General features: G+C 32.2%; 3 protein-coding genes and 1 long non-coding RNA gene across 5 annotated transcripts in view; 2 read left to right on the top strand and 2 right to left on the bottom strand.

The window, feature by feature from the left end:
• Positions 1 to 2,011, top strand: part of LOC143082482 (uncharacterized) — a 4,333-nt gene extending 2,322 nt beyond the window's left edge. Inside the window, exons 4-5 of the mRNA XM_076258165.1 lie at positions 817 to 949; positions 1,634 to 2,011. Coding sequence (XP_076114280.1) covers positions 817 to 949; positions 1,634 to 1,857 — 357 coding nt within the window. The 3' untranslated portion in view covers positions 1,858 to 2,011. The remainder of the gene's footprint in view (positions 1 to 816; positions 950 to 1,633) is intronic.
• A 6,820-nt stretch (positions 2,012 to 8,831) lies between these two features.
• Positions 8,832 to 32,357, bottom strand: LOC143082485 (protein AATF-like). Of its 2 annotated transcripts, none has more exons than XM_076258166.1 (14): positions 32,214 to 32,357; positions 28,926 to 29,090; positions 27,638 to 27,848; positions 26,911 to 27,104; positions 26,490 to 26,567; positions 25,580 to 25,717; positions 24,627 to 24,723; positions 23,257 to 23,439; positions 17,343 to 17,451; positions 12,611 to 12,727; positions 11,941 to 12,077; positions 10,684 to 10,764; positions 10,079 to 10,150; positions 8,832 to 9,012 (listed from the first exon to the last, which is right to left on the bottom strand). In XM_076258166.1, the coding sequence occupies exons 1-14, from the start codon at positions 32,293 to 32,295 to the stop codon at positions 8,904 to 8,906; spliced, it is 1,773 nt and encodes a 590-aa protein (XP_076114281.1). In that variant the 5' UTR covers positions 32,296 to 32,357; the 3' UTR covers positions 8,832 to 8,903. The 2 variants fall into 2 exon arrangements, with proteins under 2 accessions (XP_076114281.1, XP_076114282.1); XM_076258167.1 differs by having other exon boundaries at positions 26,920 to 27,104.
• A 5,509-nt stretch (positions 32,358 to 37,866) lies between these two features.
• Positions 37,867 to 47,543, top strand: LOC143082481 (uncharacterized). Its single transcript, XM_076258163.1, has 2 exons — positions 37,867 to 37,964; positions 45,357 to 47,543. Exon 2 carries the CDS (start codon positions 45,362 to 45,364, stop codon positions 47,339 to 47,341), a length of 1,980 nt encoding a protein of 659 aa, XP_076114278.1. The 5' UTR covers positions 37,867 to 37,964; positions 45,357 to 45,361; the 3' UTR covers positions 47,342 to 47,543.
• Positions 47,544 to 57,220: 9,677 nt separating this feature from the next.
• LOC143082484 (uncharacterized) lies at positions 57,221 to 63,226 on the bottom strand. The gene is made up of 2 exons (XR_012980406.1): positions 62,811 to 63,226; positions 57,221 to 59,645 (listed from the first exon to the last, which is right to left on the bottom strand). It is a non-coding gene; the product is annotated as an uncharacterized LOC143082484 (long non-coding RNA).
• Between the last annotated feature and the right edge of the window lie 8,863 nt (positions 63,227 to 72,089).

The following is a 72,089-nucleotide window of genomic DNA, read 5'->3' as shown; positions in this document are numbered from 1 at the left end:
AGATAACTCTTCATCCAATCACAATTTGTAAAAGTAAACCATTATAGGTCAATTATGGCATTAAACACAGAGCCTTGGTTCACACCAGCAAAGAAAATATAAATAAAAAGATTGTAATTCTGGATGAAATACATAATTAATTCATGTAAATTTTCTTCACGTTTCATGAATGCTCAGAACAGCAAATGTTTCTAAACATCCTTATACTGTCTGTCCTAGAATGAAGTAAATAAATTACATATGATACAGTATTAAATTATTTCAGTATGACACTTTAATTGATCAAACAATAATTATTTTACTGCTACAAATAAACAAATGAAACTGAATATCTAATTACAAATATATGTTAAATGAAAATTGATTGCTGATTGAAATTGATTTTCTGATCATTGATTTCTAAAGATCAAAGCTTATAACTTCCTGGTTGAGTGATCAATTACAATAGTTATTGTAGAATGTATTGGGAGGGGTGACATTTCCTTGGGGCAATTTTTCGCACTTGGAGGTAAAAAAGTACTGTAACATACAAACATGTCATAATTTGTACAGACTAAATACTTGTAATTGTAAACATATGTCTTCAGGGGAAGAAAAAAACAGTGGGTAATGCATATATTGCATTATCAGGAGCAAAAACTAAATCTTGTCAAATATTTTAAATTGTTTGAAATGAACAAATTTATATATGAGAAAATGTATAATTAAAAAGTAAAGCTTTTCTTTTATGCTTTAACCAATTCAAAATATGATTCAGTTTGACTAGTAATGATTAATCTAGATTGGAATGAAGAATTGTTAACTTGTAATTTTTAGGAAATGAGAAGTCAGCACAACGCCAGTCCCTTAGACAGCAGTGGGAGTACTGCAGATAGTTATACATCAGACACAACCCTCTCTGCTGGCAGTCCCAGTCATCTATCAATGGGTCCAGATATGCCGGATTCAGGTAAGATTGTCTTCCTTGTTTAGTTGTGCCCTTAGATACAATCATCCCTGGTATGAAAGTGACAGTCCCAGTATTAAGTTGACTGCTACAGACATGCCAGGTTTTGATAAGTTTCCTTTGTTGTTTCACTGTTGAGTTGAAATACTACTTCACTAGTCCATCATTACAACTATCCTTGTCTAACTTTGGTAAAAACAACTTCCTTTTCTGTTGGACACTGAGTCACTCCAATCAGTACAGACAGCCATGGCCAAGACTCAAAATACTGAATTTTGATACAGTCTCAATTATGTCAATCATTACTTGCCATTGATCCAGGTCAGTTTAAAGACTGTCTAACTCAGGATTAACTGTCTGTTCATTGTTTTGTACATGAAGTAACAATCTCATCTGAGGAGAAGATCTTTGATTTTAAGTTTGTTGTATTGTTTCAACACTGTCCTAGATAAGTCATGCACAAAATGTAGTCAACATTTCTCATCCTTGGAAGAAGATAAATGGAATTGTACAACATGAATACAAATATTGCAGACAGAATTGAGAAAATCATTCATTATTTACATTTACAAAAGATTGATATAGTGAATCCATCAGACAAATTGTATTAATTTAATCTTTGTTATAGTAAAATGAAACAAATTATCTTTTTGACAAACTTAATTGTATAATCATACTATTTTTCAGATGACGAGTCTTATGAGTTGATAACCTGTTTCTGTATGAAGCCTTACGGAGGAAGACCAATGATTGAATGTTCGGTGTGTGAAACATGGATTCATCTGTCATGTGCTAAAATTCGTAAAAACAATATCCCTGAAACATTTGTCTGTAACAATTGTAGAGACAATCGCTTCACAAAGAGAAAATCTTCACGGACAAGAATTGAAAACAACAAATTTGTTGTGTAGTTTATGATAGTGCTATTGTTTTTGTTTACTATTATACATGTTATATACATAAATTTTTATGTTTTAATTCAAATCACCATATTTATGTCTTTATTGGAAATTTAATTCATTTGCCCTAAAAAAAAAAAAAAATTCTGTACAATCTGAAGATTTTTAAACTGTCCTGATACAAATATAAACAATTTTATTTTCACTAGATTTAACAACAAATGGTAAATGTTTCTAAAAATAAGTGGTTATTGGTATGGTATATAAATTTGTTTATTGTCAGAGTTATATATCATACTTCTGTCTAAATCTTAAGCAAAAAGAAAATTAAATTCACAAATAAAGACATAAGTGGTGATTTGTTTATTGTGCTGAGAATATGTCTAAATCCATACAGAAATCTTCATCTTGGTTTTCCACCTCAAAACTTCGACAATTGAATAATTTATAAGTATTAAGACTTCTCTATTATTTAAAAAAAACAACAAAAAAACAAGAAGAAGTTTTTAGTAAACATGGTAAAGCATTTAAAATTATGAAAGATCTGACAGATATTATGTTTACATTAAAATAAAATGTCTTTATATTTGTATGCATACATGATTTGTGAATTAAATTTCCTATGAGATTTGTTGAGATGAATAATTCTTAAACCAATTAATATTTAATTTGTCCAGTTATGGGGAGTATACAACAAGATGTAAGATTTCTGTACTTTAATAATGTTTCTGTCAGTGCTCAGATTATGGAGAAATCGAGGGTCAAGGCAGCTATTTTTGTGTTCATTTGAATTATTTCATTTGACAAAATAATTGTGTATAGGAAAATGATATCATCAAATTTATTATAAGATATATTATATAAGTGATAAGCTATTTTTACATGTACATATAGTTTCTATAACGCCAGTATATGGGATCTCCTAAATATCTGAAATCTTGACCTAGATATATTTTCAAGCACTTTTTGTCTGTAGTGGTTTATAAATGTCTTGTTGATATGCTTTATCCTCATTTCTTACAATGATTTGGTATTAAGGAATAACCACAGGCTATTTTAGGGGGGTGCTCCTCTCCCCTAAATTTTTAGCTTTACTTATTTACTTAATATCGACCTTTAATTTTAGATCAAATTCAGAAACATGGTAAAGAAAATAATTGTTTATCAGTAGAATTTTAGTAAGTTACTTATGATAAACTGTTTAATTTTTGTCATAACAGTTTAGGATAAATATACACATGTGTATAAATAAAAGTATTGCAAATGGGTTAAATTTATAAATATTTTTCTTCGATTGAATTGAAATGATAATATTTTAAGCACCACCCTTTTACAATGTATGTGGTGATCCCTGAACTGGTATAAATAGACCAGTTACAACATTTTTACAGTCTCCCCCTAATGAAGAAAAATCTTATCATTGTAACAAGTGTGTGTAAACTACAACAAGGCAAACAAATCCTGCCAATTGTCAAAGAATTGTATAGTTCCAGTTTTACATTTGTTATACTTTTAAATAATGTGAATTATGTTGATAATGAGAATATGTATCTACTATGTTATGAAACTGTTTAGCCATTGCATTGAAGAAATAAATAACCAATAATATTAGTAAACCAAGTTCATTTTCCTTGTTAATATACTAGAACTCTTTATATCACAGTAGTCAAGAATGGTTGAAATTATATTGAAACCAACAAAAATCAATGTAAATTCAACATGAGTACAACCTGTTTTATCTGCTTTAAATGATTTAGTTCAAATTTCAATTCTGATACCTGCAGTTTCGTGAAGGTAACCATAGCACAGTCATTAGAAAGTGGGAGGGGGGATATGTCAGTACTCAGTATGTCAGTAAAGAATTAAGACTGGCAGAAATGAGAAATTTTATTCTATGTAGAGAAACATTTTCCTTGTCAAAATACTATAACTCTTGATAACATAGCAGTCAAAACTGGTTGAATTTATGTCGGAACAACCCTGATCAATGTTATTTCAACATGAGTACAACCTATTTTATCTGCTTGAAATGATTGAGTAAAATTGTCAATTGTGATACCTGGAGTTTCATAAAGGTAACCATAGCACAGCTGTTTTATAGGGGAAAAAGGGGGGAGGAGTATATTACTACTTAGTACATAAATATGACTGGTAGGCTACAAAATTTAAATTATATATAGAGAAACATGTCATATATGCAAGGGCAGCTTTTCATGATACATAATACATTTTTCTTTAGATTTCTAAATTTATCAACATGAAATTGTAAATATTGAAACTAGTACCTCAACATTCCTCTGAATGAATTGTACAAATTTCTTTTTGTAAATAAAAATAACAGTAGATATATTTTACTAACTTAAAATTTCCATTGTTTGAAAAATCATTATGCAATTGCAAACAAAGCTTTCATTAGTCTTTCATCTTTGTGTCTCTAAGATAAAACTTGGTTTCTTTTATATGTAATAAATTCATCATGATGATTACTTATCTCAGTCTAGAACATCCATGTACTGAATCAAAATTTGATCATTTGTCAGATTGTGCATTGTCTGCTTGGAGTTTTTAATGTCATTATTTACATCCTACATAGTTTTAGCAAGTATCTTTTAAAACATTTCTTGGAAAGTGTAAAATATTGTTTATTCCTAAAATAATCTACATAATTTCATTGTAAATTAACACATCAATATAATCATTGGCTCTAAATCATTGGAGTTAGACATTTTAAAATGTCATTGTTTTGGTGCATTTCTTAATGTTCTTGTGATATTATTTTTAACATTATAGGAAAACTGTGAACGGAAAATAATGATAATTTTAGCATTGGCTTTATAGAATTTGAAGTACATTTGTGTACCAAAAAAATGTATGCGTCAAAAAGTAAACCAATAATTAATACAATTTTCCTTTTTGAAATTTTTATGAATAGATGCGAAATACCTATTTTTTAAGCAGAAAATACAAAATTTGAATATTTTAATGTAGAAGGTCACATACTATTGAACCATTTATCCGATTAAATAAAACTCTTGGCAGACTATTGGTACATTACTTTGTTGCATTGTATTTTTACATGAGGCATTGGAGTATTTTACAAGATTTTAGTATTTGTTAAGTTTTGTTTTTGAACGTTATAATTTATTATTTTAAATTGAATTACCGAAGAGTAAGGTTTCTAGGAACTTGCCTGTTTGTGCCAGTTTGTCAAATCAACTATGAAATTGAAAAAGGTGAATTTGAACTTTTCTTTTTTTTTCTTTTTACAAAAAATTCAAAATTTTTAATACGAAATCCTGATTAAAGTCAAAATTTAAATGCATGAAAATATTAGATTTATTTTTTAAATCAGTTGTTTCCAAACCAACATGAATGTCTGTTAAATGACAGAATACAAGTTTCCATAGAAAATTTAAAGATAAAAATTAACGCCTTACTATTCATTATTGACAAAACCTAGAGATATTATACATTTTGTATAAAATTTGAAAAAAAGTTTTAGCAAAACTGTTGTAAAAAATGTGAATAAAATTATACAAATCAATGTTTTAATTGTGTTTGTTGAATGTGTCCATGTTAACATGGTAAAGGTACTGATTTATTTCATGATAATTCTGATTTATGTGACAAACCTGTTCTCATCCTGAATATACTTTATATTTGCCACTGGAATATAAACAACCACTCATCCTTCCTTGGTTCACAATTGAAAGACAAACTGATGTGATGTTGCTGGAACTATTTTCATAATACATTCAACATGGTGTTGAGTTTACTGTGATAATATATTCATGATGGAGATATGAAGGGTGAAATTGAAAAAAAGAAAATACAAAAAATGTTTGGGTTAGAATTAAAGATGTAGAAGGATTACACACATTTTAGTCTCACTGCAATTACTATCCTGGTTCAGCTATAACTATTTGTACAAAGCTTTATATTTCAGTAGGTAGAAGACACAGAGCCTTGGCTCACACCCAAAACAGCAAGCTATACAGGACCCCAAATGGACTAGTGTAAACAAATCAAACAGGAAAACCACCAGTCCAATCTATATAAAAAAAAAGAAACGCTAATGAACCACATCAATAAAAAAATCCCCTGAACATCAGCTCTTGACTGACAACAGGTGCAAACCAATGCAGTTGGTTTAAACTTTTTGACAGGTGCCAATCTTCATACCTTGCAAGCAGTTAAGGCAACTATTTAAATTACTATGGCTTTGTCTCAATTGTCCATTGAACTTGGTGTCATTTTTGTCTTGCCTGCAATGAAATTTGCTGTATGTGACTGGTATTACTATTCAGCAGAGTTAAATATTGGTATAAAGCTTTATATTTCAGAAGGAAGAAAAACATGAATGCTTCATACCTAGTATGCAGATGTCCCATTATGAAGTTTATGTCTGTCTTATGTCCAATGTAGTGTATGAAATGACGGTAATGGGTACATGTCAGTCTGGCTGGTTTCGTCTGACCTTGACCTCATTTTCATGGTTCATTGGTTAATGTTAAGTTTTTAAATGACCGCTAAGATTTAAAAAAAATTGGTCGTATATTGGTATCACATCGGAGGTGACAGCGTTGTCCGAAAAGACCGACGGTTTCCGGATAATAACTTAAGTATAAGTATATAGAAATCAATAAAATTTTAACACAAGGTTTATAACCTCTAAAGGAAAGTTGGGATTGATTTTGGGGATTATTGTCCTAACTGTTTAGGAATTAGAGGCCAAGAAAGGGCCCCAATAAGCATTTTTGTAGTTTCAAGACAATAACTTGTGTTAAAGTGTATGAATCTCTGAAATTATACCATAAGTTTCCATACTACTAAGGGATGGTTAGGATTGACTTTGGGGGGTTATGGCTCAAACTATTTATGAATTAGGGGGAAAACAAGGTTTTTTTCTGGTTGAAAGGAGATAAGACAATTTGAACGCAGTAAGGGAGGTAATCCAAAAGTTATGTTTGAATTACCTCACACAGCTTTTAAATATATGTGTATTGGAAATTTGCCAATAACTTTAGTATAATAAACTCCAATGGAAATTTGCCAATAACTTTAGTATAATAAACTCCATTGGAATTTGCCAATAACTTTAGTATAATAAACTCCATTGGAAATTTGCTAATAACTTTAGTATAATAAACTCCATTGGAAATTTGCCAATAGCTTTAGTATAATTGGAAATTTGCCAATATTTTTAGCATAATTGGAAATTTGCCAATAACTTTAGTATAATTGGAAATTTGCCGATAACTTTAGTATCAGTAAATATAAATCTATGAAATTTAAACACAAAGTTTGAAACAACAAAAGGAAGGTTGGTCCCTATGGTTAAGGAATAAGGGGTCAAAAATGGGCCCAAATAAGCATTTTTCTAGTGTCTAGACAATACTTGTGGAGCAATGTATAGAATTGCCTGAAATTGTAAGTGTATATCAAAGGGCTCAGTTGTAATAAATTTTTATATACACAGAATTGATTTTTCTGTGTTTGTTTTTTGCATTAGAGTTACCTCCCTTACAATGGTTCCATACTACAAAGGAAAGACTGGGATTGAGTTGGATGGTTTAAAATGCTCCAAGGGGATTCAAAAAGTTGGGGCTGGTCCAATTTTTTTTTTTAAAGTGGTTCATATTTTTTTCCCAAATTTTTTGAAATTTCTTGTTTTTGAAAAGTTTTCATGAAGAAATCTTCAATGCCCAGTATCGCACATTAGATTTGTAAGATATTTGACCACATTTATTTAGTGTCAGAAACTTTATCATGATTGGTGAATGAAATAATTTTCAGGTGTACATGTCGGTCTTGTATGCTTTATCTGACCTTGACATCATTTTCATGGTTCATTGGTCAATGATACATTTTTGTAATTTTGTGAGTCTATCAGATACTTAAAGCAACATGTCAACTATATTTGGTGAATTGAATGACTGTATGGTGGTCTGGATCATCTGACCATAACCTCATTATCATAGAACATTGATAATGCTAAGTTTATTTTATACTTGTGGTAAAAACTTCATGTTGGACTTTCAACATAAATTCAATGACAACTCAAACATGCGATACTTTTCAGCGTGTGCACTTCTCGTCATTATTCAGCAACTGCTTTATTTAATGTTTTTTTTTTTGTTATGTGAAATTCTAGTACTTCCTTATTAGTTCCCTACTGTTGAACTCGAATGGGACAACAGGTTTGCAATCTCTGTCCACCAAATCAGTTTTCCATACTTTTTCTTCATGCTTGAAGATTTTGATTTGATACTTAGTATTTAGTTTGATCATGAGCAGTTAAAGATCAAGTTTGTATTTTATTCCTGTCTTATTATTTTGTGCAGAGTTATGGTCCTTGGTCTTTCGAAAAATTCATACAAGTTATTTATTGTTTTTCCACAACTTTTTTTGTCATAATTGAGGATATTGATTTGATATTTGGTACATGGTTTTATCATGACCGGTTACAGATCAAGTTAGAAGGTTTTTCCTGTCCAAAGATTTTATGTAGAGTCATGGTCCTTTGACTACGAAAATTCAGGCAAATAATCAGTTTTCCACATTTTTGTTGTTGTTAATTGTTATTTGGCTATTGATATTTTTTTTTCTGCAATGGCAATTTCAGTCTGTTTTTGACTCATGAGCTTTAATGTAACTCAGAACTGCTTCGGTGGTTTCCTGGTAGCATGTTCTCCTCCAGTGCGGGAGGTGATATGTTCAAACCCTGGCCGGTCAAACCAAAGACTTTTAAATTGGTATATGTTGCTTCTCGGCTAAGGCATTAAAGTGTAACAGCAAAGATTGGTCAGAATAATGTTTCTGAGTTAGGTGAAATGTCTGCTTGCAAACTGTTACCTTGTAAACTAGCACATTTAAAAGCAGTCATTAGTCATCATCATATAACTCAATAGTCATCATTTATTCAACTGAAAAAATAAAAGACTCTTCACCATGATCAATAGTATACTTGTCAAAATATGAAAAAGGAGATTTATAATTGCACTTTATTATATCAATTAAAAAGATCAATGTTTTCTATCTGTTATCAGCTAAAGATGTCAGCTTTCATCCACAGTTCCCTGTTCAGACAAGTTAGTTCCATTCAATTTCACGGTCTCTTTTTCAGACTGGTATCTTTTCCCAAACAACGATTTAAACAAGTCATCTCTGTAAAAGAAAAACTTTATATACTCAATGATCTTTCACTACACATTTCTATTTATTACAAACTATCTGTCCACTGTCAAATATTTAAGGTGAAGATTTGTTTTAGCCAAGCAATTTCAATTTGTTCAATCTATCCTTAATGTTTACAATTATTTTATTCCATATTCTATATTATCACATATTTGTTACGAATACGTTGGGTTTTGCATATGCAATAACCTCAAAATTGCCCGTGGCAAAAAAGACGATATTCATATTGCGCCCTGATTCCAAATGACGTCACATCAATGCGTACTTAACGACACTTTTGTGATACAAAATTTAAAATTTTACCTGTTATGTTTCATTAAATTGTAATAATTGAACTTTGTGTCTCTATTCTGCAGAACTTAGATATGTGATAAATAGATTATAACATGTCTTTTCCATATTGGCCCTGGTATCATCCCTCGACCCATATCGGCCCTCGGCTTAAGCCTCGAGGCCGATATGGGAGTCTCGGGATGATACCAGGGCCAATATGGAAAAGGCCATGTTATAATCTATACTTATTCTTCATGCAAATCTCAATTTAACCCTCCATATGGGTATGGGTTCTGCATATTCTTAACATGTTAAATAATTAAATGAAAAGAAAGTCAACATGAAAATTAAATAAGGAAGTCACAGAGAAGAACTATTTTTTTTATCGATTTGACCCACAAAAAAATCATCCTTATACAGGTAAGAACTATTTACATATTTTTTTTAATCTATGACATGAAATCAAACAGACCCAGAAAAATTGCCATTTTACATATGAGTGTGCTTGAAAATACTTATGTATATCTCATGTCATAGATCATCAGTATTCTAAGTCATCTCAATGGCTAATAAAAGGCAGTCTAGTCTAATGTGAATCAAAAATACAAATACTTTTGGTAATGTTTTATATACTGGGTATGTTTTAGTTGATTATATATCAAATATAAGAATTTGAGTCAAATTGCTGAATATGAATTTGACACATAAATAGAACTTCAATAATTATCAGAAGTAAGAAAAGAATAATCCATTTCACACTTACTTAGATTCATCTGTCCATGTTATGTTGTCCATTGGTGCCATAAAACTTACAAGTTTTGAATGTGCATTGTACCTGAAATAACAATTAACAAATTATTTAAGTTATATTAGCTAAAAACTTCATTAATAGTTGTATATAAGAACTTAATAAAGAAATATTCCATTAAAATATTTATTGTAGAATAGACAAAAGACATAATATCAATCACAATGCTAGAGCAGGTGGTTGATAAAAAAAAAAAAAAATAAAAGGATGTGTGCTATAAATAGTCTCACAAAGTTTCAAGCGCAGTGTTTGGTAGCTGATTCATTTTAATAGCATTACAATGAAAGTTTTCGTTGGTTTATCTTATCACCAGGTTTAACACAAATCTTACAGGTAAAACCAGTTCTCCTGTGTTGGTTGGTTTGTTTTAAGTGTAGTGTTTTGTGGACTTTTTGGGTTTTTGGCAATGGTGTTCTATTTTTAGACTTGATTTATTTTCATGTCCTTTTTGTATCTAATGTATTTAGGTCAATTGCTTTGTAGAAACAAGACTTACACTATCATATCCATAACTTCCTTCTTTTCTAAATAACAAAAACAGTCTTACTTATAATAATTACCTCGTCTTTCTTCCTTTACTGGCTTTGGTGTCAATCTTCTTTTTAACTTTATTTCGCAATTTCTGAATTTCTAACCACTGCCTGGAAGATACAAAGCAGGCAAAATATTTTAAACTTTATTCCAGTAAGCTCTACATATTCTTAATAAGGTCTTGATATAATATATATTTGATTAAAACTTAACAGAGATTGATCCTAGGATATACTGAATTGTTCATGACTTGCAATCTAACTTAGTCATCATTTATCTTTTGTGAAACGGACTCCTGCATCTTGACTGTTGTTTATAAAACTTCACTAAAACTGAATGGCTAAAGTAACTTGGTTTTCACAATTTAAATCACAAAACACTAAAAATAAATTGACATTCAACATTAATCATTTCATATGTGGACATTCAGCAGTGACTTAAAATTTACTTATTGAAGGTACATGTAGTAGTCAATGGGTACCTAATTCAGTAAATGTTAGCCAAGCAATAGGCCTCTTGTCTACCTTGTGCACCAATGTGTATTCTATGAAGGAAATGATAATAAAACCTACATCCTTGAAATGTAAAATACAGAGCTTTTGTAAGTTTAATTTTTTAAATTTCACTTAAAATCTAAGCTTAGTTAATATGGTATTTTCATCACATTCTCCAGTTAACCTAATTTACTGGACTGTGAAGTAAGGTTTGCACCTTAAAGACGAATATACAACTTTATTTTAATGAATGAACTGTGCAGGTTGACTTGGTGTAAATTGAAGAAAAATTGTTGAAGGACATTGTGATGCAGATATATTTGCTTTGTGACATCAAATTTTTCTGGGAAAAAGCATCAATTGGTCGTCATGTTTATTTTATACTCTGAAGAAAGAATTTAGATAATGTTGTGAAATAGAATATGAGCTGTATCAGATTGAAAACAACCGTATGTCAGTGAACTTATATATGGACTTTGTCAGTGAACTTATATATGGACTTTGTCAGTGAACTTATATATGGACTTTGTCAGTGAACTTATATATGGACTTTGTCAGTGAACTTATATATGGACTTTGGAACATTCAGATACATATAAAAGATGCATTTTTGTCTTTTTTGTAAATTTTCTTAAAACAGCTCCATTTACAAACAGTTGCAGACTTTCCATAGAGATTTTCTCAACCCCGAAATATGACACATGTATTGATATCGATAAACATAAGGTAGATTTCTAACTGACGCAGCTGATATGATATTTAAACATCAGTTCACTATCATCACCAATATACCTGCTAATAGCCACAGGATCTTCTATATCTGCAGTTTTACGTTCTATTAACTCCCGTAACTGTTGGTGATAAAAGTCGCTGTCATCAAATATCTCTGCATCATGATTCCTCAGATGGTCTCCTGTCACATCAGTTGTCTGTTAATTAAATAAAACAAGTTTTAAACCATCCACACAAACTTAAATATGAGCACATGTAACAAAAATATTTATTTTATAAAAATAACTTTCATTGTCAGAAACCATAAGTTCTTCAAAAGTTTTCAGATAAATTTCATATAAGTACTGTCTGACAAATTAGCATCTAATTCTGAACTTTACCTCTAGACATACGATTCAGAAAAGCAGTTTGTTACTCATGGCACATATCATGCTGATATCAATCTAAAACCTTTTTTATGCCTAATTACAAAACTACTACAGCATGTTGCTACTTCCTGCATCAATTAACACGATTACATATCACCCAAATAAAAGACAATTTTATAACCTGTATAATTTTGGATATAAGAAGATGTGGTATGAGTGCCAATGAGACAACTCTCCATCCAAGTCATAATTTGTAAAAGTAAACCAATGTAGGTCAAAGTACAGTCTTCAACACAGAGCCCTGGCTCACACTAAACAGCAAGCTATAAAGGGCCCAAAAAATTATTTATATTTCTACTGACCAGGTCATTGTTCATCTGTTCCTCGTTATTCTGTTCATCCTCAGGCTTACCCAGTACCGTGTAGACAGATCTCTTTAACTGGGTTCTTTTTATCAACCTTTCTTTGTCACCTAAAATCTAAACAAAAAACACACTGATTGCAAATAGTCCTGGATAGAAAAAAAAGTTAAATAAAGGAAAACTAGAAAAGAAATTTATAGTAAGAATGGGCAAGGATTAAGAAATGTTTTCATCATGGTCTGATAAATGGTGTATTCTTTTTTATAGGATTGTGTAAGGCTTGATAACCAAAATCATTTACTGAAAATAAATTATACAATATATATAACTGGTAATTTCCATTAACAGATGGATCAGATCTGGCTAATCAAGTGAATATTTTTGTTTCGACTTTGATTGTCCATATTGTATTGTTTTCTTTTTTTAAAGGATTTTGTGAGAAATAATGAATTCTTAAATCTGTTTGACAATAGGTAAGCCTGTGCTCTTTATTAATTACAACAAAAACATTGGACACATGTAGTGTTTTCAGGTAATTGTATGTCATTTCCAAACTTGGTTAATTAATGTCCCTAATTTAACACCTTAATTCATATTGTACTGTGAAAGTACTTTTATTCGTGGGGTACCAATTTTCGTGGTTTTCGTGGATGACTTTATCCACGAATTTAAGTGTCCAACGAAATAAAATAACCATTGTCTAAATCAAGACCTGGAAAGATCCCAATCGGTAGGTTTGACTACTGATATGACATGTATGATCTAGTCTAAGAGAAGATATTGAATAGCACCAACTCTGAGAATACTTTAATAGCAGTCACAGAACTACAACCGCATGCAGGATTATACCCATTTAATCTTTAATAACCTAAAATGTACAACTTTTGTTTTTGATCAATGAAAGTCAGATTTCCGGTATTGATATGCTAGTATGATAAAGTGTTCATTTTACGTCCTCTCCTCATAGTTCTCATACATATAAGAAATAAAAAAATTATGCTGGTCTTTATTTTGCTAAGAATTATTTGGCAATTCATAGCATTTGTTTATGTTACTGTTTTCTTTAGGTGACATGTTAATGGCCTAATTAACACCTTTGATGGTCTTTAATCTGTTAATCACTTTATCATGGGTTAATTAGTGTTATCACTACGATTTACACGGGTCAATGTTTACTTTGCAATTTCCTTCAATCTAAACTATTTGTAACCCTCGTTTCTAAAGGCTTCAATTTTTCAATTTTTTTTTTTTTTTTTAGAAAACTAAAATCCACGAATTTAAAAACCCACGAACATGTAAATATTGCTCAAACCACGAAAATTGATACCCACGAATTAAAGTACTTTCACAGTATATAATTAATAATTCACTTATGTCCACCTGCTTCAACTTAATCTTAAACCAATAAAAGATATAAAATTTAGTGTCAGCCTAATAAGCAATTAAGATATATTGGGTTCTGAAACTGAATCCAATTAGCTGTATCCAAATACCCCTATCTTTAACGCTAGCTTCTGCTCTTGTTAGGTTATAAAACAAATTAATGTCCTATATTGTATACATCTGATCTGGCTTTCAATCATTTAGAATCTGTTTCCCCGTTGATTGATTAAGATTAAAGAGGTTTTGTGAGGTTTGGTGGAAGGTCGAATTCCTTCAATTATTTATTTGTTTAAAGTCAACTTATTGCCTATTACAAATATATTCAATTCACTAGATAAAGAAGTTCAATAAACAATTTTACTCCAAATCATAAAAAAATGGTTCAGGTAAAATTCCTACTCTCCGAGCTTAAACCAATCTACAATATGTATATGATCCCTTTAATGTTTTATTAAGTATAAACCAGGTGCTCCGCAGGGCGCAGCTTAATACAACAGCAGATGTCGAACCCTGAACAGTTGGGGCAAGTATGGACACAACATTCAAGCTTGATGCAGCTCTGAATTTGGATTGCGATAAAATTTTTGACATAATATGAGTTTCTGACACAAAACAAATGTCAAGATCTTACAAATCTATTGCGCAATATTGTTCAATTAAAGATTTCTTCTTTTAACTTTTCAAAAATTTGGAATTTGAGAAATTTAAAAAAAATAAACAGCTGCGCCATGAGCGCATGATACGCCCGTCGTCTTGTGTGAAAGTTTTATGCAATAATCATAAATAGTTTCTGAGAAAGTTTTAAGCAATAACCATATATTGTTTTTGAGATACGGAGGGACATATGAAACCCCCCCCCCCCTCTTTTTTTTCTTCAAAAAAACTAAATATCACTAAAATGAAATTTTGAATCAAAACCAAAAAGTATACAGATCTTTAGATTAATATAACAAAGAAGTGTGTAAAGTTTTAAGCAATAATCATAAATTGTTTTTGAGATACGGCGCGACATGTAAAAAAAAACCTCTCCCTTTTTTACAAAATACTAAATAACTGAAAAATGAAATTTTGAATCATCACCAAAAAGTATACAGATGTTAAGATTAATATAACAAAGAAGTGTGTAAAGTTTTAAGCAATAATCATAAATCCTTTTTGAGATACGGCGCAACATGTAAAAAACCCCTCCCCCTTTTTTACAAAATACTCAATAACTCAAAAATGAAATTTTGAATCATCACCAAAAAGTATACAGATCTTAAGATTAATATAACTAAGAATTGTGTAAAGTTTTAAGCAATAATCAAAAATCGTTTTTGATATACGGAGCTTTATGTGAAAAAAACACCCCCCTGTTTCTGTTACAAAGTGCCATAACTCAAAAAGTTTTAATCTTATTTTCACCAAAAAGTATACAGATCATTTGACCATCATAAGAAACAACTATAATAAGTTTCATGAAATTTGGATAAGTCGTTCTCAAGTTACGGTGCGACATGTTTACGCTGGACAGACGGACGGACACCGGACAGTTGTATAACATAATACGTCCTGTCAAAATTTTGACGGGCGTATAAAAATTGACCCCTACCCTCCCCCTTTTTTGACAATTAATCCAAAACCTGACATTTCTTTACACATAATATACAAGTAGTGTAAGGGAGGTAAATCCGAACATACCCAACATTGTATGTTAAATGTTTTAGAATTACCTCCCTTACACTGCTTTTAAATTGTCTTAATTGTCCATTGACCAGAAATACCTAGTTTTTCCCCTTTTTTGCCCCTAATTCCGAAAAATTTTGAGCCATAACCCCCCAAAGTCAATACTAACCATCCCTTCATGGTATGGAAACTTGTGATTTAATTTCAGAGAGATTCATACACTTAAAGTTATTGTTTGAAAACTACAAAAATGATTATTTTGGGCCCCTTATTTGGCCCCTAATTTCTAAACTATTGGGACCATAACCCCCAAAATCAATCCCAACCTTCCTTTAGTGGTATTGAACCTCCTTGTAAAACTTTATAGAGATCCATACACTTAAACACAAGTTATTGTCTGTAAAGTAGAAAAAATGCTTCTTTTTGGCCCTTTTTTTCTACATATATTTGGAAAAATTAACCCCAAACTGAATCCAAGCCTTCCCTGTGTTATATGGAAACTTGTGGTACAATTTCAGAAAGATCCATACAGTTATACACAAGTTATTGTCTTAAAACTAGAAAAATGCTTGTTTTTGCCCCTTTTTGGCCCTTAATTCCTGGACTGTTTTCCCAATCACTCCTTAAAATAAATCCCAACCTTCTACTTATAGTATTAAACATTGTGGTACAATTTCAGAACAATTGAAATAATAATACATAACTTTTTGTCCTGAAACTAGATAAATGCTATTTTTGGCCCCATTGGGCCCCTAATTCCTAAACCTTTGGGACCATAACCGCCAAAATCAATCCCAAGCTTCCTTTTGTGGTTATAAACATTCTTTAAAAATTTTATTGATTTCTTTTTACTTGTTCAAAAGTTATTATCTGGAAACAATCCGTCTTCGGACGACGCTGACGATGACGCTGATGACGACGCAGAGGTCGCTGATGACATGATACCAATATACGACCAAAAAGTTTTTTATTTTTGCGGTCGTATAAAAAAAAAATATGTGGTAAGATTGTCAATGAGACAACTCTAAGCCAGAGACCAAATGATGTTATAAGTAGAAGTTAACAACTATAGGAAATCATTCAGCTCGAGTTCATTATGTGGTAATTTTTCATTCAAAATTTCAATTTACTAAAAGTAATGTATGGAGCATTTCTGTATTTGTTTTTTTATAATATCTGTCACATCATATACTGTGCAATATCTCATGTTTGTTACTTATATTGTCATATCTAATTTTAATTGATAATTGTAAATGCCCCTTATGAGACTACGACTGAAATAACAAATATTTGATTTTATTTTGATTTTATTTAAGAATTGAATGCTTCTTTTTGTGACTTCATTGGGGTGTAAAAGCGTTGACCAAAGTACATTCATTCTAAAAATGTGCGCACAGTCAACACTTTTACAACCCTATGAAGTTACAAAAATAAGCATTCAATACTTATAACTACATTTTTTAGCTAGGATCATGAAAACACGAATTTTATCATTTTTTAATTTAATTCACCTGTGCACTTTATTGTGGGACCATGTGGCATCATGAATGAAAAGTTTTATTGAGTAATGCAATTGCTTAAGGAATAACATGTGATGTGCAGTTAGCCAATCAGTATAACGTTTTATAGTGAAACATACATCTAATGTAATTATTAGTGCAATATACTTGTGAAATGATCTTACCTGCTCTATCTGTTTCAGAGCTGACTGTTCAAAGTTAGAGAATGATTTACTTTTGAGTTTACCACCAGACAGACGAGTCTTGTCGTACCATTTCTGGATTGTGTTATTTCTGTAATGATAATATTTAATATTTCAATCCTCTTTACTGAATTGATTGGTCCACTAAATTTCCAAAATAATTGCAGCATCTTCTTACCAATATTTAACCTTGCTTGCCAGGATAAAAACTTAATTGTAAAAATAAAGAAGTTCATGTAAAGTTTTGATGTTACAAAAAAAAATGTTTGACAACCCAATGCAAAAGTGATTGTTATAAGATATCAATATTTCAAGTGTTACATAATCTTGGGTGCAGTGTTGAGGTCAACATTAACCAAGAAAACTAAACATTGACCAATGAACCATGCCAGGTAGGCATGTATAGCTAACAATTCTTCCATACAACAAATATAGTTGACCTATTGCTTACAGTTAAAGAAAAACAGACCAAAACACAAAAATTTAACACTGAGCAATGAACCCTGAAAATGAGGTCAAATAAAACCTAAGCGACTGACATATAGATCATAAAATATTTCCATACACCAAATATAGTTGACCTATTGCATATAGTATTAGAAAAAAAAAAGACCAAAACTCAACCAGATGCTCCGCAGGGCGCAGCTTTATACGACCGCAGAGGTTGAACCCTGAACGGTTGAGGCAAGTATGGACACAACATTCAAGCTGGATTCAGCTCTAAATTTGGATTGTGATTAAATAGTTGACACAGTATAGGTTTCTGACACAGAATGAATGTGGTCTAATGAACTTAAAAAAAAATGTTTGCCTTTGAGCAATTCACTATGCTGTTGAATATTAATCCTCTCAAAAAAATGTTTGAAGAAATTTTCTTTTTATTTATGAAATCTGAAATGAAAAAAATTGACCCTCCAATTTTTTTTTCACATCCCCCTTTCCCTTATTTCAAAACTGATCTCAATTCAAATTTCTAATGAAGTTTGCAACAATAACTACTCATTTAAATACATCATAAAATATTAAAATGTAAAAAAAGTGCTTGTTATCACTGAATGGTAAAGATTGTTTTAATCTATCAGTTGGTAGTAAAAGTGAATATACATTGTATATTGTATAAAACAATGATTTAAGTTGATTCAACTACTATTCTGGACAAAGAAAGATAACTCCAATTGAAATCCAATTGGAATTTCTTGCTATTGCACAATATTGTGCAATTAGATATTTCTTGCTATTGTGCAATACTGTGCAATTGAAAATATTTGCTATTGCACAATACTGTGCAATTGAAGATTTCTTGCTATTGCACAATACTGTGCAATTGAAGATTTCTTGCTATTGCTGAATACTGTGCAATTGAAAATTTCTTGCTATTGCACAATACTTAATATAATAATTTTGGATCCTGATTTGGACCAACTTGAAAACTGGGCCCATAATCAAAAATCTAAGTACATGTTTAGATTCAGCATATCAAAGAGGCCCAAGAATTCAATTTTTGTTAAAATCAAATTTAGTTTAATTTTGGACCCTTTGGACGTTAATGTAAACCAATTTTAAAACGGGACCAAAAATTAAGAATCTACATACACAGTTAGATTTGGCATATCAAAGAACCCCAATTATTCAATTTTTGATGAAATCAAACAAAGTTTAATTTTGGACCCCGATTTGGACCAACTTGAAAACTGGGCCAATAATAAAAAATCTAAGTACATTTTTAGATTCAGCATATCAAAGAACCCCAAGGATTCAATTTTTGTTAAAATCAAACTAAGTTTAATTTTGGACCCTTTGGACCTTAATGTAGACCAATTTGAAAACGGGACCAAAAATTAAGAATCTACATACACAGTTAGATTCGGCATATCAAAGAACCCCAATTATTCAATTTTTGATAAAATCAAACAAAGTTTAAATCTGGACCCTTTGGGCCCTTTATTCCTAAACTGTTGGGACCAAAACTCCCAAAATCAATACCAACCTTCCTTTTATGGTCATAAACCTTGTGTTTAAATTTCATAGATTTCTATTTACTTATACTAAAGTTATGGTGCGAAAACCAAGAAAAATGCTTATTTTGGGTCCCTTTTTGGCCCCTAATTCCTAAACTGTTGGGACCTAAACTCCCAAAATCAATACCAACCTTCCTTTTGTGGTCATAAACATTGTGTTTAAATTTCATTGATTTCTATTTACTTAAACTAAAGTTATTGTGCGAAAACCAAGAATAATGCTTATTTGGGCCCTTTTTTGGCCCCTAATTCCTAAACTGTTGGAACCAAAACTCCCAAAATCAATCCCAACCTTTCTTTTGTGGTCATAAACCTTATGTCAAAATTTCATAGATTTCTATTTACTTAAACTAAAGTTATAGTGCGAAAACCAAGAAAATGCTTATTTGGGCCCTTTTTGGCCCCTAATTCCTAAAATGTTGGGACTAAAACTCCCAAAATCAATCCCAACCTTCCTTTTGTGGTCATAAACCTTGTGTTAAAATTTCATAGATTTCTATTCACTTTTACTAAAGTTAGAGTGCGAAAACTAAAAGTATTCGGACGACGACGACGACGACGACGCCAACGACGACGCCAACGTGATAGCAATATACGACGAAAAATTTTTCAAATTTTGCGGTCGTATAAAAACTTAACTTTGCCACTGAACCATGAAAATGAGGTCAAGGTCAGATGAGACCTGCCAGCTAGACATGTACACCTTACAATCATTCCATACACCAAAAATATAGACCTAATGCAAAAAGGCTTGACATATTTAATAATTAATAAAGTTAATCATGTTTTTCAAGTGTGAGAAAACAAAATGGTTCAGATATTTTTTAAGTATGTGTTGTCTGTAAGATCAATCCAGTAGCAAATATTACATGCAAATCAGGACAAAAATATGCCTCATGAATATCAATTCCAAACCAATTAAAGATAAATGGAAGATAGACAACAAAAGAATCTGACAGTAATTAATGTCAATCTCCAGAAGATATGTTACAGTGTGACTTTACCCATATACCTTGTTTTTTCTCTTTAGAACTTATACCCATAATACTTTGTACTTTCTCTTTAGATTTGTACCCATAATACCTTGTTCTTTCTTTTCCTGTTCTTCCTCATCACCAGTTTACATTACAATCATTCCATACACCAAATATAGTAGACCTAATGCATACAGTATAATAAAAACAGACCAAAACACAACCAGATGCTCCGCAGGGCGTATCTTTATACGACCGCAGAGGTTGAACCCTGAACGGTTGGGGCAAGTATGGACACAACATTCAAGCTGGATTCAGCTCTAAATTTGGATTGTGATTAAATAGTTGACACAGCATAGGTTTCTGACACAGAATGAATGTGTTCTAATGAACCTAAAAATTTTTGTTTTCTCTTAGAGCAATTCACTATGCTGTTGAATATTAATCCTCTCAAAAAAATGTTTGAAGAAATTTTCTTTTTTATTTATGAAATTTCAAATGAGAAAAATTGAACCCAATTTTTTTAATCACATCCCCCTTTCCCTTATTCCAAAACTAATCTCAATTAAAATTTCTAATGGAGTTTGCAACAATAACTACTCATTTAAATACATCATAAAATATTAAGATGTAAAAAAAACTGCTTGTTATCACTGAATGGTAAAGATTATTTTAATTTATCAGTTGGTAGTAAAAAGTGAATATACATTGTATATTGTATATAACAAAGATTTAAGTTGATTCTGGACAAAGAAAGATAACTCCTATTAAAAAAAAATCTTGCTATTGCACAATATTTTGCAATTAGATATTTCTTGCTTACTATTCTGGACAAAGAAAGATAACTCTAATTAAAAAAAAATTTGCTATTTCACAATATTGTGCAATTAGATATTTCTTGCCATTGCGCAATACTATGCAATTGAAAAGACTTGCTATTGCACAATACTTAATATAATAATTTTAGATCCTGATTTGGACCAACTTGAAAACTGGGCCCATAATAAAAAATCTAAGTACATTTTTGGATTCAGCATATCAAAGAACCCCAAGATTTCAATTTTTGTTAAAATCAGACTAAGTTTAATTTTGGACCCTTTGGACTTTAGTGTAGACCAATTTGAAAACAGGACCAAAAATGAAGAATCTACATACACAGTTAGATTTGGTATATCAAAGAACCCCATTTATTCAATTTTTGATGAAATCAAACAAAGTTTAATTTTGGACCCCGATTTGGACCAACTTGAAAACTGGGCCAATAATCAAGAATCTAAGTACATTTTTAGATTCAGCATATCAAAGAACCTAACTGATTCATTTTTTGTCAAAATCAAACTAAGTTTAATTTTGGACCCTTTGGACCTTAATGTAGACCAATTTGAAAACGGGACCAAAAGTTAAGAATCTACATACACAGTCATGACAGTTAGATTCGGCATATCAAAGAACCCCAATTATTCAATTTTGATGAAATCAAACAAAGTTTAATTTTGGTCGCTTTGGGCCCCTTATTCTGTTGGGACCAAAACTCCAAAAATCAATACCAACCTTCCTTTTATGGTCATAAACCTTGTGTTTAAATTTCATAGATTTCTATTTACTTATACTAACGTTATGGTGCGAAAACCAAGAAAAATGCTTATTTGGGTCCCTTTTTGGCCCCTAATTCCTAAACTGTTGGGACCTAAACTCCCAAAATCAATACCAACCTTCCTTTTGTAGTCATTAACATTGTGTTTAAATTTCATTTACTTAAACTAAAGTTATTGTGCGAAAACCAAGAATAATGCTTATTTGGGCCCTTTTTTGGCCCCTAATTCCTAAACTGTTGAAACCAAAACTCCCAAAATCAATCCCAACCTTTCTTTTGTGGTCATAAACCTTGTGTCAAAATTTCATAGATTTCTATTAACTTAAACTAAAGTTATAGTGCGAAAACCAAGAAAATGCTTATTTGGGCCCTTTTTGGCCCCTAATTCCTAAAATGTTGGGACCAAAACTCCCAAAATCAATACCAACCTTCCTTTTGTGGTCATAAACCTTGTGTTAAAATTTCATAGATTTCCATTCACTTTTACTAAAGTTAGAGTGCGAAAACTAAAAGTATTCGGACGACGACGACGCCAACGTGATAGCAATATACGACGAAAATTTTTTCAAATTTTGCGGTCGTATAAAAACTTAACTAAAACTACTGAACCATGAAAATGAGATCAAGGTCAGATGACACCTGCCAGTTGGACATGTACACCTTACAGTCCTTCCATACACCGAATATACTAGACCTATTGCTTATAGTATCTGAGATATGGACTTGACCACCAAAACTTAACCTTGTTCACTGATCCATGAAATGAGGTCGAGGTCAAGTGAAAACTGTGCGACGAGCATGAGGACCTTGCAAGGTACGCACCTACCAAATATAGTTATCCTATTACTTATAATAAAAGAGAATTTAACATTACAAAAAATCTTTAACTTTTTTTTCAAGTAGTCACTGAACCATGAAAATGAGGTCAAGGACATTGGATATGTGACTGACGGAACCTTCGTCACATGAGGCATCCATATACAAAGTATGAAGCATCCAGGTCTTCCACCTTCTAAAATAAAAAGCTTTTAAGAAGTGAGCCAACGCCGCCGCCGCCGCCACCGGATCACCATTCCTATGTCAAGCTTTCTGCGACAAAAGTCGCAGGCTCGACAATTATATAATTGTCCGTCAGTTTTCAGATAATGAAAGTCGACTGTATATAAACTCTATCTCAGTCAGGAAACTTTATTTTTATCTATCACTTTCTTTTTTAACCATGGCTTTGTCAGTTTACTTTTTGACTTACGAGTTTGAATGTCTCTTTGTTATCTTTTACCTATCATTTTACAATTTAAACATATGTTTACCTGAATGTCTGGAAATCTTTATGTCTTTTAGCAAGGAACTCTGGGTAATTGTCCATTTTAATTTTTCTTTTCACACCCACTTGTACTGGTTCCTTTTTTTTAACTGGTTTCTCTTCCTCATCTGTATCGCTTGGGATTTCTTCATCGTCATCGTCATCTTTTGGTTGCTCTTTTTTGCCTTTTCTAAAATACATAGTAAAATTTAACCTATAATTCCAATTAGAAAAGATTATATTGCATTTTTTCCCAGACTTGAAAGTTTCTTTTCATATCATATTACCAGAAAGCAATGTTTGTTCAATTAGTTGATGGAAGCAACTTTGTACCTATTTACTAACTGGTAACAGCATCATTTTGTTCCACTTACCAATTGTGAATTATTTTATGGTGGATCTTTCATGACCAGGTCACTTTTTATAGTGTTTAAGTTAACAGTATTTGTTTATTGTCATTGGATGATAAAAATTATGTTATCATTCGGAAGTTTGTAAATCATTATTATTACATGTTTTCTATATTCTAATTTCTTTATCATTTGCCAGTCCTGTCAAGCCTTGCAGAATAACACAGTGTTAAAAGTACATTTTCTGTTTTCAAATAAGAGCTGTTCCATAAAAAACATACATGGGACCCAGGGAAGGCAACTTAAATTTGCCACTATGGGTGGATGCGAAATATTGTGTTGAACAGTTTAAAATTATGCAGGACTCTAAATCACTTCTATGGGTGGTCACTCTGTTTTCAAAGTGCCTTCCCTGGGTACCATGTATGTTTTAATGGAACAGCCCTAAGTTTTTTCTATTTATTTATAGAAATTGATATTTGAATTTACAATGTTAGATTATAATTAATCTTATTCCTATTGAATGGTTTAATTCTTTAAATTAATTTTGATTTTCAGGAATATGGGATGTTCCATAAAAACATATATAAAACCCAGGGAAGACACTTTGAAATCTCAACTATGTGTGGGTGTTTAAATTATTTTGAACCATGAAAATGAAAAGATAAATTCTAAATTGCCTCTATACTTGGTTACTCCATTTTTCTAGTGCCTTCCCTTGGTACCATGCATGTTTTAATAGAATAGCCCGAATTGACATATAAATCAAGCAGGATCTGCTTATCCTTCTGAAGCACTGGAGATCACCCCCTGTTTTTGATGGGGTTCATGTTGCTTAGTCTTTAGTTTTCTATGTTGTGTCTTGTGTACTATTATTTGTCTGTTTGTCTTTTTATTTTTAGCCATGGCATTGTCAGTTTATTTTCAATCTATGAGTTTGACTGTCCCTCTGGTATCTCTCGCCCATCTTTTAAGTCTAGTTATTGCATATGATTTTAAAGCATTTGATCAGACATTTAACACTTACTGTCCACTGATCAAGTGCCTGGTTTCTGAGTTCTGTAACATCAGCAATGTCTGTAACTGAACCAGTTTATCCAACAATTTCTTTAACATGGCTTGAGCTACAAAATGTACATATAATTATAGATTATCGTTGATCATCTCAACGAGATTCATTTTCTCGCTTGAGCCGATACAGCGAAAGCGAGAAAAGCAATCGAGTTGAGATGACTAATGATAATCTGTTTATCGCTATTTTACCTATGACGATGTTGTCAATTTCATGTCAATTTCATTAGCAACGCCACATGCCTCCTTAGTTTCTAGCGATAATTTTCAATCTCAAGCGAGTAGCATGATATGAAAAATTATCACAAATTTCAAATGTTCAATGAATTACAAATCTTCTAAAGGAATATACCGGTATGCAGACTCTTGCAAAACCATGAATCAAACGTCTACAAAAATCAAGTTTTTCCTCAATCCACAAACAAATAAATGAATCTATAGTATCTTGCCTTTTGTCTTAATTTCTAACCTGAATACTGACACGTTAATTAAGATTTGATTTTATTTACTGAAAATGCAGAGATTTTTGTGATATTTTTATTTTTACAGAGTTTTGCAACAGGGTATGTTGCAAAATTAAAGCATGCATTTTGATTTTTGTTATCATTTATTTTGTATGCAGCTCTTCCCAGAAATTGAAATAACTGAGCTGCAATTCTTGTGTATAGTTAAACATTAGCAAAAACAAATGCACACTAAAATATCTCAATTTACAGAAGTGTTGGTGTTTATTCCTCTATTTATTGACTTATTCATCGATAGCTTACATAGTCAAGAGTCTGCTTTCAAATAAGCATGTTAATTTATTATTGAACATGACAAATATGCAACACATCATTGGCCATTTGCTCTCTGGTGGAGAGTTATAACATTGGCAATCAAACATCTTTTTATTTTAATTTGCCTTACTGTCTGCTGCTGACTCTTTGAATTCTGCTCCGCCATCTTTCTCGAACTGTTTCCAGACATCAAACTGGGGCATCTGGTTTATAATTCCTGCTACTTTTTGAAGTTTTATTCTGCCTTCTAGAAAACTATCCCATAATCCTGAAATTTATAATTTTAAAAATGTTTACACAAATATTGTATAGAGGCCAAATCTTATTATCCCATTTTTACCTGCTCCCAAAAAATGGAAAAATAACCCAAATGCAAAAATATCCAAGTTTACATTATGTTCAGAACATAGTGTTATGACTGTTTTTCATAAAAGTTAAATAACTAGATGTTTAGGTACAAAGATTTTTTCTTTTCATTTTAAAAGGACAGAAAATAAAATCCATTCTATTTTCTCTATTTAGATGTTTTTGTCAGCAGACTTTCTTAAAAAAAGTTTAAACTAGCATTAATAAACAGATATATCATGTTAAGGAGGGGTATTTGTGAAAAATACCAGTCGAGAGAATGTTAAATTTCGCAAGCCGTAAGGCGAGGGAAATTCATTCTCAAGACTGGTATTTTTCGCAAATACCCCTCAAGAACATGCTTTATCTGTTTAATTACACTGAATGTTAACTTTCAAAAACGCATTGATGATCGTGACGTTACAAGCATGTTTTTTTTTTTTAAATACCACGGCAGAAAGGGTAAAAAAGGCATATCCTTTTTGCATATACCCCTGGCGGCGTTAAAAAATGAACGATATTCATTTGATAACAGTAAATTGGTGAAAAATACTTTGGCTATCAACCAATCAAAACCCAGGATTCTTACATAAGGTGTAATTATCTGGAAAATATAACAAATATATTTCGGAATTTACATCTGAAATATTCCTGAACAAAGGCCAATGATTTTGCAGTACATTTACGATGTATACCTAATTGTTGTTTTGCAGCTTCCCCTTTTTGGACCTCTTCTGCCACACTAGTCCTTGAAAAACTTTTCACGTCTTCATCTATAAAAAAAAGAATTAAAATAATTTTCAGTGCTGGAAAATACAATTTTGTTAAGGGGCCAGTTGAAGCCAGCCGCTGCGTGCGGGATTTTCTCGCTTTGTTGAATAGAGTTAATTCAATTAAGAAATAAATCATATGTTTCAGAGATGTGAAAAACACATGTTTCAGAACTTCAAGTATTTGATGTCAGCATGTGGTGCATTGGTGTTCAATCCAGTAGTAAATATTACATGTGATTAAAGACAAAAATAGGTTCTTGCAATATGAATATGAATTCTAGACAAATTACATCTTCCAACACAAGCAAAAATGTGCTGCAAATTTCCAGAAGATATTTTATACCCATAATACTTTGTTCTTCCTCTTCCTGTTCTTCACCCTCTTCTTCATCACCAGTTTCATCGTCTGACATATCCTCACCACTAACATCTTCATTGCCACTTTCATCATCCTTGTCACTTTCATCTTCATTGCCACTATTATCTCCCATATCATCATCATCTGCATATTTACTGAAGTCTCCATCATCTTCAAAACTAAACATGAAAACAAAGACCGTTCTTGAACAACTATTCATTGTAGAAGTAGTTCACTGTTTCATTGACATTTTCATCTATTTCAATACATATTTCACTAAAAATAAAACGACTAACTTTTTCAAGTTTTCTGTGCTGTCTTTGGATTTGGTTTTCAGAAAATGGATAAAAAAATCAGATGAAAATGCATGATAAATGAAGGAAAAGGCAATGTATGTCAGCAATAATAGCATACCTTATAGGTACCTAAACCTATATTTTTTTTCCGATATTAAAATTAATAATTTTTTCAAATGATAAAACAGTTGTAGAGAATTGTAAAGATTTGAAGAACTTGTTTTTGCACTTCTGAACTTCTGATAACAAGTGTGCTCTTGTATGCATTCAAAGGTATGATGATTCAATTCAAAAAGGAACATCCCTTTAAGAAATCTTGATGTATAACTTTGACACAATTTTCTTTTCAAACGTAAGTGATTGCATATATTGTAATTAAAGCTTATTAATAAATAATAAAGAGAATAAATTATAACCTGAATCCTGGTTTACTTTCACTCAATGTTGCTGCTTTAAAACTTGATTGAAATTCTTCTAAATTATCTTCATCTTCGTCATCTGAGTTATCTCCCTTAGACAAAAGCTCATCATCTGAATCAGTTTTATCTCCATCTTCAGATATATCTTCATCTAGTTCATCACTTTCATCATCCAAATTCTGATCTTTGTCATCATAAGGATTATTCCCTATAAAATTCATATTAGATATCATTAATAATCACATTCTATAAAATGCAAGGAAATTTAAAGTTTAAAAATAATGATGTATGGAATTTAGTGTCAAATTGAAAAGGTTTTTATATCACATTCCAAATTGCTAGAAGAAACAACAAGCTATTAAGGCATACAAGACTGTACTTTGACCTATACTGTTGTGGTTTTTTTTTTACAGATTATGACTTGGATGGAGAGTTGTCTCATTGGCACTCATACCACATCTTCTTATATCTATATACTAGTTTCTTCTTCTTTTTCAAGCAAGATTGTAGGTTTTCCTGTGTTTAGCATACCTCACTAGAAACTAAACTAACTTTTAAAACATTAATATTGTATACTATGACTACAACATGATTTCTATTGAATTTCTAAATATCCTACATTTGTAACTACATGTATTTTATTTTTTCATCAATTCAAATAATAATCTTCATTTAAATATTTCTAAAACTTTTGAATGTTCTTTTTTTTTTTTTTTATTAAAGCCATTCATTGCAGATATTATCTCTTTAAAGAACCCAAAAACAACTCAATCAGATACCCATTATAAGACATATTGATTTTCTAAATCAAACATATGAGGCTTTATTTATAATGAAGTGCTTGCATTAGCTTAACATGAATTCTGAAAATTAGCTAATGACTTTTCAAAATCTTAGTTTTGGTTTCTGCTCATGCTGTGCTTACATTACATAATAGTTGTTAATTTCTGTGTTAATTGGTATCTTATCAAGAATTTTGATCTTTGGCAATCACACCACATCTTCTTAATTTTATATCTCCTTCATGTAGAAATTACAAACAACTAGTATTTTAATGATAGTTTAAGGACATGCATATCTTGTAGGTAGCTAAACTCAATTTTTTATGAATTGTTGATGCAATAAGTTCCTTTACCAAAATGTATTCGATGAAGAAACAGATAGATGATGTGACCATACATAAACAGTGTCATAAACTTGTCCCCTGTAAAATCATGTGACTAAAACTTATGCCTGTTTGTGCATATTTTTGTTTACTGAATAGTTGATGCTGTATATCTCTTACCTAACTCTTCCAGTTCATCCAGTTTTTTTCTTGATGTTCTCTTCCCAGCATATTTTTTATCACAATCTGTCAACAGTGGTGCTGCCCTCTGTCTAAGTTTACTACTTGTGAAGGGGAGATCATCTACCTCATCCTCATCTTTCTCTACTAATCGTGCAGATGTATCTGAATATAGAGAATGAATATAAAACAAGTCCAATTTGAAATTATGATTTATGTATGAGTTATACCTAGTATTTAATTTGTACCATAATGTAATCTTTTGTAACCATATAATCAGATGCAGAAGTTCATTATGTCTACACTCCATATGAATTAAAATAACACTATAATATTTTTGTCAGTCTGACTTTTCTTTATTAATCTTCACCAGGAACAATTTATATTTTTTACAGGAAGGATGAAAGACAACTTGCATAACCAAGGAATTTGACTTTTGTCGGATGAATCACAAACATGTAAAATGAATTGCCCTTGTTGACTATGGCTCATTCAGGGCAAAACATGACATCCAAATATCTGCTTTGTGATGTTATATTTTCCAAAAATAAACTTTATAGGAAACTTGTATATGGGAAACCGGACAATGTGACCAGGATTTTGAATTCACTGGGACATGAATGTAGTGATTATTCATTCTTTATTGCATGCAATCTAACGGCAGGTATTGCTCTGAAAGAAAGAGTACGCTTCAGTAATTATTTTCTTAAAATAAATATTATGAAACACAAATGAAATGTTAATGCAATTAGAATTTATGTATTGCTAAAGGTAAGACATAATTGTTTATATCAATGAAATAATGAAAGACTGACAGGTGTCAAAGCAAAAAAATATAAAAGCCTTCCAACATGAACACGTCCAGGACGTCATAATTATTTCAACTACAAATTTAGAGGGCATTATTTTATAATGAAACAGATTCCTGTTTGCTTCATTGTGAGTAATGGGATGGAATCATAACCTTGTTTGGCTTGGAGAGTAGTGGATGTACGATTTGCAAAATCATATTTAAAGGTATCACATCCGTTGCTCCAAAAACAACATTTGCACCCTATATTTTTCGCCTCCTGGGTCTGTTTGCACCATATTTTATATTTAAATACCGGTTGAAATATTAGTTTGTTTTTTTTTAGTATATTTAAGAATTAAATGCTTCTTTTTGTAACTTCATTGGGGTGTAGAAGCGTTGACACAAGTACATTTTGTATGAAGGGCGGAACCTCTTCATTCTAATATTCTAATAATGTACACACGGTCAACACTTTTACAACCCTATGAAGTTACAAAAAGAAGCATTCAATACTTATAATAACATGGATTCGTATCTACGAAATCTAGTCAAATCGGCATCTGGTTAAATCGTCACCTGGTCAAATCGGCACCCGGTATAGTCAAATTGGCACCTAGTCAAATTGTCACCTGGTTAAATCGGTACCCGATGTAGTAATTTCGGCACCCATGATAAATATATGTATTTTTTATCAAGCATTTTCAGAAAAATATTGACTTATTTACATTATTTGGAGATTCTGTAGGTTTTTTCCTGTTCATTTTTTAAAATGTGTATTCAAGGTATTGGATACTTGTAATGCATATTTAAACCAGTTGAGCATTTTGCACGATTGTTGGTTTAATGCTGTATAAACTTTCAAGAAAACCTTCTTTCTTGCTAATTATTTTCCATGCGAGTTTGATAAGTATTAATACTGGTAAAGACTCATAGTTTTCCCTTTAATTGCTTCTAATTTCCTCAGAAATTGTCTAAAATGCAGGTTGAGGGTTACAGGTTTAAGTATTAGATATAACACTAGGGCCTCATAATTAAACAACATCTTGGGCAATGGCTTCATTGTTTTTTTATTCAGATTTTGAAGAAAAGAAAACATCAATGACTACATGTATAGAGTTAAAACTTAAAATAACAAATATGTTAATTATGAAATAAGTTATTAATTCACTGAAAAAAAACCTAATCAAAACATCATTCATAGAATGTTAAGAAAACTTCAAACAAATAACTTTTGTATTTTAACTGCTTGGTGGTTTTTTTTTTAAATTTTTAGAATTATTTAAATATATTATTTGAAATATTATTGGATGCCGAATTGACTTTCAATAGATGCCGAGTTGACTAAATGCCGATTTAACCAGGTGCCGATTTGACTTGTACCCGTATCTACACTACTGGCCGTACTGACAATAACTTTATAATATAAGTTCATAATTATTCTTTTGCTTCTGCCAGGTAATGGCCACAATCAACGGACTGATTATTCTGCCATGGTTTGGTGCGCATATTCGACCACCGGTAATCACAGGATGCTGATGGTACTTGGAAGGATTTATCATGCATGTTTCGTGTCATTCTTTTCGGTGGTATTAGACGACCTTCCTTTGACATGGCCACTTTGTTGTTTTCTATTTTGTATAGCATTGTGAGTCTCGCTTCTTTCCTTCTTTGTTCTAGGGATGTCCATTTCAGATGTTGTAGCATCAAGTTAACGCTGGAGTAGTTATGATGCTTGTTAGATACATAACGAGCTCCTCTTCTTTGTACCATCTCAAGTCTGTCAGTCTCTGTCTTAAGGCAGCAACCATTTGATTTTCTGGGGGGGGCTATGGTTTTTTTTGGAAAAAAAAGTTTGTTTCCATTTTTTGGAGAAAAAAATAATTTGTTTTTGATTCTGAGAAAAAAAATATTGTTTGTTTCACCCTCAGCTGCCACTATATGTAATGCTAAAATTGAAAGAAAAAAATTGTTTTCGACTTGTCGCGAAAAAAATAGATTGTTTTTCGCCGCAGGCGAAAAAAAAAATTTGTCCAGAAAAAAAAACCATAGCCCCCCCCAGAAAATCAAATGGTTGCTGCCTAAGGTATGGATCCCATACTGGACTGGCATATTCTACAATTGGACGTACCAATGTTTTATAGGCGTTCTCCTTCACTGTACATGTAGTTGATCCTATATTTAAATTTCTTTTTAGGAAACTAATTGTTCGATTTGCCTTATTGCATATGCTATTTACATGGTCATTCCATCTGTGCTCGGATGTAAATGTGCAGCCTAGATATTTTGCACTGCTGACTGACTCAAGAATTTGACCATGTAGACTGTATGAGGTTGCAATTGTCTTGTTTTTCCTGCTGATGGTGAGAACATTGCATTTGTCAGGGTGGAATGACATTTTCCATTTTGATTCCTATATTCCAAGTTTGTCCAGATCTAGTTGTAAATGATGTGAATCTTTGTCCGATGATTTCTACCCATATAAGAACATAATTTACCATCTCCAAAAAAATCTTCAGGATCTTTAAATTCTGGTACAGTTGATGATAATTTAGCTATCTGTTCGCGTAGGCTAACCATGCTTGCTCATGTATGCGAATCTGGCCATGAAAAGTCTAGAAACTTTCCAAATGCAATCAACGAGAGTAAGCTAAATTTATTACACAGATTTCGAACTCGGTTCTAATTGTATTTAATCAGTACACGACACTAAATGCACAGGCATTCGAGAACGAAGTTCCCTTTTCTATGCTAACAAGGATTTGTACAATGAGCATCTCGACTTTATTCTGTACTGTTCGTAAATATTGCTAATTTATGATTGTATCTATGGCATTGTCTCCTTATGGAATGATAAACACTGTAAATAATTGAAAAAAATAACTTTGGGATAGAGAGGATACAGGAGTTCAGCTTTTATAACAAACAAAATATAGTTATATCCATACACAAACATATTGGTTTCGAAGACGTTTGGCAGCTTTTTGTATGTATTTCGTTTCGTTTCGTTTTGTTCCGTCCGTTCCGTTCTATTTCATAAGACATAAGACATAAAGCTTTATTTAGATGAATGGAAAAAAAAACCAGTTGACACATATAAATTACAGTCTGACTTACATAATTATTCTTTAATATATTAGCAGTATGTGATATTTGATATGCAAAAGGTTTTTGCCTGTTTTTTTTTATTCTTAACTTAAGAGAATTATTTACTAGTATTTCTTATGTAATACTGTTTGTATTGCATACCTTCAAATACAATACTGTTTTCGCGCTTCATACAAAATGTACTTGGGTCAACGCTTTTACACCCCAATGAAGTTACAAAAAGAAGCATTTAATTCTTAAATATACTAAAAAAAAACACTAATATTTCAACCGGTATTTGAATATAAATATGGTGCAAATAGATGAACGAATGACCCATAGACCAGAAAACATAATGCCCATAAATAGGGCATAAAAATCAGTGGCGGATGCAGGTATTTTCGAAAGGGGGGGTGCTAGCCCAGGGCAAAGGGGGGGGGGTGCAGGGGGGTGCAAACATATGTCCCGATTCAAATGCATTGATCGGCCAAAATAAAGGGGGGGTGCGGACCCCCGGAACCCCCCCTCTGGATCCGCCACTGAAAATGAACACGTAAAGTTGACATAGTTTTGAATGATAGGTACGAAGTGGTTGCAAGTTCTCAGTGTATTTCACTACTGAAGGAACTGATCACATAACATCTGTACTCTCTCTCTCTATATATATATAGGACTCTAAAGTGCGATGGGGACGCTAAAGTACGATGGTTACGCTAAAGTGCGATGGTCTACGCTAAAGTCCGATGCCTTCATACGCTAAAGTGCGATGGTCCGCCAAAGTATAGACGTACAAAACGTAGTTGGATTATGACGTTAACAGTCGTTAATACAAACCAAAAATGAACATACCGGAATATGAAATAAATAATGGAAGCGAACAGATGCAAATTTATGTTTACGTTAAAATATTGATTTTATTGAAGAGTATAAACATCGGTAAAATAAAGGTTCACGTTTTCAAGCGTAAATCAGAAATTGTCTATTAAAACATCAGTGTGTACATTTTGGTTAAATATAACATGTATTAATACTCGCTACGAAAAAGGGGAAAAATAAATTTTATTTATTCCGTCCAGTGGCAAATAGTTCATGCATGTTCAGGACGAGGGGCGTATTGGATGTAGCTTGTCGTTTACACAGCCTATTAATGTAAACACATCCCCTTGCCAGTTGCAAATACAAAATTCGTCTTCTTAATTTAGTCACATAAGACTACCGGTAAAGTAAAAGCCTATCGCATTATATGTTAAATCATTGCAAACTAGATTTTGCAAAAGGCTTGTTTTTAACATTAGTGCCCTTGAACCTTTCTCTTTTGTTCTATCGCACTTTAGCGTGCTATACCATCGTACTTTAGCAAATAAACAACCATCGCACTTTAGCGTGAGACACCATCGTACTTTAGCGTAGACCATCGCACTTTAGCGTTACCATCGCACTTTAGAGTACCATCGCACTTTAGAGTCCTACATATATATTTGAAGCCTTTCAATGCTTACATATATAATACTGTTTTGAAAAAATAAAAGTTTTCCCTTCTTAACGTCCGAAAATAATCTAATTAATACAGCTGGAAAATCGGAAACAAAATATGATTCCGGTATGTTGAAATTAGCCATTTTATATAGTATTTATAGTTTTGTTTATAAAGTTGACGAATAAAATGCTCTATGAAATACAGCCACCTACTGTATAATTGATTATCGTTTGCATGCAATTTTTATACCACAGTTTCATTTACATAGTATAGAGGGTGAACACCCCAGGGGCGGATGCAGGAATTTTCGAAAGGGGGGGTGCTAACCCAGGGCAAAAGGGGGGGGGGGGGGTGCAAAGGGGTGCAAAACATATGTCCCGATACAAATGCATTGATCGGCAAAAATAAAGGGGGGGTGCGCACCCCCGGAACCCCCCCCCCCCCTGGATCCGCCACTGACACCCCCATCAGCGGAATGAATTGCAACCAAACTTTGATGTCTTTGATGTATTCTTACGGATATAATGCAATGATGCACCGCAAAATTTTACTTTTCGATTCAAATTATTTTGGGGTTTACTTACGAAATCTAAAACTTTACCATTGCTTTGTATTATTATTAATTTTTTTTTTTGGGGGGGGGGGGGTTCCCATTTTGTATCCGTCACTCTTCCTAAAGCGCTAAATTATTGAAACAATCTCACACTCATATAACAATATAATGTCCCATTTTGGTTTTGTTCTCTGTTATTCAAGGGTATCCCTCACCAAAGCATGCAATGGGCGAAAAAGGGTGTGTGTATTATTTTGAGTCTTGACCTTGTTTTGTTATCTATTGTTATACCATTGTTAACTAGTTCTTCCACCAACAATTTTGATGCTAATAAAAGCCTTCTACAACAGCTTTGAATGTAGTGTCATCCTTGATAACTCTATCTCAGACTCATTTGAAGTTAAATCTAGTGTAAGACAGGGATGTGGTGTAAGACAGGGATGTATTATGTCACCAATCCTATTTTTATTGGCCAAGACAAACAGACAAGAAAAGGGGTATCCAGTGGACCATGTTTAACCAGTTAGAAGACCTTGATTTTGCTGATAACATTGCCATATTATCAACAACAAGTGAACACCTCCAAGAGAAGACCAACATACTTAACAACTATGCAACGCAAACTGGTCTGAATGTCAATGCCAAGAAGACCAAGGTAATGTCAATAAATACCAGAAATACAACACCAATAACAATCAATGATCTGCCAGTGGACAGTGTTGAAGATTTCACTTACCTTGGAAGCATCATAAGCAAAGATAATGGGACAGTGAAGGGTATAAAGGCAAGACTATCTAAAGCACGTGCAACATTTGCAAGACTTCATACAATCTGGAAGTCCAACCAGTACAGTTTAAGGACCAAACTGCGAATTTAAAACAGCAATGTAAAATCTGTCCTACTGTATGGTTCAGAAACTTGGCGTGTTTTAGTTCAAAAAGTAGTAGATGCTTTCCATACTAGCTGCCTAAGAAAGATCAACAGAATATTCTGGCCAAATAAGATCAGCAACAAGAGCCTTTTGGAGAAATGTAATGCTAAAGCATAACAGCAGAAATTAAACAACGAATATTTAGATGGTTAGGCCATGTACTGAGAATGCCACAACACCGCACACCTAAAACAGCTCTATATTGGACACCAACAGGAAAAAGGAAACCAGGGAGACCTAGAATCACCTGGCGAAGAACTGGTACAGCAGAATTAGAAGCAATGGGTTACACATGGGACCAAGCCCAGTACATGGCCAAGGACAGAGAGAAGTGGAGGCAGTTTGTTGTGGCCTTATGTCCCACTGGGGATGAAAAGGATAAGTATAATCCGTTTGTTACTCAACCGATCGAGATTAAAGGGGGAGGGTTGACATCTTAATATAGATAAAAAAAAATATTTAAAGAAAATTAAAAACTTGGTCATTACTTTGCTGAACAGTAGATTTGGAGTTCGGAGGATTATAGTTTAAACTCTTTTTGTTGAAGACCGTACATTGATCTCTTTGTGATATTTTCCTTGCTTGTGTTGTTGGGTTGCAACAGTATAATTGGCACATACCTTTCATCTCCTTTGATTAATGATCATGTGTTCGATCCAATGCCGGATCAAACCAAAGCCTTGAAAATTGTCGACATGCTGTTTTTCCACAAATCAGTCGACATGCTGCTTTTCCACATGACAGTCGACATGCTGCTTTTCCACATGGAAGTCGACATGCTGTTTTTCCACATGACAGTCGACTTGCTGCTTTTCCACAGTCGACATGCTGCTTTTCCACATAGCAGTCGACATGCTGCTTTTCCACATGACAGTCGACATGCTTCTTTTCCACATGGCAGTCGACATGTTGCCTTTCCCACATGGTAGTCGACATGCTGTTTTTCCACATGGCAGTTAGACGACATGCTGTTTTCCTCATGACAGTCGACATGCTGCTTTTCCACATGGCAGTCAGACGACATGCTGTTTTCCACATGACAGTCGACATGCTGCTTTTCCACATGGTAGTCGACATGCTGTTTTTCCACATGACAGTCGACATGCTGTTTTTCAACATGACAGTCGACATGCTGCTTTTCCACATGGCAGTCAGGCGACATGCTGTTTTCCACATGACAGTCGACTTGCTGCTTTTCCACATGGTAGTCGACATGCTGTTTTTCCACATGACAGTCGACATGCTGCTTTTCCACATGACAGTCGATTTGCTGCTTTTCCAACTAGCAGTCGACATGCTGCTTTTTCCACATGGCAGTCGACATTTAGGAGAAAAGAATAGACTGGTCAGCTCGAAGTCAGAATAATGTGTCTAGCTAGGGCAACGTATTATGCACCAGACTTATTAATTGTGAACTAGTCCGTTGAAATTCCAAGTTATTGTATCGGTCATTTTACAAAGCAGGGTTCATATTCACAAAGCATTTAACATGCTATCGTCCGGATCTGCATGTGATAGTTGTCACTGGACGTTATATATCTTAATCGATGATACGTGTAGATTTCTTTAATAAAAGCTTGTCGTCCGTGACCGGGTTCGTCGTTTCAAATTTGCCGATAATTCAAATGCATGAGATTTACATAGTAATTCAGTTGCAGTTGTAACTAAACCTAATTATAAGGTATTTCATATACAATACAATTGATTAATTGCGACTGGAAAAGTAAAAACTATATTGTATATGAAGCGCTAAAATATTTGTATCGATCGAAAGATTTGTAAATATTGTAACAAATAGAACCACATGACAACAGAATTGCATGGAGCCATCAAGGTATGATTATTGTTCTAATTATGTACAATTAATTTTTAATAGAATTTAGTGAAGCAAATTTTCTAAGCAACAAGTCATGGCATCATTGACTTCTGAAATCCGCCTGAACGGATGCACTCTACAATATCCAGAGATGTGACATGATGCTAATATCTGTCCCAATTAAGAGTATTCTCTCCCTGGTTATGAATCTCTCCATAAAAACTGAATTGAACCAGGACATTCTAACTTGCACAGTTGACTTTCATCGCGTGCTAGAATATAGAATCGATCACCTGTATCGGGTTAAAAAAATGTTCATGTAACTCTATCTTTAAATTTAAAGCACAATTAATATCTGGCTGGATTGCTGTGTATAATAATACAGGTAAAGATGGCTATGTTTTCAATTAATTGTTGACGCGTCTTTTAAAATTATATCGAAGCATATTAACGGGGTAAGTATTAGTATTAATTTTATATTTGTGTCATAGTATTAAAAAGTGTCATCTACTGTTTTAACACATGCTAGACGCGTCAGTTAGTTTGAAACGTAACTGTCCTCTGAACATACATACCGCTGAGTTGTCTCGAGTTATAACTGGAAGTTTGTTGCAAACTTTATTTCGTGATGTTGAAGTAACCAGCATTGCCGGGACTTCTTCAAAAATCAGTAAATTAATTTGATTGATAATAACATTTGTACCAATTTGATGAGAGCATTTCATGTTTTTTGCGTGGCAATCAGGCAGTATAACGTGACATTTTTACACTAGAGCATTGTATGTAAGGATTCTCCTTTCTAGAAAAACTGTACATAATAATTGTTAAACGTTTTCTTTCAAAATATTTCTAATTCAACGATTTAAAAAAAAATGTTATAATTGTACATAATATATATGCATTTTGTCTATTGCTTTGGAGGAAATAAAGGATTATATTTCCTTATAATTATAAAGCTCCGAAAATAATGTGTAGGTTAAAACCAGAGACGTATTATATGAATGTGTCTGTTCCATTGTTGCCTTACTCATTCTGTTTCCTTAATTTTATTTCTTTAATGACACCTACATCATCCTACATGTATATTGCCTTTTAAAATTAAACTTTCCGGTATATTAAACCGTCGCGTAGAATAAAACAAAAACTTCGTTTATAGTGCCTAACAAGATTTTGTGAGGTAGACGAAATTGACTTTAAAACGATCGTATTGACTTTTGATGTGCAGAAATAGGCAGATCGGACATATTTTGACTTTAGTTACTTACTTCTTAAGTTTGGGATTAATTGTAATCAACATATTCCAATGAGACTGAAAAATGCTTTTTTTATTATGATAAATAATAATTTTACCTGCCGTAGTCGTGCGTAAAATATATTTCGGTATTTCTCTTACGAAAATGACTTGTTTAATGGAACAAAACGTATTATTTGTAAACTTTCTCTTTACTCTTCACAAAAGGCTTTTAAAAAATAACCTTTCAACTGTATATTCCGAAAATTTTGCGAAAATCGAATAAGTGGCAATTCTTACCTTTCATACCTTAACTTTCATTGATAAAACATAATATTGACTCGTCCAGTGTCCAGTTTGAAGGTCATTTTAGTTTCCGTACACATTCATGCACGTTCTAATTAATCAATAGTCATGTATGAAAAGCATAAACAAGTTTGAGGGTAAACTAATAACAACTTAATCCAATCAAATTGCCTACGATTCAATAACAATGACCAGTCCACATCATAAAAATGTATAGGGGTAAACTGGGTAGGGAGAAAATGTCAGATATATTAAGTTCATTATTTTGCAATAACGAGTAAAAATTTGTTAACCAATAGATTTGTTATAATTTCATAAACATGTCGTTATGTATTGGTATAGTTTTTGGATCTTTCATTAGCGTATTTAAGGCTGTAGAAAGTTTGGCCTTCAAAAGTCAGCATAATAATTGACTTTATAAAGAAAATTCGCCTTTTTAAAACATTGAATGTTTCACAAATAATACGCGACAACAAAGCAAAATCATTTCTTAAAACACTGCAAAAAAAATAATTCTAATTGATGCAGTGGTATTGTCATAAATTGCACTGGAGTGAACAGTGGTACATCAAACGTCGAATTCCCTCACACAATGTTATCACACACTATAGTATTTGTCATATTACTTGGCTCTGAACTAGCGTTCAGTAAACATTCATATAATACGTCTCTGGTTTAACCTACACATTATTTTCGGAGCTTTATAATTATAAGGAAATATAATCCTTTATTTCCTCCAAAGCAATAGACAAACTGCATATATATTATGTACAATTATAACATTTTTTTTTAAATCGTTGAATTAGAAATATTTTGAAAGAAAACGTTTAACAATTATAAAAGCACGAACACAACAAATAAAAAGACCGAAGATGCAACGTACCGGCAGTCCGCGCCTAGAGAAGTCACGCGTTTACTGAACGCTAGTTCAAAGCCAAGTAATATGACAAATACTAAACGAAGTTTTTGTTTTATTCTACGCGACGGTTTAATATACCGGAAAGTTTAATTTTAAAAGGCAATATACATGTAGGTGTCATTAAAGAAATGAAATTAAGGAAACAGAATGAGTAAGGCAACAATGGAAATGACCAATCTGAGTCCAACAGGAGAAAAAAAATTACGAGAATGATCTTGCAGTAAAAATTGGTGATGTAGAAGTTTAATAGCCCGTGAAAAGTGTAAAAGTTGAAGAGTACTTGATAAATTGTGTTCCACAGTCATTGATGCCCATGAATAAGATTGTTGAAAACATTGACCAGAATTGAACTGGACCATAAACATATTTAAATAATTCTTATAATTTTTATCAATATCATTTCACTAAACCTATATTTTCTCGTGATTTAATTATTTCACTAAACCTATATTTCCTCATGATCTAATTATTTCACTAAATCTCTATTTTTGTCATATCAAATGCCTCTTACTGTTAAACTTAATCAGTCTATTCACAGAATTACTGGACCATTCATTTTTCTTATTAAGAAAAGCACACTAGACATTATACTTTTTATCAGATCAAGTTTCCGAGTGTTGATTTGCAACATCGTAAATATTCGGACCGAATGGCTGACTGCCGATAACTGAATCATGCTTGTCTGACTTAATCATCACTTAAATTAAATATGACTCTGACCATAGATGGGTATTACATCTATGCTCTGACAGTCACACACTATTGTATTGATACGAAAATTCAATATAGAATATGAAATTGATATGTAGGTAACTGAAATTATCAATTTCATGTAGGTAACTGTAAAGTTAATAACTCCATTGATGACATCCTTTCAATTATTTTTTTTTATTCTCAAAGTGATTGCAATTCTGTTTCTTCATACTTAAGATAAACCCTGTAGCATAGATAAGCCGATCTTTGATTTTTTCATGTTTTTGGTTTGACTATAGGTTTTTCAACCAGCGCCACTGATGAGTCTTAAATTAGGAAGACGAACAGCGCCCAACTAGCTTAACTTATTATGAAATAGGCATCTGATGAATTTTTATAGAAAAGAACCGATAAAGGAACATCCAATTTGAATTTTTTTCACATGTTCATCTATATTACTTTAAACTATTGTATACAGTTTTGTGTGAACTTTTGAAATACTATTCTTATAAAACGTCACACTGCAAACATTAGCATTGGTAAATCTTTTACATTTATGGTTTATAAGTTACTCAGTAACTTATAAACCATAAATGTAAAAGATTTACCAATGCTAATGTTTGCAGTGTGACGTTTTATAAGAATAGTATTTCAAAAGTTCACACAAAACTGTATACAATAGTTTAAAGTAATATAGATGAACATGTGAAAAAAATTCAAATTGGATGTTCCTTTATCGGTTCTTTTCTATAAAAATTCATCAGATGCCTATTTCATAATAAGTTAAGCTAGTTGGGCGCTGTTCGTCTTCCTAATTTAAGACTCATCAGTGGCGCTGGTTGAAAAACCTATAGTCAAACCAAAAACATGAAAAAATCAAAGATCGGCTTATCTATGCTACAGGGTTTATCTTAAGTATGAAGAAACAGAATTGCAGTATTACATTTCACTTTTGTGAAATATAGAAAGGGAAATAACTCTCATAGGTAGTCTCCATATCACTACGGTCAAAAGTAGACTGCAAGTCTTGAGAAAATAACAAGCGATTCGGATAAATAAATTTGTGGATTCCTTTAAAAGTTTTCAGGGAGTACACGGGGTAGTCATAACAAAAAGATCAGTGTACGGGGAGATAACTTCCATAAAAAAAGTAAAATAACAAAAATACCGAGCTCCGAGGAAAATTAATAAAGAGCTGCGCTAAAAGCACATGATACGCCCATTGCCCTTTTAGCTGGTCTTTATGCTTTAAATGATTTTCCTTTTGTACATTAATTAATTTAAGCTTTTCTAAGTATAAAAACTCTGAAAACGTAAAATCTGAAATTTATAAAAATTGAATGGTAGCTTAAGTCAACAGATATAAACAATTCACCAAATTTTCATAAAATTTTGTGAAAGTGTTTATGAGTGATTGTCCGAAAACTGGAAAATACCCCTTTTTTAAGCATAAAAATTCATAACACGGAAACATAGATCTGAAATTTATAAAAAATCGAAAGGAAGCATACGTCAATAGACTTAAACAATTCACCAAAGTTTCATTAAAGTTGATAGAAGCATTTTTAAGTTATTGTCCGAAAACTGGAAAAAACCCTTTTTTTAAGGATAAAACTTCATAACATGGAAACGAAAGATCTGAAATTTTAAAAAATCGATAGGGAGCTTACGTCAATAGATATAAACAATTCAACAAAGTTTCATTTAAGTTGTTGGAAGCGTTTTTTAGTAATTGTACGAAGTGTGGACGACGGACGGACGGACGAACGGACAACGGTATACCATGATACGGCCCGTCTGAGACGGGCGTATAAAACAGAAGGTCCCTTAATAAATTGCAAAACCAAAAGCTAAAACTCATCAAACGAATAGATAACAACTGTTATACATTGTATTCCTGACTTGGTACAGGAATTTTCTTAGGTCAGATGGAGTACGCATTCGTGTGCGGGATTTTCTCGCATTTTTGAAAGACCCATTGGTGGCTTTCGGCTGTAAGCTGCTCTTTGGTCGGGTTGTTGTCTCTTTGACACATTCCCCATTTCCATTCTCAATTTTATTTTTGAGTCGGGATCTTGTACAGACAACATGTGTGTTTTATTTATCTTATGTGGAAAATGTACTTCCACAGGTGTACAGGGAACATAGAATATATTTTCGTCTTCATTTACCGAGTTTGAGTCAATTTCCTAATGCATGCAGAGTAATTGTTTGGTTTGCTTACTTGCCTTCCTTGCTTTGTTTGTATTAATGTTTGCCCAAGCATTGTAATTAAGATTAACATCTAAAAACAATATAAAAAAGGCGGAGTCAAACTTGTACACACTGAAAATTGAGACACCTGATAATAATCAGAACAAAATTACAAGGTCTTTCCGCGGAAAAACGGAAAGAACCTAAGACGATAAGACATTTCGTTAAACATGGCAACAGCCTTATAACTCACAGTGCTCTGTTATAAAAGACAAATTGGACTTTTTAAAATGCACGATTGTAGTTGAAATGAAGGTATTTGATTTGATGGAGGATATTTAAATACTTCAAGGAGCCATAATCGCTCATCTGTCAATTTTTCGTACAATTAATGATCATTAATGTGCAATGGGAATATTTGTAGATTTTCGAGAAAAAAAAATGTATATCTGTTCTTGTTCAAGTTTTGAATCAGATAGTCAGATTTTAAAATAAAAATCTCGTAGAAAATGTCTAATTAGATAAAATCAGTATTATTCCAATATGGGATACATCATATGGCTAAAACTGGCATATGGAATCTCATAAAATATTTATCAAATTTTAATCATCATTGAACGTGTATATCATAGGATTGATTTTGTTTTATATAATTATATCAATTATTGATATTTTTATTTAAAGATTTATTGTCAACTCATTTTTATTCAAAACAGAAAGACCGAACAAAAATGACAAAATCAAAAGCTCATACACATCAAACGAATGGACAACAACTGTCATATTCCTGATAAAATGGTGGATTAAATCTGGTTTTATATCTAGCTAAACCTCTCACTTGAGACAGTTGCATAGAATTTCAGTATATTGACAACGATGATGAACAAAACAAACAGACATAATCGGTCAAAATGTCAAAAATAGGGGAACATTAGTCAACATTGTGTTATTATCTTAATCGCTACAAAAACAAATAAATATGTAAACACACATGTATTATGGCACAATGACGGGATGTATGAGTACAGGACCACGTCGCATGTAGCAAAGAAACAGAAAAGGGCATATAGACAAAAGCATAATAGCGAAAATGAAAAACAAGAATACAAAAATTATCATAGAATAATAACACAATGACGGAATGTATAAGTACAGAGCCACGTCAAATGAAAACCACAAAAAAACAGAAAAAGTAATATTAATAAAGACAGTACCCAGAATCTATACTTCAAGACCATCGTGTATTATTTGTAAAATTGATAAGGAATATTTATCAACAAGGTCTTGGTACCTTCCGATGAACTTATTTTTAGAAAAAGAACAAGACGTTCTTTGACATACCCTTGGTTCATCAACTTTCTGCTCAGACACTGATGACGTTTTACAAAGTCTGACTAGTTGCTGCATTCTCTTGAATATCGAATAAGTTGGGAAATGTATATGCCGTATGCAGGTGAAGTTGGTATATTGCTACTAAGGTGTGTTTATTAATACGGTAGACAGTGCAGAGCTAATACGTAGTTCTATAACCTTGGGTTGCTTTTATACAACACGAGGAAGCAGATGTGCGCAAAGCAGTGATTTTTCTGACTGATACCAGACGCGACTCCAGTTCCTTAAATTATCATGTACCTATGTACATGCAGCTTCTCAATTAACCGTCCTATAGCCAAAACCCGAAAAACAAACCATTTTCCGTTACCACGATTTCACGAGAAATACAAGAAAAACATTATATCCCAAAAAACAAACTGATATATCCCGAGAAAAAGACTTTTTATGGTGTTATGCTACGTTTTATATTGTTATGCTACTTTTAACAATATTAAAGAAAATTAATTAAAGATATTACTCGTAAATTATCATGTGGTCTATGGACGCAAAATATAATGAGATAATTCAAGACTGTTTTTGCGTGTTTGCAGGGTGATTGGCTTTGGTAGTCACTTCGCATCGGCATATTTAACGATATTGAAGGGTTCTGATAAATCTAATGGCCGATTGGTACATCGCAATCCAAACAGATAAACCGTACTCTGTAAAATGTTCTCCGAAACTACAAGAGTATAACAAATTACAATCTTGTAATGGATTCAAGTCCGTTTTTGTCATCTGCAATAAAACTTTAATTTTGAAACCAAATGCCGCTATTTAATAACATTACATCATTTGAATACTCGTATGTGTATCCTTTAAATTTTTAATTTATAAATTTTTATTTTGCAATTTTTTTTTGCATGCCGAATTGTTGTGCACGCAACTGCGTGTTGGCGTATAGGGAGCTACGCGCCTGAATTGTAATTGGCTTTAAATTGGTTTCAGTAACTGCGACTGCTCTTATTTCGGTATAAATGTTATCTTTTTTGTTTTAAATTTCGCCATTAAATGAGGTCAAGATCAGGGGTTCTATTATTTATTTTCTGGTTATTTTTCAGGAAGAATGCAGATTTTAATATCAGACTGGAAACATCGAGTGAGATCATATCGTGTATGGCCTTTTTACCGACGGTTGACTAGGATCAGAATACCGTTTAAAAGATTGCTAAATCTAGCTTTGTTTCTTTGTGTGTTTATTTACTTGAACTATCGATTTAACATGCCAGTCTTCCATGTTTTCCGAAACCAAAATATTTTATCACCTTGCCAGTTACCGTCATATGATCTGTATGACAGTTCTATACAACAATTCTTCTGGAAGCAGCAACCGGTGCCATGTGAACATTGGTTAGATCTGTTCTATGTAGATACACGTGGTTATATAACAATGAATAACACTGCCGTTACTATTTCTGGGTATTCAAATATAAGATGTGAGTATAGATATATTACACGTGTATCAGAAAAAGAAATGAAATTTTCGGATAGATTACTGTATACCCACCCAAGCTATCTTGATGGAGATTTTATTCACATGGAATGTTATGATAAACAGGGAGAACGTATGTATAATAATTTACATCTGAATATTGATACAAAAACCGTTTATAAGACACGTGTGATAGCAAACGAATCACAAACAGATCTTAGTGTGTATATTATAGGTATTGACTCACTCTCTAGGCTTATAGCAGAACGGAAATTAAAAAAGACTATGGCCTACTTGAAATCTGAATTGAATGCTTACATTTTACATGGGTATACACGTATTGCTGATAGTTCCTATCCGAATATCATGCCAATGTTTACTGGATTAAAATCAGGACAAGAAGATCAAGCAGGAGTAAATAATTTGCCATATATATTTAAAAACTTTTCAAAACGCGGTGCTGTCGATTTGTTTGCTGAAGACTGGTATGAAGTTGCTACATTCAAAGGATTTGCTGATCAACCAACACAACATTATAATCAGCCGTTAATACAGGCTATGGACATAGTAAGGCCATCGAATCTAGCGGTTTCTATGACACTGAAGTTTTTACAAAACCACAACATTCCTTTGACAAAAGTGTCTTCGATGTGTTTTGGAAATAATTACAGATTCAACGTACAATTACAATATTATAAACGTTTTATTGAGGCATATCACAGGAAGCGAAAATTTGCATATTGTTGGACGAATGAAATCGCTCATGACTTTTTCAACATGGTAGAATTGGCAGATAACGACTATTTCGAGCTTTTAAAATGGATGAAAGATACAAATAAGCTTGACAATGCAATTTTGATTGTAATGTCAGATCATGGTCCTAGATATAGTGAAATACAAAATACCGAAGTAGGACGAATTTCTAATCTTCTTCCACTGATGTCAATAGTCATTCCAAATCACATAAAATTAAAATATCCTCATATTGACAAAAATTTAAAATCTAACATAAATACATTAACTACTACTTATGACGTATTCGAAATGCTCAAAGATGTTTTAAATGGAAACTTTGAAAAGAAAAGTCCATCCAATGTTTCGACACTGCAGAGAGGAATAAGTCTGTTTCAGAAAATTCCATCGTCCCGGAGTTGTCGAGATGCAGATATATCGGAACATTACTGTCCATGTTACTCATCTAAATCAATTTCAAAAGATGACAAACGCGTGATTCACTCTGTAATTTTTTTAGTGGAACAAATAAACGACATTTTGAAAGATGTAATGCATAAATGTGCCAAAGTAATTTTATCTTCAGTTGTACAAGCTTCCCTGGTTTATGCAGATATGCAAAGAGACTCAAAATTAGAAAGGTCTTATTCACTGCGTAGTTTCCTCTGGACCATTGAAGAACGGATGAGAATCCGAGTCAAATTTTATACAAACCCTGGTAATGCCTTATTTGAAGGAACAGTAGAATATGCAAATGAAAATAACGTAAAAACTCTCGGCGATATTAATCGTATTAATAAATATGGGAACCAGTCTGCTTGCATCAAAAACATAGATCGTTTAGAAGATCGGAGAAAACGTTCTTATTGTTACTGCAATTAACTATAGGCTGATATATTTGCAACATTTTGTGTTTTTTTAAGTATTAGTTCATGATACAATAATAGTTTGACATTGTGATATGTAATTAAGTTCTTCCAGTGAAGTTTTCTGATTTGAACTTCACAGAAAAATCTTATGCAATTTATTTCAACGTACACGTACTTAATACTCATGTTGTTTTATTAATAAGGTTTGAATCATATTTGTATGTTGTCATTCAAGAAATCAAGCATCTTGATAATGTCAGTTTTAGAATATATTTTGTTTTAATCAGCTAGATTTTTCACACAGTTTGATTTATCCCTCCCGAAGACAAGATACTTGTATCTATTAAGTTGGACTAACTCTTTCAATTTATCTTTTATTTGGAATGGATTATATTTGTATAAAATGTAGAAAAGTCAAATGTTTCATTCTTAGGTTGTATTTAACCCAAAAGAACTTTGGATTTATTTTAGTATCAAGATCTGATTCACACCAACTCTAGAAAAGGGTAGATTCACATAACTTTTCCCTGCTTTGCTTGCTGATAAAACTGGTGTAAACAATTAAGAACTAGCTCGAGGAGCACTTAGAGGACCCAGCAATATAATGTTGTTTGTTGAGACACTTATGCAGTTTATGTATCCAATACATTTCTTGCAGATCCAGTTCTTCATCTTTGGTTGAAATTCCAAAGGGAAAATAGAACAGACCTATGATTATTCGGGCTTTACTCTCTAGTAAGTGTCGTAGGGGTATATGTTGAGTTTCCAAGTCATTTATCAACCAGGATATGTAATGTGATTTACACACAAGCAACGATGTTAATAGAACCACTCAGTTTGTTAATTCTGACTTGCATCAACGTACTCACAATAGTTATCAAAAGTTCCAGGATTATAATTGTATACGCCAGACGCGCGTTTCGTCTACATAAGACTCATCAGTGACGCTCAGATCAAAATAGTTAAAAAGCCAAATAAATACAAAGTTGAAGAGCATTGAGGCCTTAATTCATTCGGAAAAAGTATCTACGTTTTCTTTCTCGCGTTTAACCCATTGTTTGGCATAATCCTCGACTGAATCCATCAGTATTGTATTAAAACCTTAATGTTTAGTTCGTCTATTATCACGCATGTCATGAACAATTATCCCAGTACATAATTTACTCATGAGATCTAGATTTCTATATCTAATTTTCTCGTGAGATTTCTAAATCTAATTTTTTCGTGAGATTTTTAAATGTAATTTACTCATGAGATTTCTAAATCTAATTTATTTTGAGATTTGAGGAGACGCTGATTAATAGAAAATAGAAGGACACTATATGTTCTAACTAAACTCTTACTCATGAAAATTAGCTGCAATGTCATTAAAGATCATTGGAAATCAATTGAAAAAAATCTTATCTTTTAAAATCCTCAAATATCCATATTTAAGTAACAGAACAGAAAAAAATACATTAAGAAAACGTTAATCATGAAGGTCTAAATGAGTGGTCAGATATGTTTAAATTTTAGATTAATAATAAATTGATTGAATGGTTGAAGCAATGATTGAATCATATGTAAGGTTAAAGTAAAATCGGGCGTATTGCATTTCCGCTTATTTTTCAAAGTCCCAATGCTACGTTTCCGCAACTTGTATTTATTACTTTTCCAGAAATTTACCTGGTAAATTATAAATATTTGAATATATATTGACTTGAAAAATGTTGCTATGTCCTTATACAGAGACAGGCGAAAGCAGTTTCCAAAATTACCTAAATGTAGATTAGAAATTCACGAGGCATTAAGACAAATAGATTTGAACACTAACAAAACTGAAACTTATTTTCACTTTTAATTAGTCAATGATTTTGATTCGGGAATCGTTATACTTTCATGTTTCACCAACTTGGTCCATGTAATGAAATGACTGATATTTTCATAGATGGCACATTTAAATCCTGTCCGAAATTCTTCTACCAACTCAGTTTATTCGATACATGGATGAAAAAATGGTAACTACATTCGTCTTGTATTTGCGTTACTTCCACTTAAATCCGAGGAATGTTACACGAAACTGTTGGACCGGCTTATTGATGTGTGCACTACCCGAAGAATAACTCTCCAGCCCGAGGTAGTTCATAATGACTGTGAATGTGTAATGCATACTGCTGTTACGAAATCACGAATAGTGCCCAGTCTTTTCATGCCCACATTGAACGAGCAGTTTTACGCTAGCCATCCTAACATTTTTGTTTTTATCGATGTGTTATTGAAACTGCAAACAACATCTTACATAAAGATGAGAACTCTAACTGTAAAAGCACCCGTTTGGAAATGTGAAAAGGAGAAGATGGACTTCCTTCTTGAACAAAATACAAAACTTGTAAACGGTGAATATACTACTGTGGACTTTGTACGGCGTGTTGGCTACAAATATTCTGCCAGAACTGACTTATGAACTCATATCAAGATATTTCTGATTAGTGCTGACTTTTGAACATACGTTTTCATAGATTTAAATGATGAACTTTACTTGCATGTTATGATGACCTTTGACTTACTTAATATTTATTTTATATTATGGCTTTGCTTTCGATCAACAGGTATTCCTCAATTATTTGTGGAAAAGCAATAATTAATTTTTTCCGGAATAGTTACTTTTTTTCCGGAAAAGTAAGATATTTATTTGCGGAAACGTAAACTTTTTTTTCCGGAAACGTCATCTTTTTTTTCCGGAAAAGTAATGCCAATTTGCGGAAACGCAAAACGCCGGTAAAATCAAGCACTGACGAATTCAGAGTTTCCGATATTTTCTTCGATTTCTACTAGATCTAAATTATATTTCAAAAGTTTAGATTTGAGCGTTTCTGTTGAAAGATAAATTCATTATAGCTGCGCGTACGCGTGAAATTTATGAAGTTGTATTTTCATTTTCTAGCGCTTGGTCAATTCCACCGCAGATGGTATCAACCGCTCTGAAGTCAGAGCTTCGCTTCTGACATAATTTATAATAATATTTATTTATTTTTTGATTATTTTTTTTTGGGGGGGGGGGGGTAAAATTTCGTTTAAAAATTAGAAATAACCAAGAAACTCAGGTTCCATCTGCCTTAGGGAAGATGGAATTTATCATTTCTTTTCGTCATACACAACTGCTAACATTTCTAAGTCCTTTATACATCACTTTCAAATGTTTGGGTTTAAGTGTACCTGATGAATTTTAGTGCAGGAAAGTGATTCGTACTCGTTTACTTTCATTAACTGTCGTACCGAAGAATTTTTGAAAAAGGTTCATATTGCTTTTTAAAGAAGTGTTTAAATTGGAAATCATTTGTAATGCATGAATTGACATGTGGATTTACAGAAAGTGTTAAAAATACCAAATTATAGATTAATTAAACTATGCTCTATAGAAATTGTATATGAATCATTTCATATTATAAAATGTATATGGATGAATTTTGTAAAGTATTTTTTGTCATGCTATTCACGGTAGAGGAAAGTAAAATCACAAAAAAATACTGAGCTCCGAGAAAAATTCAAAACGAAATGTCTTGCATCGTTCAAATCAATTCATCTTATCAAATTTATATAGATACATTTTGTAAAGTATTTTTTGTCATGCTAATCATGGTAGACATTTAAAAAATTCATTCATTAGTCAGACAAAAAAAATCACATAGTACATTTGTTCTTAATAAAGGCTGAAATACATATTTTATTTTAAAAAGACCACACAAATTTGAAAGAAGATCATATCTGAGTGAATTTCATAAATAGAAAATACCTTGTTATGCCCAACTACAATAGTAGAGGAGCATTATGTTTTCTGGTCTGCGTGTCCGTTCGTCCGTTCGTTCGTCCGTTCGTTCGACCGTCTGTCCCGCTTCAGGTGAAAGTTTTTGGTCAAGGTAGTTTTTGATGAATTTGAAGTCCAATCAATTTGAAACTTAGTATACATGTTCCCTATGATATGATGTTTCTAATTTAAATGCCAAATCAGATTTTTAAGCCCATTTCACGGTCCACTGAACATAGAAAATGATAGTTCCAGCGTCAGGTTAAAGTTTTTGGTCAAGGTAGTTTTTGATAGAGTTGAAGTAAAATCAACTTGAAACTTAGTATTAAAACATTTGACTTTTCTACACTTTACACAAGTATTCCACATTCCAAACTTAAAGACAAATTGAAAGAGTTGGTATTGCTTTGTTTCATAAAAACGAATGGCCAACGTAGATACAAGTATCTTGTCTTAGGGAGGGATACATCCTACTTTGTAAAGGATCACTCTGATTCAGACAAAAAATCTCTGAAACTGACATTATCAAGATGCTTGATTTCTTGATTGACAACATATTTGTTACGTTCGGAGGATGTGTTTTTCAACAGACTGTCGGCATTCCAATGAAAACCGACTTGTTTCTTTATTGTTATGACGATGACTTTATACAGGAACTTCTTAGGAAGAAAGATAAGAAGTAAACAATATCCTTTAACTCTATTTTCCGCTGTATAGATGATGTTCTTTCACTAAATAATTCAAATTTGGTGACTATGTTGAACGCATCTATCCAATCGAATTAGAAATAAAGGATACAACAGATACAGTTAAGTCGGCCTCATATCTTGACTTACAACTAGAAATTGATGGTCGGTTGAAAACAAAACTTTACGACAAAAGAGATGATTTCAGCTTTCCAATTATGAACTTTCCATTTCTAAGCAGCAACATTCCAGCAGCACCTGCATACTGATTACATATCTCCCAATTGATATGATATTCCCGTGCTTGCATTTCCTATCATGATTTTCTTTATAGAGGGCTGCTGCTGTTAAACCAAGAGTTCCAAATTGTGATGTTGAAATCATCCCTTCGTTAATGTTACGGACGCCATGAGTTGGTTGACCGTTATGGAATAACCGTTTCACAATTGATATCGGATATGTTCCTTACGTTGTAACTACAATCTCCTTCCCTTTCATGAATGTGACTTACCGAATTAGACTATTTACCGGATTTGTTATAACATGAGCAACACGAAGGGTGTCAGGATCTGCTTACCCTTCCGGAGCACCTGAAATCACCCCTAGTTTTTGGTGCGGTTCATGTTGCTTATTCTTGAGTTTTCTGTGTTGTGTCATGCGTACTATTGTTTGTCTGTTTGTCTTTTTCATTTGAGCAATGGCGTTGTCAGTTTATTTTCGATTTATAAGTTTGACTGTCCCTCTGATATCTTTCGTCCCTCTTTAAGTACACATGTTCCCTATGATATGATCTTTTCAATTTAAAATGCAAATTAGATTTCTTTACCCCAATTTCAAGATCCACTGAACATAGAAAATGATAGTGTTAGTGGGGCATCCGTGTACTATGGACTCATTCTTGTTTTACATAATGTACAATCAACAGTGTTTTCCATGTATAATTCGCTTTTGGTGGTATTTTTTCGTATTACGTTTCTTGTATACAACTAGATATCACTGACATCGGATTTTTCTCTATCTTTAAATGAAATGTAAATAAAGGGTAATTCTAATATAATGATAAAAGTTCTGTCCGAAGGAAAGGATAACGAATTCGCTTTCTCCCGCAAGTGTATACTCATGAAGGCATATTTCAGAAAACTGTTCGATTCTCAAAGATTCTCTTGAAAAAGTAACACTAGATCTAATTAATAATTCAAAAGTTTAGATTTGAGCTTTTCTCTCGAAAGAAAAATTCATTACAGCAGTGCGTACGCGTGAAAAGTAAAATAATAAAAATACTGAACTCCGAGAAAAATTCAAAACGGAAAGTCCCAAATCAAATGGCAAAATCAAATAATCAAAAAACATCAGACGAAGTGGTATTTTTATTTTCTAGCGCTAGGTCAATACCACTACAGGAGGATTGGAAGTCCCTGAAGGTATCAATCGCTCTTAAGTTAGAGCTTCTGTTCTGACATAATTTATAACATCTTTTTTTTAATAACTAAGAAACTGAGGTTCCATCTGCCTCAGGGATAAGTAAAGGCAACAGTATTATACCGCTGTTCGAAACTTATCAATCGATTGAGAAAATCTGGGTTACAAACTAAAACTGAGAAAAACGCATCAAATATAAAACGAGAACAACGACACAACAGAAACATAACGTTAAAATGTAAAACACACAGAAACGAACTATAACAATTGCCATTTTCCTGACTTGGTACAGGACATTTTAAGAAAAGAAAATGGTGGGTTGAACCTGGTTTTATGGCATGCCAAACCTCCCGCTTTTATGGCAATGTTAAATATAACATTACAATGACAACATTACATGACAGGACTACAATACAAATAAATGGATAAGAATTTAGCTGATTTTTACTTTTCTTTTTCGTCATTCACAACTCCCTGCTAATATTTAAAATATATTAATACTTACATTAACTGTCGTATAGAAGAGCATTTGAAAAAGGCTTCACCATGCATTGAATTTGCCTACTTTTTTGCTATTAAGAAGTGTTTGAATTGGAAATCATTTGTTCTGCGTGCATTGACATGCGGATTTACAGAAAGTGTTAAAAAATGCCAAATTATAGATAAATTAAACTATGATCTATAGAAAATTTATATGTCTTGCATCGTTCAATCAATTCATCTGATCAAACGTATATAGATGCATTATGTTATATATTTTTTGTCGTGCTATTCATGGTAGAGACATACATGATTATTTCAAAATTTCATTCATTAGCCAACCATGAAAACCACAAATTACATGTGTACTAAATGGAGACAGAAATACACGTTTAACATGAAACAAACACACACATTTGAAAGAAGATTGATCATATGTGTGTGAATTTATCCAGACTTTTCAACTGGCCAAATATCTTTTTTGATACATGGTGTGCTATAAACATTTTTTTTTCTGTTTAATCCTAAAGGTTTTTTTTTAGATAAAGATGCCTGGTTAAAACTAGATATCACTGGAATCGGTATTTTCTCTATTTCAAAATGAAATGCAACTTTAATGTAATTCTAATATAATCTGTCCAAAGAAAATGATAAAGAAATTGCCTTCTCTCACAAGTGTATACTCATGAAGGCATATTTCAAACGGGGAAAACTGTTCGATTCTCCAAGATTCTAACAGGGTCTCTTGAAATATTTGCTGCATTTGCCATAAAATTAGTTTTCAATATTTCAAACAAAAAGGAAGGTTTTTTGAGTGTCCCATTAAACCACATTTCTTTATTCTAATCCTTAGTCATGCTGATAACTCAGCATGTATTTATTGAAGCTAAACACGCAAATATTTCTATCAAATACCAACAAAGTATACTTTTTTTAATGTTATGTTCCCTTTGTTGCTATTTCATTTTGGGAATTACCACATGCATTCATCCCATCAAGATCATTGTTTAAAGAAGAATGTTTCATACTTAATGCATGTTTCCTGGGGTTGAAGTCATAAAACTTTGCTCAGTGCTCGGAGCACAAAAATCATGCTTGAAACATGAAATCCAGCATTTTGATTGGTTGATTTTGGAGTATGAGTACAAAAAACTGACTCGAAAGTTTTATGACCGCAAGGCCTGATAAACGGAAAATAATCTTATTTGAACATATTCCACCGCCAATAATAAGCGCATAATAGAGAATTCCAATAAAATGACATTACTCGACATAACCATCTGAACGTATTAAGGTCAAGTCAGGAGTCTACTTCGTCAAAAGAGGGGCGAAAGATACACGAGGGACTTTCAAACTCATAGATCGAAAATAAACTGAGAACGCCATTGATATCAAAGAAAAAGACAACCAGACGAATAATACTACAAAAGACACAACAGAGAAAACTAAAGAATAAGCAACACGAAAACCCACCAAAACGCAGGTGCTCCGGAAGGATAATCAGATCCTGCTCTAAATGTGGCACCCGTCGTGTTGCTCATGTTATTACAAACACGTTAAATAGTCTAATTCGGTAAGTGAAATTCGGGAAAAGGGAATGGGATTGTAGTTACGACATAAGGAACATGTCCAATATCATCTGTGAAACGGATATTCCATAATGGTCAACTAACTCGTGATGGCGTCCGTAAAATTTACGAATGGATGATTTCAACTTCACCATTTGGATTTAATAGTTTCCTTGTAAGCAGCAACCCTCAAGGAAATCATTATAGGAAATACAATCCCAGGAATATCGTATCAATTGGAGATATAAATCCGTATGCAGGAGTTGCTAGAATATTACTACATAGAAATGGAAAGTTCACACTTGGGAAGCTGAAATCATCTCTTTTGTCGTAAAGTTACGTTTTCAACCGACCATCATTGTCAATTTGTAGATGTAAGTAGATATGAGGCAAACTTAACTATATATGTTGCATCCTTTATATCTAGTTCGATGAGATAGATAGGTTCAACAAAGTCACCAAATTTTTAATTATTTATTGCGAGAACATCATCTATTTAGCGGAAAGTAAAGTTCAAGGATATTGACAACTTCTTTTTTTCTGCCTAAGAAGTTCGTGTTTGAAGTCAGACTCATAATAACAAAGGAACAAGTCGGCAAGTAGAGGGACAAAATTGGTTCCAATGGGAATGTCGATAGATACGTCATCCAAACATAAAATATATGTTTTTAATCAAGCAATCAAGCATCTTCATAATGCCAGTTTCAGAGAAATTTTCATTTGAATCAGAGTGATTCTTTACAAAGTAGGATTTATCCCTCCTTATGACAAGATACTTGTATCTACGTTGGCCATTCTTTTTTATGAAACAAAGCAAAACCAACTCTTTCAATTCGTCAAATTATCTGCCCATATCTCCAGCCAATTTTTACAATCGTAAAATTGGAAGCAGTTGTCGTGATGACGCGGTGCCAATTTAGCTTTTAAAACCTATAAATTTACTCTCATAGCACCATAACTATCCTTACTTGCCAGTTGTATTTTAGAAGATAAATGCATCTACTAGTTATTGAGCATCATTTAAAGTACATTTCTGCGTTATCATAAAGTCAACTTAAAAACTATTGTCTTATCGGTTGTCAGATGGGTTTTTCGAAAGTTCAAAAACAATTTAAAAAATCTTATTAAATATTTCGTGAAAGGGCAGATTAAAAATTGTAGGTTGAAAACTACAAACTCTAGATAGAACACACAAAATGACGGGTTTTTTTTTGGTTGAAAAGTCTCTTATCAAGTACTTTTAGTAAAAACACTAATTATGATCAGTGAGAAGCGTAATATTCTCTAAACAATAGATTGTTACAGAGTAGGCCCTGTAGTGTTATGTACCACCTAAAATCAACCTGTTGCTTAAAACTAATAGAATCTGAAACGAGGTGATGTATCAAATAGCTTTGTTTTATACGTTTTTAAGTCAGATTAGTCAATTAAAACACGCCCGAACATAGACATAGTGCACTCGACCTTCTATATTCTTTTAAATTTTTCACCATCTTTATGATTTTCCCATAAAAACTGTCACCGGGGCAGAGATGCTGACTAGCCTTCCAACTGATTTTATTATAATGAGTCTTATTTAGGCGTTACGCGCAAATAGCAGAACAAATTATAAGCCTGGTATATTTGATTATGAAAAGGTCATATTCTGCGGAATATGTCACCCTAATAGAATAATTATTCTAACCCTTTATCCCTGAAGATAGCGAAGATTCAGCAACTATCACATTTTTTAAACATTTAATCTCTGATCGACCTCTTATATTGAACCAACCCAAACCATATATAAAAACTTTAATGACTATCATATATATATATTGTCTTTTTTTGGCACATGATATTAAATTATGATTTGTGGACGTTAAACTTGCTTTTTAAAAAGAAATAAACGTATGGAAAGTTCTTTGTTGTATGGGCCAAAAATGTGCGGTGTACCGGCGTTTGAATATAACAAGATCTATAAATAATAAGCTTTAAATACTTTTCAACATTTTACCAAAATATACTTAAAACGAAAAACTATTGATCGTGTACCCGTTGATGCAGTTTGTTATAATATTGCAATTTCACATGTAGTATATCCGACTGAACTTTTAAGACATACATAGTCATTTTATATGATGTGGATATTTTGTTCAGTTTTCGTTAAAATGATTAAACTTCAGGTACCAGTTTTTAGTTTGAGTATGAGACGCGAATATCACTACAGCTCTTTTATAACGACATTCTTAATAATCGTTTTCTTTTAAAAGTTTAACCATATGAGCCTCCATTGAAAATCTTTCCAGATGCCGCATCCAGGATAGTTTTTCTAATAAACACTTTTCTATTAGGCAATCCATCACGGGTAATATTTTGCGTAATTATACATCATATGCAATAACAATAAAGTTCTCGAACTCTATCGCGCATTTGGCCTATTCTAAGACAAGCTGATTGGTTCCCATACTTATTAATACGATTGATATCACCAAGAATTTTAATATTGTTTTTATCGTTGTATTGCACTGTTGCTTCATATAAAGCATTTCCTGGGTTTGTCCAAAAAGTTATACGAAGTCGAGTTTGTTCGGCAATATTCCACAAATAACTGCGGAAAGAAAAGGAACGCTCTTTTTCTGTATCACGCACCATGTCAGAAAAAACTGATCTCGCACTACGAACAGATTGAATTACTACTTTGGCACATTTTGATTTTACTGCTTCTAAAATATCATTGATTTGATCCACAACAGCATGGACTGAATCTACTACACGCTCGTCCTGTATTGAAACATTTTTTGTTGTATAACAGGGACAGTAATGTTCAGAAATATCAGCATCTATGCAACTTCTAGACGATGGAATTTCACGAAACAAGCTTATTCCTCGAGGCAACTTTTTAAAATCTGATAAGCTATCTTTCTTTTGAAAATCTCCATGCAGTATATCCTTCAGAGTTTCATAAACGTCAAAAGCAGTTGTCATTCTCTCTGTATTTATTTTCAAATTCTTGTGAATGTGGTTAAATCTTGATTTAATGTGATCTGGTAAAACAATGGTAAAAAGAGGTAGTAAATTAGAAATTCGACCAATTTCTGTATTTTGAATTTCACTATATCGAGGTCCATGATCGCTCATAAATATCATGATGGCATTATCAAGTTTCTTTGTTTCCTTCATCGATTTGAAAAAGTCTAGGTAATCATTATCTGCCAAGCCTACCATGTTCAGAAAGTCGTGACCGATTTCATTTGTCCAAGCAAATGCAAATTTTCTTTTCAATTCATAATTATCTAAAAAACGCTTAAAATATTGCAATATTAATTGATACTTATAAACATTACCAAAACACATAGGAGAAGTATTACCGAGGGGAATATTATGATGTTGTAAAAACTTAAGGGTATATTCAACAGCCAAACTATTAGATTTAACTTTATCAATTGCCTGAAACAGAGGCTGAATATAATGATGAGACGGTTGTTTTCTAAAGATGTCAACAAAAGTGGCAACCTGTACCCAGTCCTCCGCGTACATATCTATACAACCTTTCTCGGAATAATTGTTAAACATATACTGTATGTTGTTTATACCCACTTTATGTTCATCGCCGTATGCTTTTAATCCAGTAAACAATGGCAGTAAATTCGGATATGAACCATCACCGACTCGCGTATATCCTTTAAACATATAAGCACTCAAATTATGTCGTAAAAAGTTTAACGTTTTCGGAATTTTGCGTTCTGCTATAAGTCTTGATAGAGAATCAATACCAATGATATATACACTTAAATTCGTTTTAGTTTCTTCTGCCAGTTTACGATTACCAAAAACTTGTTTACTGTCAATATTCATATGCAAGTTATTATAAAGTAGTTTTCTATTCGAATCATAACATTCTGCATGAACAAAGTCACCATCTAAATAAGCAGGTTGAACATAATCCATTTTAGACGAGAATTTAATTTTTGACTCCGAAACCCGTTGTATATATCGATATTCACATTTTATATCTGAATAACCAGAAAAACTTACAGCAGTTTTATTCATTGTAATATATCCTTTAGAATCAACATACAACAAATCTAACCAACCTTCGCATGGTAAGACCTGTTGGTCCCAGAAGAACTGGTCCACTGAATGGTCGTATATATCATACACCGGAAGTGTACATGGTTTATTAACATTCGGATTCCGAAAAACATGAAAGACAGGAAGATTGTAACGGTAATTTAAATAAACAAACGCAGACATGAAAATGATAAAATATATTAACTTAGTGAAGGTTCTTCGTGTTCTTGCTATCTTTATACAAACATATCTCAAAACTTTCTTCACAGAATAAACTCCATATATTAACGACACATGTTTACTTTGTCTTTGTCTTGTCATTCTAAACTCCTGTAAAAGACAAAACATTAATCAGTAATATGTTACAGGGTGATTTTAAGTAGACGGATGATTACCATAAATATAAAATTGAGAATGGTAATGGGGAATATGTTAAAGAGACAACAATCCGACAGAAGAGCAGACAGCAGCTGAAGGCCACATGTTTACTTAACTTTGCGAAGACAAATTTATTCGTACTACCATTCGAATCAGTTATACGGCAAGATCTGCAACAAGGAGCAGATATATCTTATCCTGTAATTAACCATAATGGCACAAGAGAAACGGCCACAGTATGGCTAGAATTTTCATCTGGAAAACAGAAAACAGTTGGCATATTTTTGTTTTAGAAATTTCACATGTACAATTGGAGTCCAGCACGGTAGCGTGTTGTGTTGGATAAATCTTATCCTATAAATGTTCACCCAGGGTATCGGACGTTTTACAGACGCCTCAAGGAGATGCTAATATACCTTAAGTATTGACACAGTCAGATTCATGCTGAAAGATGTAATTCCTACCACAAAATGACAACTAATCAGAGTTATAATATAGCGGAACCCAGTGAGGGCAAACTACAATATTTTCGATCGACAAAAGATTGAAAATGCGAAATATAAAGGCGTCATATATTAGAGCAAGCATGTTGATAACGTCAATTAGATATAAAACTGCACATGTGCTTTTATTTAAAAACATAAAAGCCGGTTTTATATAAAATAAAGAGATGCGGTATGATTGCCGATGAGCCAACTATCAACTAGAGATCAAATGACGTAGAAGCTAGCAATTAAAAGTAGTCGTACGGCCTTCAAAAGTTAGCAAAAACCAACACTGTAGAGCAAGCTATAAAAGCCCAAGTATAAAACATGTAGAAAAATACAAATTGGAGAACCAGCGAATGAAAACAGCAACAAACGATAGCCACTGAATTACATGCTAATGGCTTTGGAAAGACGCATACAGAATTTGGCGGGGTTTACCCTGGTTGCTAGTAAAACTTAATTACGCCTTAGATATATGCTTTTAGATGTTCATTAGATAACCAATGAATACTAAAGTACCGTATGGGTTCCTTCTTGAAAAGAAGACAACACAAAGAAATACAACATGGATGTACCACTCCGTCTGAAATGGCAATGGAATCCGTGTCGTTCGATCAGTTTTACAACCATTAAATCGAAAAGAATAAGGAATCGTTGTGTGTGGCACTTTTCTCCTGATGTCAGTAGTTGGTATTGCAATAGGGACGTGTAATAAACTTTTATATAAAAAAACGAAACTTTACCACGTCGTGGTCGTCTAATTTAGTGTCTGTAGTGCTCACTTATATTGTATATCACTATAAGATGTGGTTTTGTTTTCGTATCATTATAATAGTTACTAAAATCATAACTTGTTTTTAAAATCTATCATTTGATCTACCTTCTTAATAGATGATAATGCTTTTTCCATTTATAATCCTTACAAACTATGAAAATGTTGCACAGCATGTAGCTATAAAACAAGTCCGATGACCTATACCTTTAATATGTTTTTTTAAATATTTGAAATAGCACGATATGAACTACATTTATGAACTTAAAATTTATCATTGTTTTTATCACAACCAATAACAAGCTACCAGTACTAATACTGCATGTGCAATTAGCAACACAGAACTTTTTATTTCAGATAAATTCATTTCGCGTTTACTACTGTTTCTATACTAATTCTGTGGTAAATTCCATGAACATATTTTTTGTTTGTCGTATTGCTAATGATATCTGCCACGTGTCTTTCAGACGTAAAGCTAGTATTACATCCATTAAAAAAAGTATCAAAGAATGAATATGTGCTTTCGCCCTGTTTTATGGATGGAGGTTTCAAATGATATCAGTAAAAATGACACGTTACTGAATAAACGCAGTGCGTCCACTGACCAAGCAATAGACACTTGCTTTGCGAATAAGTTTTATAGTCACCATCAACGATTCGATGTGTCAGTGTCGCACCTCACGACAGACATGGTTTAGCCATCTACAAGTATGCTGTCAAAATAGTTGACTGATGTGTCCTATTCCTCTGTCGTGAGATGTTTTTTTTACCATTGAGTAAAGATTGCAATGGCGGGTGAATCATGCATAGCAGGAAACCCATATTGTGTTAACTCTCCCCGATTCTCTCTTTTAATTTGTGCTATGTATATATAGTACCATACTTTTAATTAAGAACAAATATATATGTCTCTACGTTTCAATAATCCGTTTAAACAAATGCCAGTCAATAAAATGAATAACTGCTTAAACTTGACAAATATGTATATTGACTTCTTTAAGCTACACAATCTTAAAGGCCAAAAAGAAGAACAGAATAGGCTCTTTACATAGATAAAGTAGTATTACAAATAAGGCAACAGTAGTATACAACTGTTCATTTATTCATACAAGAAACCCATTTTGTGCCAGTTCTAGAAAATAAGATTCGACAAAATACACAGCTTTATCACATCTCAATCTACAATTTCGCTATTTATATTTATAGAAAACAAAACCACACCCTATAGAATAAAAGACACTTATTCTAATCAGGACGGTGTTATATTTAATGTAGACATAAACGATAAATGTTTTCTGGTTAAATCTGTACAAATCAAATGATTTTAAAGAAAAACATGAATACCATCTTTAAAAAAGTAGATACATAAATCGATGAACATGGCTTGTAATTGTATATGTAAGGACCCGGAGGAAGTATGAACGAAATAATGAAAAAGGAACACAGAAAAATTAAAATATAATAGGAAGATGGCCAACAAATCCTGAAGTTTAAAAAACATTAATCAAAAGAAAAAACAATACATTTTATAGATATATGGACACTATTACATTCTACTGGACAATACACGTGAAGAGAAGAATAAACCAATGACCTTGATGCAAGCAAGATTGACTTTCTTCTGATCAGTGAAAAACTTATCGAGAACACAGATTTCAGACCAGCCATGATCTCCGGGAAAAAACTTAACTTTGAAAAACGCTTTATAGATTATTTTCGACTGCTGAGAGGATCGATGATAATAAACTTAAAATGGTTCGAATGAAGTTATAAGATTATATCCTAGTAGGACATTGGAAATAAAGCAAACAAATCTACCAGCATGTGTTATCTGTAAAGTGACAGGCATTGACTTACCTTCGATTTCATTGTGTAGTTATTTCAAGTAGTTATGACAAAAATGTATACACCTTCACAAAAAATTTATATTGATAAGCATGTCAAATTCTTTAAACCGTTCTAAAAGGACGTTGTGTATCTGCATATTACCCCTATATTCTATTGTAAGCCTATGCGTCTATGTTGGTTAGCCACCTTTATCAGCAGACATGCTTTTAAGCGATACACCTCGTGTATGATTGTGGCTCCGTATGGTTCAAATTAGGCAAGTAGCCAGTTTCAGGAGAGTTGATATCGGTAAACGTTAGTGGACGATATCCGTTCGTTGTCCGCCCAATGATGGCAAAATTATCCCAAACAGTGACCCTTTTGATCAGGTGTGCTAAATATACATACTACCACTACGTTCCCCTCTTCAATCAAAAGACCTTTAGTTTAAATATACTACCGTTTAAGTCAAAGCGTCTTTTTGTTTGTAATGTTTGTACAACCTATATATCCTGAAAGACAAAATAAAGTTGTGTCATTATCCCGTGACAAACGGAAATATGCAGTAATTAAACAGTTTTTTACATAGCAATAATACAAAATCTTAAAAGGTTACAGGAAATGAGTATTCAATATAATATGATTGCTATTATTGTACATTGACGTCCCGTATTCACTTTCTTTTTCAAATGCAGCTAGTCTCATAATTTAAATACTTGTAAAAATGTACTTGCATTGCATTTATCCGACCTTTATAATATAGTGTAAAGAAAAAAAGTATTTGGACTTTAAAATTGTCGATTTTTATTTAAGACGCATAAATCATATTAAAATAATAATCCAATTGTTTCATAAAAGAGTAGGCTCATTCCGCCTGTGACCTGCTAAATCAACATTTGGTCTTACAGATAGAACAGAAATACATGTATACTTGTTTATCAAAATATCCAAAGATACAGGATAAATCGGATGTAATGGAAAATTCTATTGTATATATATATGTGTAAGCGTTTGTAAGCACCACTTCTTTTTGACCAATGTAAAATAGATTGATTCAAGTACTAAATCGAAATTTTACACATACTTATACTTACAACTGTCTCACCTACAGGTCAGGAGACAGCGATGTAGTTAAAATTTTAAAAGATACAGTTTGCAGTTTAAATTTTCTAGACCTCACTAACTTTGCCGACCCTTTGATGAATTTTAGGAAAGAAGCTTTAAAAATATTTTTTTTGTGCTTTAAACGTTAAATGTTTTTTTGTAAAGAATTCAATAACTTTGTCCGACCTTCCATGGATTACGAAACTTAGATTCTTCATTATTAAGAAAAAACAGATCAAATATTAACACGAATTATTCAGTCGTTATGTTCGCTGACTCTGCTATTACTTTATTAACATTGTAGCATGTAGGAGAGATCGATTACAGGGAGGGACTGAATTATTTGGGTTAAGCAAATACGTTGAATATCTAAATAACTTTGTTTTGGATTTTTAGATAACATTCTTGTGTTTAAAATATAAAAACTCAAATGAAATTGTCAATTGGTCAAGGAATTTTACAAAACTTTGACTAATGCTTCTTCCTAATTGGATCATAGCTGAGTAAAACATCACGATAGATTTTTTTGTTTCTGTTCTAAAGTTTACTGAAAAATGAACATAGTCAAATGGCAGTCAACAAAATTTACTTACAGTGACTTATAGTCTGACTAATCGGTGGCCGCTCCTGTAGTTTTTCTTTATAAAAGGGAAATTAAAAAGGTATAGGCAGTGGAATAAAACATGTTTTTCCCTTTGCCTTGTGGGACATTGAGGTTTTTTCAGCCTTGAAAAGTCACATCTCCCTCAGGTGATGCTCTCAGGAAATTAGTCCAAATAATTATGACATCTTGAAAGGCTATTATATTTTTTTCTTTGACGAATTACATCGCAGGAAGGCGTCAAAGAAAAAAATTAAAATAGCCTTCCAAGACGTCATATTTATTTGGACTATCAGGAAATATGATTTTTCTTGCATGGGTGAGCAAATGTTCATATCTCCCCCAGTCACGGGAAATAAATGTATAATAATCACCAAAAAGTTAAAAAAAAAAAAAAAAAAAAAAAATGAACTCCGAGGAAAAATCAAAAAGGAAACTTTAAGTCCGAAATCAAATGGCAAAATTAAAAGCTTAAACACATCGATCGAATGGATAACAACTGTCATATTCCTAATTTGAAGCCGGCATTTTCTTATGTAGAAAATGGTGGATTAAGATAAACCTGAATTAATTTATTGAGGATTAAAAATTAATAAAACTTGATACCGAATGAAAATGAATTGCTTTGTTCGCACCAGCGGGCGTATGACATTAATATATTGCGCCGATTTTTAAAATTTTCATTCTTTCATTTGCGCTGATTTCATTTTTTCATTTGCGCAGATTTTATATAGTTTGACATAGGTAAGTATATACTGGCCATACATATTGGAAGGTCAGTGCAAATGATCGCGAGCAAGGTATACTTATTTTTTCTACAAACTTCAATATTGATTGTCTTAGCAATGATATATCTGAAATATTTATAGATGAAATTGTTAAGTGCTGTCCGAAATAATTTTATCAGTTATATACTTTACACGGATGTAAAAATGGAAACTACGTAATATGTACCTCTTACCAACGAAAGATGAACAGTGTTATGGAGTGATGTGGAAAATAATTGCGATCTCTGTCGTCAAAATAAACTTTCCTTTGTGGTCGAGGTTATACATATTGACTTTGAACATGCAATGCATAACGCAATTGTGGATGCTCTTCCACAATGTAGAATGTAGAAAAGATTGTTGTCGTTTTCATCTGGCTCAGAACTGGTGGAGGAAAATTCAGTCTGCTGGGCTGAGCAAAGAGTATAAGCGAATAAATTTTAAAGTGACATTGGTAAATGCAGATTGGCGCAAATGCAAAATATATTTACTATTTGCTTCCCATCCTAAACAAAAGTATGTAAACTTGAACCTTGTGAAAAAACGTAAAATCAAAAAAATACTGAACTCCAAGTAAAATTCAAAACGGAAAGTCCCTAACTGATTCATCAATTTTAGAATATTTAATTGTCGTTATGGTGGCTATATTGGTTGGACGGCTACATAATTTTATATTGGCTGGACGATTGGGGTAATCTTAATTATTTTAAACGGAGAATATGAAGGAACTGATTCCCTGGACAGACAAATTTAAAAGAATTAAGTTAATAGTCCGGATTTTCATCTAAAATGCGGTTAAGTTTGTTGTTTAAAGCTATCGGATCATGGTCATTCAGCAGCTTTACTCTTGGAAATAGACAATTAAGACAAGACGGACGGAAATATATGTACTTGTCTTTTACAGTAACTGAAAACCAACAGGATCGTATTCAGTAATTAACACTCGTCTTCACAATTTGGTAATTTTAGGCAAAACTCAAAAACTTATTCTAAAATAAAAAAAATAAAAATAATAATCAATTAAATTTGTTGGTGGTTGCTTGGTGTGGTTTGTTAAACTGTTAAAATATATTTGGTGTTATCCCTTTTTTTTTAATATTTAATTGAATATCTTTAAAATAAAATGCCATTGCAATCTGTAATTTTCCGTGACTGATATGTCCACTCGAACGCTTGTTTCAAAAATATTTCCTTGTTACGAATCATTTAAAAAAAAACTTTTATTTCGAAACTTTAATAACTCTTAGTAAGGATTTTTTCAGACATTATTCTACCTGATAAAAGGATTAATGGTTTACTCCTGGTTTGCCCACTTTTAATTCTACCAATTATCTATTAGTTATGAAAACAAAAAAGACAAAAGGTTTAATGAGCATACAATTGTATAGTCTGTTCCAACTTAGGTAAATAGTTTGTAAGTGTTTTCCAAATATTTAGGTTGTTTTATTGTATAGCAAAATAATAAAAAAAATCAAATATTTTTTCTCAGTAATTTAATATCAATTCAATCAATTAATTCAACATACATATACAGCAAATAACTAAAAAATGATATTCAGTTATAAAAGTGTCTTTATGTTCATTAGTTTCTGAATGATTTTCATGACAGAAATATATTTATACACTGAGTACTCTTTTATTGCAAACTTTATTTAATAAATTAATTAATTTTATAAATGCATTGCATAAGGAAATCAATTAAGCACAGAAAAGTAATAAGGGCACTACACGTAAAATGATGAGAAACAATCTTTTATATATACATCAAAAGAAACAAAACATTTAATATATTTGTGAAGTCACAATTAACAATAATTCACTTCATTGTTCAGTTCAAATGGAGAAGATGGGATGTTGCGTCAGAGAAATCTACCACGTTGATGGGTCCTTGTTGGTATCTGTATATGAGTCTGGTGTCTATTACTCTGTATGGTCGTCTGTAAGGTGGGCGGGTTCCTCCTGCTGCATACAGGATAATGTTGCATTTTGTTAGTGCTTTTGTCTTCTTCAGTAGCTCAATGATCTCGTAGATGTTTGGGTGGGCGTGTTTGAGTCGCTTCTTATGTTTGTTGTGCCATCCTTCCAGGTGATTTGTGCATGGTGCGGGGTCCTTCTGTGTAATAGTGGTTCCATAGAAAGCGGTAGTTTTCAACTCAAAACTCTGTCACGTTATCTGTAAATGAACTTGTAGCGGGTATGTTTTCAGTTTCTCTAATGTCTTCTAAAGTGTTTAGCCAAACATCGTCAACAAGGTGGGGTGGAACAAGAGGTACCAGTAGTACTGCGGCTCGTCGTATCAGTTCAGTAATGTCTTCATTTTCTTTATAATAGGACTGTATATTTCTGTGCCTTTCGCCATATACACTGGGTGAAGTGGAAGAAGCAGCCTTTCACGGTTACCCCTGGACATACTGTCTGTGTTGCGTTGTTGGTTGCTGTCTCGTAGTCAATAAATAGTGTTTCTGGTTGAAGCTGTAACTGGTGTTGTTGATCAATGGCTACTGAACAGTTGCATTTATATTCTAGTTGTTAAATTTAATTGGATAATTTTATATTTTGCTAAATTTTGAAACAGTGTATTGTATTGAAATTTGAAAAAAGTTGAGTAAATTAAAAGATATTCAAATGAGATTTATTCCATTTAATCTTTAGTTTCATTATTTTACTTTTCACCTTTTTTTCAGAATGTACCAATAATTAAAAATATTTGTTGATAAATTGAAATATTTATTCATTTTAGTACACATTTTTCCTATTTTTTTTTAATAAAATACATTATCCTGCCAAATATATATATAAAATATAGAATTTTTTTGCACATTTTCCTTGATTTAATAGCAGAATATAATATTCTTTTTTAATTTTACAGGTAAAATATAAGGTAAAAAATATGACTATAATTCAGAAATAAACTATAATTGTTAAAACAACAATTCCCTCTATGTTTACATATACATGTAATTAAAAGTGGGCAAACCAGGATGACACCGGATTAATATATCTTAAAATGTCAATATTTGTAGTAATAAAACATTTCACATTTCAATATAAGATATAACTGAATGACTGTGGACAAAAAATCGATGAAATAAAGATAAAATGAAATTGAAAGAATTTAGTTGTAAGGAGACAAATATTAAAGGAGCCCGTGTTGCTCTCCAGTTATGTATGTATAATATAAGCTCATTCTGAGTAGTCAATATATTGTATAACTGTTCTTCGATTGATAGTCGAGTCAGCGGAGAAACGTTTGGATATAGACACCATTATGAGTGATGTCTCAGAACAAGTTTAGTTTCAATTGCATTATTAGTTGCTTCATAGGAAGATAAATTTAGTGAAGTACCAGTAAATCCCATGCAAAACTGAGCTTCCAAGTACAGGTACTGCTATACTCTCCCAGGCTATGCTTGTAGTGCAGTCATCTGATATATAATGTGTTTTAAAACTCATCAAATATACCAAACTTATAATAAAACGCCCTAACGCTAGTATACATAGACTCGACTGGTCAGTGGCGCTTGAACTAAACAGTTGTAAAGCCGAATCAAATATTACGTGTACAAGTATTAATAAAAAATTCCGAAATGCGTGTCAAATTCGGGTAAGGCAATATTAACCTGGGATTTTAAACCCATTTCACAAAGATTTATTTAATCACATTTGATCATGATGTTACTTTTTAATATGTTTCATGGTAAGTTTTATTTACAGTAAAGTTAGTTATACTGGTTGGAGTTTTAAGGCTATACTCGACTGTTCCTTAGCAAATTGCATAAGATTACAAAAACATTTAATTTAAACATTAATTTTATATAACTGAGTATATGAAGGAAGTAAAATATAATACTTATATGGTAAACGATACTTCTACATGTGTGTTCTATTAATAAATGTGACTTTACCTGATTTATAATAAAGGTTGTATATTAAACTATAGCGATTTTTTATGTTTATTTTACTACTCAAGTTATGCTATTTTCCAATTATGAAAAGACTTACTGATATAACATCAATGATCCTACATGAGTTCAGTGTTCCTCCATTTTTAAGTTGCAGCAACTGCAATACTGTTTATAATAATCTCTTTCATATGTTTTAATTTCATAAAAAAAGGACCTGAATCGTATGTATTATTAGGGTCTCCATTGGGGTTCTGTGTTCTTTAATTTTTGAGACTATTTTCTCTAAATTCTTTTAAATTTCCTGTTATTCTCTATTCTTTATATTGTAGCACCCTATTATTCTCTATTCTTAATTTTGTGGGCCTATTTTCTTCTCTTCTTATTTGTTTTCCGTACAATTTGCCCATTATTTCTATCCTGTAAACCCAATAAACTATTGCACTGTGTCATATGGCATTTATGGCATTATATATCATTTGTGTAACAGCTGTTATGGTATATATAAACCTTAAATCATTAAATATATGAAAAAATAAATTCAGATTGAATATGTAAATAACACCCTATAATTGAAGCACTTTTCTAGATTTACCTTCATCACACAAGGTTGTATAAGTACCAAAACATGCAAAGAGCTATATAGCCCAAATATGTATAATACCTGAGGTCTAGTCATGGACTTCTGATAATACGGATATTAAGGAAATTACAAGAAATATTGACATTACAACAGTGTATATTGACCATTTATAGTAACTTCACATATTCTTAGTCTATTTCTGGTCAACTGATATCACTATCCTTTCATTGTGTAGCAAAGCTATATAAAAAAAAAAAATTGAAACATATTTTGTCACACATTGATTTGCAATTTGATAAAACGTTTAACGCTTTTTGTCACGTTCTAAGAGAATTATTTTGTTGCTATGCAACAATAACGATTGTTTTCTAAATTTTGTGATCACTATTTTTTTTTAGATAATATTTGTTTTTGTGAATATCCTATATATTGATTAGTGATTATCAATAAATATATTTATATACCCATGAAAGGATAAATTAACACAAATTCAATAATTTCTTATTAAAAGGTTAATGTTCTTAATCATTACGATTTATTGACATAGTGTCTCAACTATAGAATTAGTGATTACTTTGTGCCGAATATTGCGTTAGGGGTCTGAAAAGTTTCGTTTATTAGTAACTTAAAACCACATCAGCTAGATTTGAGTTTTATAGATTGGATATAAATGGAAAAAATGAATATTTGTTCTTACCTTTTAAAGAGGCATACACATGTGACTTTTATAATTTGTGTGTGGAAATTGATAACCTAGTTAACTTGGATTACTGAACGATTTCTGTTCTCGTAAAATGTAAATATCTTTATCTCATTGGCGGATTTTCCAATCGCATTAGTTTATTGTAGGAAAGCGTGTATGGACCTAGAGTAATTGTTGAATTGGTTAATGAGAAGATTATTGGTCTATATTTAATGTAGCGTTATCATTAAGGATAATATCGTGTTAATTAATAAAAAATAAAAAATATCGTGATATTCAGTCTATTATTATATCCTGTTAGTTTAGTACAATGTAGCGCAGATGTTACGTATTTTTTGTTTGTTAACGTCCATGATATATTATACAAATATAGCCTTTGTATGAGGTCGATACAAGGATATATTGATATGAAAGAAGTATATTGACTGAGGACGAAGTCCGAGGTCGATATACTTCTTTGGGTCGATATATCCAGTATTGACCTCATACAAAGGCTATATTTGTTATATTATTAATTTCCGACCATATTTGTATCAAAATCGTCATTTGATTTTATTTGAATTTTTAGATCATTATATTGTCTCCTTGACAATAACAACATATTAGTTTATTCAATTATTTGGTTTTTGTTTAGCAAGTTATGTATTTTAAGATTTTTTCCGGGGCCGTCAAATAATCGTTCAAAGATATCATTTGTTTGAAAACGTTTAATAATATCCTGAAATTCATTACATGACGTCACAAAGTATATCGATTTTTAGACATTCTAAAAATAACCTTGCAATATGCTTTTTGCTGTGCAATATGCTTTTTGCTACCCGCCGTTTTCTCGTTACCTTCGAAAATACAGTTTAACATGTGACTATTCACAAACGAATCAAAGGAGTAAGGGCCATTTTGGCCTCAAATTTCAGGTTCATCTAACGAAAGTTTTTGGACATTTTTTAAACACTTATAAAGTGTCTATTTCAATTGATTCGATCAGTTTATGTGAAAGATTTTAACTGATTTAGTCATTAAAAACGCCCTGATTCAAGCTTAAATATGAAAAATCTATCAAACATGCCAAAAAACGTCTCTTTTCAGATGGTTTTTGTCAAAAATGAAAGTAGTCGCATCCGTGTTCATCCTCAACCTTTATATATGTTTTGTATTATCATCAAATACAACTTACATTTCAATATTATTAATGAACACGAATGCGGCCACTTTCATTTTAGACGGAAACCGTCTAAAAATTAGCCAAAATGCATTTTAGCATGACTTAATGATGCTAGAACGCGATATTTGTGTATTGTATTGTCAAAAACAGCTCATATTTATGTAGCAGAAGCATTTTACTTTCAAAAAAATAGCTTAAAGATTACATTTTCACAATTTTCTAAAACTGCTATATTTTGGGGCCAAAAAGGGGTCTTACTTAACCTACTCCTTTGTTAAAATATACGAATTAATAATATATATAAAATAAATAAATAAATATATATATGGTGTCATATGTACATACATATTTTTTTATATTGACCGTTAAAAATAATTGTCTCATTGAAATCCTAATTTCCTGAATTTCAAAAGATTTATATATCTTTTCATGTGTTAAAAAATTACCAGCAAGTCAGTCAATGACGGACCCCCCCCCCAAAAAAAAA

The sequence above is a fragment of the Mytilus galloprovincialis genome, chromosome 7 (assembly GCF_965363235.1).
Source record: "Mytilus galloprovincialis chromosome 7, xbMytGall1.hap1.1, whole genome shotgun sequence".
Lineage (NCBI taxonomy): Eukaryota > Metazoa > Mollusca > Bivalvia > Mytilida > Mytilidae > Mytilus > Mytilus galloprovincialis.
The sequence above is the reverse complement of the archived record's forward strand: the minus strand, read 5'-3'. Positions and strand labels throughout refer to the sequence as shown.

What these genes read in the sequence shown, in the direction of transcription:
- LOC143082485 (XM_076258166.1), bottom strand. Translation starts at nt 32,295, where the DNA reads ATGGTTAGCCTACGCGAACAGATAGCTAAATTATCATCAACTGTACCA. An exon ending in GAAAGTAAACCAGGATTCAG is followed by an intron (nt 27,105 to 27,637) that starts GTTATAATTTAT and finishes TTTCATGTTTAG; the next exon opens with TTTTGAAGATGATGGAGACT. An exon ending in CTCTGAAACAGATAGAGCAG is followed by an intron (nt 12,728 to 17,342) that starts GTAAGATCATTT and finishes TTTTTTGTTTAG; the next exon opens with ATTTTAGGTGACAAAGAAAG.
- LOC143082481 (XM_076258163.1), top strand. Translation starts at nt 45,362, where the DNA reads ATGCAGATTTTAATATCAGACTGGAAACATCGAGTGAGATCATATCGT.